The sequence below is a fragment of the Henckelia pumila genome, chromosome 2 (genome assembly GCF_033568475.1).
Source record: "Henckelia pumila isolate YLH828 chromosome 2, ASM3356847v2, whole genome shotgun sequence".
NCBI lineage: Eukaryota > Viridiplantae > Streptophyta > Magnoliopsida > Lamiales > Gesneriaceae > Henckelia > Henckelia pumila.
Genome location: NC_133121.1, coordinates 17,202,937 through 17,263,884, shown reverse-complemented (window position 1 = coordinate 17,263,884; position 60,948 = coordinate 17,202,937). Strand labels below are relative to the sequence as shown.

At 35.4% G+C, this 60,948-nt stretch overlaps 4 protein-coding genes across 12 annotated transcripts; 2 read left to right on the top strand and 2 right to left on the bottom strand.

Annotated features, from left to right (window-relative positions):
• Positions 1-14,199: 14,199 nt before the first annotated feature.
• On the top strand, positions 14,200-20,475 carry LOC140879462 (uncharacterized). 4 transcript variants are annotated; one of them, XM_073283159.1, is made up of 15 exons: positions 14,200-14,615; positions 15,545-15,585; positions 16,053-16,145; positions 16,375-16,449; positions 16,601-16,650; positions 16,854-16,943; positions 17,583-17,714; positions 17,870-17,926; positions 18,390-18,459; positions 19,167-19,268; positions 19,350-19,402; positions 19,499-19,649; positions 19,767-19,851; positions 19,947-20,075; positions 20,219-20,475. In XM_073283159.1, the coding sequence occupies exons 1-15, from the start codon at positions 14,312-14,314 to the stop codon at positions 20,404-20,406; spliced, it is 1,620 nt and encodes a 539-aa protein (XP_073139260.1). In that variant the 5' UTR covers positions 14,200-14,311; the 3' UTR covers positions 20,407-20,475. The 4 variants fall into 4 exon arrangements, with proteins under 4 accessions (XP_073139260.1, XP_073139262.1, XP_073139261.1 ...); XM_073283161.1 differs by lacking the exon at positions 17,583-17,714 and having other exon boundaries at positions 16,601-16,642; positions 19,171-19,268; XM_073283160.1 differs by lacking the exon at positions 17,583-17,714.
• On the bottom strand, positions 20,339-22,878 carry LOC140879463 (probable E3 ubiquitin-protein ligase RHC1A). 6 transcript variants are annotated; one of them, XM_073283164.1, is made up of 2 exons: positions 21,029-22,188; positions 20,339-20,355 (listed from the first exon to the last, which is right to left on the bottom strand). In XM_073283164.1, the coding sequence occupies exon 1, from the start codon at positions 22,140-22,142 to the stop codon at positions 21,030-21,032; it is 1,113 nt and encodes a 370-aa protein (XP_073139265.1). In that variant the 5' UTR covers positions 22,143-22,188; the 3' UTR covers positions 20,339-20,355; position 21,029. The 6 variants fall into 6 exon arrangements, with proteins under 6 accessions (XP_073139265.1, XP_073139267.1, XP_073139266.1 ...); XM_073283166.1 differs by lacking the exon at positions 20,339-20,355 and adding an exon at positions 22,774-22,878 and having other exon boundaries at positions 20,690-22,060; XM_073283165.1 differs by lacking the exon at positions 20,339-20,355 and adding an exon at positions 22,672-22,796 and having other exon boundaries at positions 20,690-22,060.
• Positions 22,879-24,156: 1,278 nt separating this feature from the next.
• Positions 24,157-30,938, bottom strand: LOC140880240 (protein argonaute 4). Its single transcript, XM_073284522.1, has 24 exons — positions 30,827-30,938; positions 30,327-30,369; positions 29,291-29,559; positions 28,992-29,197; positions 28,689-28,913; positions 28,486-28,622; positions 28,270-28,367; positions 28,098-28,195; positions 27,797-27,965; positions 27,602-27,718; positions 27,410-27,517; positions 27,253-27,315; positions 27,053-27,166; positions 26,806-26,971; positions 26,605-26,717; positions 26,380-26,517; positions 26,028-26,158; positions 25,728-25,793; positions 25,397-25,460; positions 25,173-25,284; positions 25,017-25,090; positions 24,810-24,904; positions 24,654-24,685; positions 24,157-24,565 (listed from the first exon to the last, which is right to left on the bottom strand). Exons 3-24 carry the CDS (start codon positions 29,522-29,524, stop codon positions 24,390-24,392), a joined length of 2,736 nt encoding a protein of 911 aa, XP_073140623.1. The 5' UTR covers positions 29,525-29,559; positions 30,327-30,369; positions 30,827-30,938; the 3' UTR covers positions 24,157-24,389.
• Positions 30,939-46,673: 15,735 nt separating this feature from the next.
• Positions 46,674-48,957, top strand: LOC140880016 (calmodulin-7). The gene is made up of 2 exons (XM_073284058.1): positions 46,674-46,841; positions 48,297-48,957. Exons 1-2 carry the CDS (start codon positions 46,766-46,768, stop codon positions 48,668-48,670), a joined length of 450 nt encoding a protein of 149 aa, XP_073140159.1. The 5' UTR covers positions 46,674-46,765; the 3' UTR covers positions 48,671-48,957.
• Positions 48,958-60,948: the final 11,991 nt, after the last annotated feature.

Sequence of the window (60,948 nt, the reverse complement as noted above, 5' to 3'; positions counted from 1 at the left end):
CTATCATAACACAACTAATCAAACTCTTAGGTTCATTGATGTATTATAAGTTGCAATCTATGATATCTCACATATTATTTAAACGTACTTAAAACCATCACATTTCTCCTTTTTTTTGTATGATGAAACTAGACCGCTATTAATATTGTATGTTATTATTTTTAAATAAACTTTTATTTCAGAATGATTATTAAAATAACTGACCTGTAAGTTATAGTACTGTCATTTGACCAAATCATAAAAAGTTCTGAAAATCATCTATATTTTTAATCCATATTTTTGGACTTAAAAAATATATGATAATTATATTTAACTTTAATCATGAGTAAGATTTATATAAATATTTAATTAAATTAAAATAATTTAAGAAAGATATAGGATAAATTATAGTTTTTTTAAGATCTTATATTATTATAATCAAAATAAAATGTATTTAATTACAATATTGAAAGAGCGTGTCCTACACATTATTTTAAATTGTTTCCTAATTGCATTCAATTACTATTTTTAGAGTTTTGTCTTTCTTAGACATGTTTTAAAATAGATGAAGTTTTATTATTTTGTCATGGAAATATTTGATTTCTGATTATATGTTGTTTCCATACTTTGTAGGGTTTTATTTATGGAAATATATTGAAGATCTATAAAAGGGAGTGCATGGACCGATCAGAAGAGAAGAGAGGGTAGAACGTAGAGAGAAAAAATACACAAAGAATAAAAGCTAGTTACTCCAGGAATTCACGAGCAAAAACTTTGAAGATATGAAGAATTTCTGAAGTACACCGTGTTGTTACACTGTGTTGCCGAGTAGTGTTGGAAAGTCTGAAGAACACACAAGTGAAGTGTTGTTCTGAAAGGTTCTTTGGTTTTTGTTTTTGGGCATTGAACTTCCTATTGATTTTATTATTATAGTTCTTACTAGTTTTTAGAAAGTCATTTTATTTTCTCAATCTCTTGAGAAAAGTAGTTTTTCATAAAACAATCACTTGTTGGTTTTTGTAAACTGGTTTATTTTCTAGTGATTATTTCGCCATGAGGCATCGTACAAGTACTTAGTACTTGTGCATAAATATTTGTGTTATTTACTTTTATTTAATTATCCGCTGCATAGTATGTCTTGAAGTATTGACAACACTAAGAGATAACACAAACTCTTAAAGTCAAAAATATATTTTTTCTATCTTAGTTATTTTAGACTTTCAGACCCTAACAAGTGGCATCAAAGACATTCACTTGACGATACTAAGTGTGATTCTAGCTTTCGTGTTTGACAGGACATCACAATGGAGATACCTTATTCAGGAACCGCTCAACGTCCACCAATCTTGGATGGATCCAACTACACTATCTGAAAAGTCAGGATGCGTGTCTACATCAAATCGATTGATGAAAAGGTCTGGAAACATGTGTTACAAGGCTGAAATCCACCAAGGAGAACTGATGGAGAAGGAGATTTTCTCTTCAAACCAGAAATAGAGTGGAACGCTGATGAAATGGCCGCTTCGAACATGAACAACAAAACCCTTAATGCTATATTTACTTCTCTGATTCTGATATGTTTTCACTGGTCACTAACTGTGTATGTGCTAAACAGGCTTGGAAAAAACTTCAAATGCACTATGAAGGATCCGAAAGTGTGCGTCGAACCAAAAAAAAGATTCTCACTACTCAGTTTGAAAACTTGAGGATGGAAGAAAGTGAGGCAATTGATGATTATGAACGCCGCTTGAGGAATATCGAGAATGAGACAATTGATCTTTGCGATGCTATTTCGAATGAACGACTTGTTAGCAAAGTGTTACGATCACTGTCTGAAAGGTTTCAAATGAAGATTTGTGCTATTGATGAATCAAAAGACACATCAATTCTGGGTTTGGATGAATTGATGAGTTCACTGCGAACATATGAGTTAGAGATGAATGTGGGGGAAAAGGACAAAGGTAAGTCTATTGCACTTCAAGTTTCTAATAACTCATACAATGATTTTGTTGATTTGACATAGGAAGTAAACGAGTCTGACTTAGGAGATAAATCCATTGCCTTTCTTACCAAACAATTTGGTACTTACTTGAAGAGCATGAGAGAATCAAAGAAACCTGGTCAGAAACCCAAAGTTTTGAATGCTTCTACTATTGGAAAACCTTTGAGAATATGCGGACAAGAACAGAATACCATCCCATCAAAGAGTCAAAATCGAATTCAAAGTGAAGGAAAAACACTGAATATATCAAAGAGGTTTGAGTCTGTGAAGTGTCATGAGTGCACAGGCTTCGGTCACTATGCTAATGAGTGTCCAACCAGACTTCGTAAAGGAATGCATGTTTCCTTAAGTAATGATGAAGATGAGGAGGGTACAGAACAAGGAGAAGAAGAGACTCACAATGCACTGTCAGTTCTGGTGCAACAAAAAAATAGTGTTGTCACAGGTGAAACAACACTTGGCCACAACACTGACCAAAAGCTATTCTGTATGAATGCATATGTAACTGAAGACTCAAATCAGGATGCTGGTGAGAGTGCTCAGAAGATGTATGAATAATTGTATAATGATTGGATGTTAAGGAACAAATCAAATTCTATTTTATCAAAAGAGAACAGTGAACTGAAGGCATCATCATCTAAACATGAAGTTGTTCTGAGCAAGAAGGATGTGGAACTATGAAAGATCAAAAAAGAGCTTGGAAGATCCAATGCAACTCTTGAAAAGTTTAATTCAAGCAAGACCAAGTTGGAATCAATCTTGATAATAGGAAAAGATGACAGAGCTGGTCTAGGCTTTCAGAACAGCAAGTTTGAAGTAGGGGAGTTGTCAAAAACTATTTTGTCAAGGAGAATAGTAACTCTGCTAGTGTTCCAAGTGCAACTCTTAAGGAAAAACCATTTTCATTGAAGGCACAAGCTCTTGTTCATAGGAAAAAGCAAATAAAGCATAGGTTTGTTTGTCATTACTGTCACAAGAAAGGTCACGTCAAGCCTGACTGTTTTAAGCTCATGTATGACTATATGTGCTGTAATACCAGACAAGTGTTGTCATCAGTGTTGCCAACACTGAACCAGAACACTGCCTGGAAGAAAATATCTGAGAAAAAGGTTTGGGTACAAAAATTTAAGTCCAACTGTAATATTTTTTATACTTCCTTGAAAACTAATGTTGCAGGTCATTAGTACTTTGATAGTGGTAGTTCACACCACATGACAGGTTTGAAGAAGTATCTCTTGGACTATGTTGAATAGGATAAAGGAAAAGTAACTTATGGAGGAGGATCCAATGGAAATATTGTTGGAAAAGACACTTTGAATGTAGAAGGACTGCCCAAGCTTCACAATGTTCTACATGTTGAAGGATTAAATGCTAATCTTATTAGCATTAGTCAACTTTGTGATGATGATCTTTATGTTAAATTTTATAAAAATCTGTGTCAATTATTTGACAAGAATAATTCTTGTGTTTTGACAGGCACCAGATCATCGGAAAATTGTTATCAACTTGGAGAGGAAATTTCTTGCAAATTCACCAAGGTTGATGAGTTGAACTTATGGCATCAAAAGTTAGGTCATGCTAACTTCAAAGCACTGAAGAAACTGAGCAAGTATGATGTTGTACGTGGAATTCCAAATCTGACTTCTGGAGTTCCATACGTGTGTGAAGACTGTCAAAAATGTAAGCAAACTCGTGTGTCTCATCCAATGTTACAATAGTGTTGGACAACACAATGTCTTGAGCTCCTACACATGGACCTAATGGGACCTATGGAGGTTGAAAGTTTCGGAGTTAAGAGATATTCACTTGTGTGTGTTGATGACTTTTCAAGGTACTCATGGTTAAGTTTTCTTAGAGAAAAGTCTGAGACACTCGATGCTTTCAAAAAATTGATAAAACATATCACTAATCTGTATGCATTGAAGGTTATCAGGATTCGAACCGACCATGTTATGGAAATTAGAAAACTCCTTGTTTGATCAATTTTGTGAAAAGGAAGGTATATTACATGAATATTCAGCACCTAAGACTCCTCGGCAGAATGGCATTGCGGAAAGAAAAAACAGAACCCTCCAAGAAATGGCAAGGGTTATGTTAAGCTCAAAATATATTGCAAAAAGATTTTGGGCTGAGGCTTTAAATACTACATGTCATATATATCCAATAGGGTGTATTTAAGGAAAGGTTCTACTATGACATCCTATGAAATTCTCATAGGAAAGAGGTCTAACCTTAAATATTTTCATATTTTTGGATGCATATATTATGTTTTGAATGACATCATGCAATTAGCTAAGTTTGATTCAAAAAGTGATAAGTGTTTATTTCTTGGATATGCATTGAATAGTCGAGCTTATTGTGTGTTTAATTTGAGAACTAGGACTATCATTGAATCTACTAATGTGGTATTTGATGATTATGCAGATCTGAAGGGGAAAACATTTAAGACAATATTTACAATTTGCTGGATATTGTCACTCCCCATACTGATTCCAGTGTTGTCACAAGTGTTGTCCCACATGAAAAATCACCCAGCACAACACTTAGTCCAACAATGAAATTGAATTCACCACAACAGAATAATGAACAAAGTACAAAAGATTAGGATGATTCTGAAGAAACAAGACAAGATTATGGGTATGTCTTGACTTCTCAACACATGCTTCATGCACTCAAATCAGATTCAAATCTTTGCCAACTATAAATAGAGGTCATCCAAGGTCATTTGGAGATATCCTAACTCATCTCTTCTCTCCTTTGCAAGCAATTTCTCACTATCAAAGTGTTTGTGTGATATATTTGAGAGTGTTTGTAAAAATAGTTTGTGAGTTGGTTGTGCTATTGTTGTAAACACTTGAGTGTGAAGCCAAGTGTGTTGTGCTATTGTTGTAAGCACTTGAGTGTGAAGCCAAGTGTTTGTGTTGAGGCTATCCTTGGAGCCCTTAAGGCCAAGAGTATCGAGTTGTATCGACGCGGTGATCGTGTCAAGTTTTACGGCTATCCTTGGAGCCATCAAGGCCAAGACGTTGAAGTGCTAGTGGATCTTTGGTTAATCGATCTTAACCAAGAAGGGGAGACGTAGACGATTTATCGTCGAACTTCCATAAACATCTCTTATCCCTTTTACTGTTTTATTGACATTACGCATTTATTTACCGCACTTATATTTGATTGCTTTAAGTCTTCCGCTTGTGTACTAGCATAATTGCTTTAAATTGCTAAAGTTGCCAATAGAACCTAAATCCCCCCCCCCCCCCCCCATTAGGTTCTAACAGTCATAATGCTTGTCATCTTAATAACCTAGCTTTCTCAAGTTTAGATTCAATTTTATTTCTTAGGAAAGCTTTTACCTGGGTGTTATCAACCTTCAAAGTGAATTTTTTAGCAAGTAAAAATAATGGCCATTTTTTGAAAGCCCTTTTAACTGCATAAAATTTCTTTTTGTTGATATGTCATCTGATAGCCTCAGATTCTGAAAAAAGACCGCTACAATATTTGCATGGTATTTCTCCATCCGGAGTGATCTTAGTAAGGACTGCTGCCCACCATTCGTCACATGCATCTGTAAATAACACCAGATCATCTTCATCTACGGGTATAGCCATTTTTGGGAGATTCTTACATATCTCCTTTAATTGGTTTACCCATTTAGTATGTTCATCGGTCCATATAAACCTTGCATCCTTTTTTTAACAAAGTACTGAACATCTTTCTGTACATTGCTAGGTTATTTATGAACATCCCTGCAAAATTAACTACTCCTAAAAAACTTTGGAGTTGTTTTACATGTTTGAGTTTATCTGGAAAATTATTTACCTTTTCCACAATATGGGGTTGTATAATTATTTCAGATTCATCAATCTCAATTCCAAGGAATTCAATTTTCCTTGTTTCTATGACTGCTTTCTTTTCAGATAAAACCAGTCCTTTTTGTTTACAAATTTTAGATAAAATCTCTAAATGTTTTAACATGTTCATCTATATTTTTTGATGCTATAAGAATATCATCAATATAGACAAACATGAAGTTGAAATAATCTTTAAAAAGATTATCCATCTTTCTTTGAAATATTTGAGGTGCATTAGTCAATCTCATAGGCATAACTTCCTAGATAATGTCCTTGTGGTGTAGAGAAGACTGTGAATTTCTTACTGCCTTCTTCCATTCGAATCTGGTAAAATCCAGACTTATAATCAAATTTTGAGAACACTCTAGCATTTCGTACACAACTAATTAGATGTTCTCTACTGGGTATGAAGTATCCATCAAACTCCAGGATTTTATTAATTCCTTGGTAATTAATAAATAACCTGGGTTTCCCTATTTTATTTCACCATGATTTTTGACCAAAAACCCTGGGCTGCTATATGGTGAAACTCCTTTTTTGATTAAACCAAGGTCCAAATGTTCCTTGATAATCATCATCATATCCCTATGATCTGTTATGTTCATCGGAATAGGCTTATATTTAACGAATTCATACTATTTGCCTTCTTTTAGAGTAAGGATAGTTTTGAGTTGATTTCTTTCCCACCATGCCAAAGGATGCTCATTATAACTTTCTTTGAGTCTTTTCTTGACATTTTCAAGGGATGCCTTATTTTCTAACTCTATATCTCTGTGGGTTAGAGTTACCTTGAGAAGCTCTATGTCCTCTGTTTGGAGTTCTTGTTCTGTTGTTATCTTCAACATGATTTCTCCAAACCTTCTTGAATCTTTCATCTTTGGGTGAAAAAGTTGTCTTTTATCACCACGCTGGCAGCGGAACATTATCGGCATTTGTCAATAAAAATCAATCTTGAGTCTTGGGACGATAATTTTATGATCACAAATTGTAGTGAAAATAAGTCTTCTTAACGCATTATCTTGTGTATACTTCTTAAACATTTGTAAAAAGTAGTTTTCCAACAGGATATCGGCTCCTGTATCATGGAAATATATTGGCGGTGTCTCTACTTTATACCATGGTGTCTGACCTGCTCCTCCTATAAGGATCTCTGCTTGTTTTATTACCTTGCAAAAAATTAAAATTCTTCGAGATAAATCTCGTTCAGCAATTTTTGGCAACTCTTCTCCACATCCTTCAGGGAAGACTCCTTTATTTGATGTACAAATTCCTGCTCCTGAATCAATAGAAGGTGCAAAGTATTCAGGCTTATATTGTTCGTACAACATCCCAATTGGAATTTATATGAAGAAAGGGCTTGTTGTCATTTTACTTGAAGGGATTACTAAATGGTCCTGCCATTTTTAGTAAACTACTTTATAATTCTGTAATCCGATTAAGACTATTTAGCCTTAATATTTCTAAGGCCTCAGTAGGTAGAGTATTATTACTCTTTTCTACTTCTTCAATGTGTCCTAGTAAATCATGTTCATGACTTACTAATTTCAAAAGTTGCTTCTTTCTCTGTTTGTGAACAGAGTTTTCGAATCTGATTAAGGGATTGTCTCTTATCCAATTCTCTTGTTTTTCCATCTCCTAGGATTCTTATTGAATTCTCAAAGTTTTTTCTTTTACCATGAACTATATTCCTTTTTCAAGGTGTTTTCATGGTTTATGATCTTCCAGGAATTCTAAGCCAAGAATTAGTTGATCTGTTTCTTTTCCCGGGATCCCCGAAATTTGAACTTCCAATTCACCAACCTTTATTAATCCTTGGTAAGTTCCTTTTACCTGTTGTTCTAAATAGTAAATCGAGTTACAAGGAAATTGGTTCATGTGACTTGTAATTTCGAATACTATTTTGACTTATTTCCATCCTTCTGGAGATCTAAGTTTTCCTAGTATAGAAAACTCCTTTTCTTTTGGTGGAATTTCCTGAATAGGAAATGTTTTCCACCTTCGACTTGTCATTCGGTCTCCTTGTATAGATAACCTTCGGAAGGTCTCTGTATAGAACCGGCTTATCTTGAATTTGAATGTCTGTTTCCTGAATTAAAGGAAACTCGATTTTTTTCGGGTATATTTCTTGAGCAACTTTTCCAAATATCTTTGGGATTTCAATAAACTCATTTCTAATAAATAATTCAGAACGGTAAGTATTAGAAAGAGCATATGAAATTTCATATGTAATAGAATATGGCCTATTACCTTCCTTCATTAATCTTTTTTCCTTGAAGTTTTTATGCAACGTCAAGGCTCGACTAAAGTCTCTGTCAGCTAAATTGTAGGCTATTCTTGGATAAATAACTCCTACAAATTGATATACTTGGACTAGATTTTGAAAGAAGACAGCATCATCCATATCCGGTGTTGCTTCAAATATTTTAACTCTTTTTTTCTCGTTTTCTGGATAGTTTGTAAATATATGTCCTTTTGCTCCACATGTCCAGCAGTTGCAATCCTTGAATCTTTCATTTGCTCTTGTATGAGTTCTTCTTAAAGTTCCTCTAGATGGTGTTCTTTCCCTGCTTTGTGATGAGCTTGTTGCTGGGGATGTTCTTGTAGGTCCGCTTCTTTTTCCCGATCTATAAGATCTGGCTTTTTGTTTGGACCAAAATGTTCTTAGTTTCCAAGACCTTCTCATTCTTTTATTGTAGGGATTATTTCTGAATTTCCTCCTCTTAAATCCCTGTGATCTATTCCCAATAACCATAGGGAGATTATTTTCTCTACAACATAGATGAGTCAGGAGTGTGCTTATTAATACTGTTTATCTTTGTGTAGTTCTTTTGTAATGCTGTCATATGACACTATTCTGCCAATTTTTCTTAAAGAAAAGAGGCTCGTTTTTCCAATGTATCTGGATTACCTGGAACATATTTTTTTTATCAACATTTCTCTCCAGGAACTTGGCATATTTGCAAAAAATAGCTGAATAGCTATATTTTCCTCGACTCCCAAATTTCATCTGTATTTAGTGAATAACATAATGTATTCATCAACTAAACAAATATCGTTTAATTCGAGACTATACAGAGCTTGATTATATCTTATTTTTTTTCTCTGTATCTTGATTATTAAAATAATCCACTCCTATAAACTGTGCCTTAAATAGGTTGGTCATTCTTCCTCCGATTTTGCTTAGAGATTCTCCTGCTAAGATTGATTCTTTAGTCTCTGGCATGGTCATTTCCCAAGCTATCTTAACAGATCCCATTAGACTCATTTCCAGAAGTTTGATAAATCCTTCTTTATTGAGATCTAAAGTTCATGCTGCTATTCTCATAGCTGACGTCCAATCATCTATGAGATCTTCTCTGTTTTTGAATTCCAGAATATCAAGGTTTAACATAACCCCATTGGGATGTATGGGGTCTAAAAAAGTTTTTCCATAAGGAGTTTGATGTAGTGGTATTTTACTTCTTCTTGACCTGATTCCTGCTGGATGTGAATTTTTTCCAACATGGAACTAACTATGTGGTTCTTCTATTTTAACCACATGTCTAGGAGGATTCCCTATGCTTTTATTAGATTAATCATCATTTCTTCATCAGTTAAAGGTTTTTGTATCATTTTGGTTTTACCTTTCTGATGAGCAAAGGTTCGGTACCAAACGAGAGTGGTAACATTCCTCTTGTATTACCTTTTCTAGAACCCGAGGTGTGTTCTAGATTTATGATTTTTGTTTGAAGATCCTTTAGAGTTCCAAGAATTTCTTCTTGTTTTTTAATAATTTCTTCAATCTGCCGAGGTATTTCATACAGCTAATTGCTGTAATATTGTACCGTCTTTTGAATTTCTCTAAGATCTCCGGAGAGTTTAGAGGAATTTGGTGTAATTTCTAAAAATTAAGAAGTAGAAATCATATTTCTTAATCTCTTCAGAACATATAAAAGATCCAAGTCTTTTTAACTTATGTTGTAAAGAATCTATTTTAAATAGATTCACTTGTTTATAGGATTCCAAGTAAATGAAATCATTCTAGTTCAAAATTTCGTTTGAATCCATTGTTTGTTGAAAATATCTTCCTAAACAAAGAAAAATATGATTTAATGAATAATATAAAGTCTAAATAAAATTATCTAGGCTCTGATACCATTTTGTTGAGCCATTTGGAAATATTAAGTAATTTTTAATAAAAGGATAGTATAGGAATTTTTTAGTTTAGAGGACATATTAGGAAAACATTTTGTTAAAAGAGGGACGTAATTGGGAACGAATAAAATGTTAGTACATTTTTGGTAAAATAAGGAAACTATAGGAACGTATTGAGTAATTATTCGTCATGTGTGCGTGTGTTATTTTATTCACGTAAAACTAATTTATTCCACAAAATATTTTTAAACACAATAATTAAACTATAAATAATATCTAAAATAATATTTTCTACATAGAAATATTAATGAATTAAAAATTTTAATTACATATATTTTCAAAAAAAATTTAAAATTTTATAAATATTTTATTTTATCAGGCGCTGGGTTGGAGGAACAAATCAGGCACCATTCGGTGTTTTACGTCAAAATGGTGCCTGATTGGAGAAGCTCTAAGTACATCATTAAATTTATCGAAAAAACTTAATCAAACCTAAATTCATTTCCCATTCAGTCGACTCGAACATAAATCTCCATTTTCGTCGACCCCCTTTTCTTCACAGTCTTGTAATCGTCTTTCCCTCCCTGGCGATTCTCGACGCAAATCATTGGATTGACCCAAAAATCATCTCTCAAATCCCTTCCAATCAACACATACACCTAAACTCCATCGAACAAATGACTAACAATAATCTGGTAATGTTTCTTTCAAATATTTGTGTTGGTTCGTATTAGAAAGACGACAATCGACTCGAGAAGAAACAAGTGTAAGTCAACTCACGCCAATGCTTGTCGACCCACGCTTGGGTAGACCCAAAGCTTGGTACCCAAGAGTGGGCTGGGAAACGTGGATCGACTCAATGCTTGTGGATCCAACATTAGGTCTACCCAATGTTAAGTAAGACTGGTTACCTTTGTGATTTTTTTAACGTATTTATTTGTATTTTTAACATGTCTATTTGCCAAGAAAACTAGGCAAGGATGCAATTTTTCGCTTCAAATTGACACTTGAGTCGAAATATAAAGAGACTGCTGAGAAGATTCATCATTACCTAAACAACGAGGAAAGAAAAACGTTTTTTGAGCAGTCTCTTTTTAGTATAGCATTCTTTTTTTAGTAGTCTCATTTTAGATGATAAACTTGTATCTGAATGTAAAATTTTTTAGTCTGTAATATGTTTGATAATCAATGAACACTGTATTAATCATTAAATTTCTTTCAAAGTGATGAATTTAAGGTTTTATGGTCGAATGTTTGATTTTGGTTAGTTTTTGGGTCGACCTTATTGATTTTGGGTCAACCCTGGTGACTTTGGATCGACCTTGTTGTTTTTGGGTCGATCCCTGTTGCTTTTGGATCTACCCTGATGGCTTCTAGGTCTACCCTGGTGATTTTGGGTCTACCCTAATAACTTTTGGGTCTACCCTGTTGATTTTGGATCTACCCTGATGACTTTTGAGTTTACCTAGGTGATTTTGGGTTTATCCTAAACCCTAAAATCCTAACCACTAATTTCACAAGTATGTTCTAGGGATAATTCTTAAATATATCCTTATAGTTTCTTCATTGTTCCGATTATATCTCTTTTGATTTTCATGTTCCAAATATATCACTAATTAATTAAAATGTGTCTCGAATATGTCCTTAAAATTAAATAATACCTGTTATGTTTTTATTTCCCCATTTATTAATATTAAGCTTAAACCGATCATGTTTCCATAAGTCAATTAAAGCAAATTACCTATTTGACCAAAATATTGCCGGGTTATATCCACCGGGTTTTACAGGTTGTTCCTCACAACCTAACCACGCGATCGCAACCGATGGTTTCTGTCGTAAACTCCTTCAGTGCACTGAATACAGTCTTATTTTGTTTCCTATCTTAAGGCATATAGTAATAAGCTTAAATTTTGAATGAAAACAACATGATAGGGAGGAACTTTGGAAATTTATTCAGACAACATATTGTTACATAAATTAACCTCTTTTGAAGAGGAGGAGATAACTTGTTTAGCTACTCATAGTGGCCTTGTTTTTGAAATACATAAATAAGATTTATTACAATATTTAGAAAGAGAAATATTACAATAATTTATTTGTAAGAAAACTGAAGAGAATGATCGATGTTTTCAGCTTCCTTGAATGTGTGTTTTTATAGCTGCGTTTTCACTCGTTTCACCGAGAAACTTCATGGAATCTTACAACTATCTTTGTTGTCTTTTTATGTCATTATTAATGGCATATTTTGCTAGTGGAGGAGTAACATGTCTTCCTTTTTTTTTTGGACTGATTTTTCTCACATGTCTGCTTTATTGTTGTTGGAGCATCTTTTGCAGGGGGGGCCCTTGGGAAAACACTTCTTTGGTGGTCTCTGTCCACCTTTACTTGTCTCGTAAAAATCTTTTTGATCCGTTCGGGGTCTGAAAAAAATTTCAAATTCTGGCTCTTTTTGGTTTGGACATTCTGAGCAAATATTCTTTGACCATCTTTCGATATGAGCCATGCTCCTTTTGGTTTGGACATTCCTTACTTTTATTACATTTTGAGCAGATATTCTGTGACTAATTGAAAGATCGAAGACTTGTGTTGCTCTCATGGCTCGTGTGTTTTGGCATCAAGAATTCAACTCCTTATTCTGATTTTATTATTCTATATTGCATAGAATTTTTAGGAGTTATTTTGATTATTTATTTTTTCACATGTTTTGAGAAAATTGTTTTTACCATGATTAACTAGTTTTAGGGTTTTGTAAACTCTTTTATTTGTTTTCTAGTGAAAGTTTTGCTCTGAGGCGTTGCAAGAGTATTATATACTCTTGCTTAAATATCTGAGTCTAATTATTTGATTGCTAATTTATTTCATTCACGCTTTTATTATTTTTCATTGTATGTTATTCGAGATGTTATTGAAGATGTTGTCAACACCTAGTGACAACATTAATTATGTTATATGTGAAATCATTTATCCCTTACACATATAAATGTAAAGAAAAAATTAACAAGATCGTAGATAATTTAACTTAATGTTATATGTCCAACTTAATTGATAACATTATAGTTCGATACATATTAATCTGATAATTTGTTCTCATTATATCTATATATCTAAATTGTTGATTTCTTCTATTTTATTTATGATTCTTTTTTTTAATGTATGGTGTGTGGATTGATAAACATTTTTTTAAAAGTTTGTTTAATCCATATTGTTCTATATGTGTTATACTTATTATATTATCATTTTCTAATAACACAATTTTTAGAGATTGAATTTTTTAACTATATATATGTTTTTACTTCATATTATATTTAATTGGTGTCAACGTGCGTTGCGCGTATTTTTTGCTAGTAAACTTAAAGAGGTGAGTCCGCCTAGGGCAAATAATAAACGAATGTCTTCCGTAATAAGACCACTATATCTGAAATCCTCTTTTAACCCCATGACTTACAGCCAAAAGAAAATTCGAAGTCCTTTTTGGCCCATGATTTCTTGCATGGCCAAAAGAAAATTCGAAGTGACTTGATGTACCCTTAAATTGTGTTCTCAAATAGTATTCAGCCCACCAACAATCGCAGCTAGCTCGACATATACGATTGAGTGTGGTTTGTCTATCCTTCTTTCGAATGGGGTCACTGGTTGTTCCTAGCTCGTGATTTCGAACTAGTTAGTACGCTCACAACATGTTGCATCAACATCCGGTCTTAGCCGATGCAATGGAAGCCAAGTCCCCGGCGACGAGCAGGTTGGGCGGACAAGAGTAGGAACTAAGGCTCATGAAATTCGTTCAGCATCAATCTGCGTTCAAGGTTGTCCCATTATCAATTTTATTATGTGTCAATTTGAGCCGTACGTTCACTCCAAGTAGCCCAGGCGCCTAATGCGAAGAGCTCAAACTCACTCTGATTTGCTCAGTATATCGGGGAATTCTTAGCCGCCCCATGGGTAGTGCCCGATCTGACAGATCCAATGGCCTGGGCCATTTTGCACATCACATCATTGTGATGTGTCATGGCCCGGGGCCCGTTGGATTGCCCTCGCGACACTACCCCGAAGGGCGGCATAGAATTTTCCCGGTATATCATTCCTTCATCCACGTCCAACTGCTTGGCGTGCTTCAGGAGGTTTAATTTATTTATATTTTTAAAAAAGAAAATCATGGTTATCGCTACAAGGTAAAATATTTTTTTTAAAAAAAGAAAATAAAACGTTTGTGTTTCGCAAGTTGTATGTAACCAGACATGTCATATATCATCATCTTTCAATCCTAGAACGTGGGATTTCCCGAAAGCCACACCAAGAAACTGAGAAAAAAAAATTCCCAACTTCCAACGGCTGCAGATTTTGATTGACGATGGCCTTTCCTTTTTCTTCTTCATATTCTATGACCCTTCATAGAAAGCCCAATTTTTTTAACGAAATCAATAACCCGAAAGTGGGATCTTCCAGCTCCCATTCGACAAGAAAGTTATGCAGACAGAGACAGCTCTTCAGACTTGGAGGTTCTTCATTGAGAATGAGGAAATCACTCAAATGCTTCCCTGGGGGACAAGAAAAGCAACATTTGGCTCAAGAATCGGAAGCAGAGGATGAGCAAGTTTCTGAATTTGGGAGACTCTTTTCTAATCTTAATCAAACCACATTGAAGAGGGAGCCCGGTATTATTTTATACTAGTAAAGTGCTACTTCAAGTTTTCACTTTAAACTGTTTGGATTATTAAGGTGGTCTTGTATTAAATTTCATCCCATATTTTGAAAGTTCGAAAAAAAATACACACAAATGATAAAATTTTGCATTGTTTTTTGGGGTCTAATTGGCAATAAAAAAAATTGTAAGATATTTTTATAATTGGAGATGTGTTGGGTAATATAGTCACGGTCTTGTAGACTTGCATGTTCTACCATTTCTATGAATTTCCATGATTTTACATATTTGAGACGGAAATTTCATGTATCTTGCAAATTCTATCGAAATTTTTTGCAAGTTAACCATAATGACACATGTATCGAAATTGATATTTAATTCCTTAATTGTATGAAAGAATGAAACTTGCAAACAAGTGGAATGGAAGATGAAAGTTAGAATGGTGAGTCAGTCTTGAGAAACTAATACGTAGCTCTTGGTTTCAAGTCTTGAAAGTTAATTTAAGTAGAGATCATAACAGCTTGTGGGATTGCACTTTGCTTGTCTTGATGAAGAGGAACATTTTTGTTTATCTCTATTATCACTGAAATTTACAATAACTTATCTTGACAATTTGAATACGTTAGTGGATACTTTGGGGATGAGGAGGTGACTTGCGCCGCAATCTGAGAGACAATATTTATACTCTTGCGGATTTATCTGATTCGATTGGCTCACAAACCATTTCCTAGTATGCAAAAACCCCACTTGACTTGTTTTTCCTTCATACTGTCTTTACTACATGTGCCTCTAGTGGCGAATGCTGGTTCTGTCCTAAGTTAGTTTGTTAAATGAAAATATTATATCCTTCTCTACAACTCATTTCTTTCATGTTATTTGTTTGTTGAATTTATCTGGCATCACTCATACAGTCAATTGATTGACTTTATATCATATTTTCAGGAAGCTTAAGTAGTGCTATTTTTCTTGTTGCTGGAACCACTGTAAGTATATATGCTCCTACTTTCTTGTGTATCAACATTTGACTGTTGCAAAGGTTCCTCGATGTTCTTCGGTGAAACATGGCCGATTGAAGAAACTAAAACTTGCCATATCTTAATGTTGATTTGCAACATGCTCGAACTTGTATGCCACTATGTGCAAAGAAGTTTCTTTTTTCCATGCTTGTTTGCTGTTTTAACGATTACTCTTTTGCGTATGTTCTATTAAGTCACCAAATCATGATATGCGTCACTAGTATTCTCCAGAGTGGTTTCAGTGTTTTTCCCCTGTCATGAACTTCTTAGAAATAGTATCTTGTTCAGTTTTTACTTTCCATACTTGCTGGATGGAAAATTGCCTTTGCTGGAGCTTCGATACTACCAAACTAAAGCTTAAGCTTAAGATACTTTCTGATGTTAAATGGCCTCATTTCATGAAATATTTAGTCAGTGAGTGTCCATCAAAACAGGTGGGTGCAGGGATACTTGCCATTCCTGCAGTGACACAAGATTCTGGGTTTCTGGCATCAGCAGTAACCTGTGTCCTTTGCTGGATATTTATGGTAATTACTTTCTTGTACTTATTTTTTATTTGCTTACCGTCTTTAGAGACAAATGACTTTACACCATAGCAAGAATTTTTGGGATCGCTTTTTTCAGTCAGAAGTGATCGAAATCACGTTTCTCGTGTCGCAAAATCATAGAGACTTGCTTTTTACAAAAAAAATCATAGAGTTGACTTGTATATTTTATTAGCTGTGCATAACCATGATTGCCATTCTTTAACCGTAGGTTGTGACTGGACTGCTCATTGCTGAAGTAAATGTGAACACAATGCGCGAACTTGGGTCTGGAGGCGTGTCATTGGTAATAAACTTTGGTTTCCTATGTGAATGCTTTCTGAAATGATGGAATTTGGAATTAGTTTCATCATGTCGACAAGCTCACCGGCATTGCGAAATGAAAATTTTAAAAGATCTTTTTATACAATATTCATGTATGAACTGATGTCTTTCAGGTATCAATGTCCATGAGAACCCTTGGAAACACCGGAGTCCAGGTTGCCTGGTAGGATAGATTCAATCATATGATCATATCTTTTCTACAATTGGTTATTCCAAACGATTTTTGGGCTTAGTTAGTTTCAATAAATACAATGGACTTGAAACTCAGAACTTTGGTTGGCCATCATATCATTTTTTTACTTTTCCATCCACTTTTTATATAGATATTGAGGGAGAATTTGATAATATATTGTTTTATTGCTGCAGCTGGTCATATGTTTTCATTCACTATGCCCTTCTTGTTGCCTATATTGCTCGTTCTTCAGATATTTTGACAAACTTCCTCGGCATTCCATTGTATGGACTAGATTCTTCCTACATATTGTGAAAGCAATTTCGACGCTTCTTCGTTCAAATTGTCAATGTCCACGTGTCTCATTCAAATAATGGATTTTCTTGAGTTTATGTAACTTTCACTTAGCAACTCTCTCTTTTTCAAAGTTTTGATGGCGTACAATGTGCTGATTATTTCTTAGCCAATCTTCACTGGTTACACACCTTTGATGTCTATTTGCTGGTTGAAATGTTGACTTTTTTTATTTTTCTACATGCATGCCATAATGGTCTTGGTTTTTAAAGGTCAACAAATAAGTTCAAGAAGCTTTTGTTAATCTACGGCTGACAAATGGGAGTGGCTTTAAGTGAGTTTTTCGTACATCAGGTCGTCAAGGGCAAACCTGAAAATTTGAGGGCAAGGGGTGAAATGAAATCAAGGAAGGCGATATGATGTATTTGGGTAGGGGGCTAATATGTAGCAAATTCAAGATCGCTAATCTCCTAAGAATTGAAAGATACAAGAACAAGAAATAGAGCAAAGAATGAAGAATTGAATTATAGAGGAGAATTTAAAATGATACATCAACTACCTCTGTTTCTCTTTCTTTTTTCTATTTTTGCATTCTAACTATAGTATCTCTATGAAACTTCCCAAACCAGATTCCACGCTCTCATTTCTTGGATTGGTACTTTTTTCCCCTCCTGTCTAGTGCCTTCATTCCCATTTGTGCCGCCCTCGTATCAGGGGCAAAGCATGGGTTATTGGGAAAGTTTTACATCATATTTTTTCAGGTGGGGGATGTTATCTCCTACTTAGTCTGCCTTATATCCTGAGACCTTATAACTGTCGATATTATGCAAAACATAGTGGACTTTAACCAATTGGGGAGTGATTTTTTGTTTGTTTTTCTTTTTCAACTTTATCACTAGCATTTTCATGTTTGCAGATGGGAAAGTGCAACTTTATTTTCACTGCTTTTTGGAGGCCTGTGCTACTTTGGAAAGTTGGTTTTATCTCTCTCCCCTCCTTCCCTCCTCTCTCTCCTATCATGTTTTCCATTTTTGTTTTAGTTTTAGTTTACATGGTTCATTTTTCTATCCCTCCCCTTTGTTACCATAAATCAATGATTATGCATTTAGGGTATCTATAAAGTTGGAGTATTTTCTTTTTCCTGCTGTTATTTCTTTCCTTGCCATTTATTGACATGTGCACTGAAACACAAGGTACCTTTTCAATCGTATCTTCTTTCTGTAAAGAGCTTTATCATTGGTATGCTAGCTGGAAAAAAAATTCAAATGGCATCGAAAATCATGGTTTGATGAAAAATTGTTTTGCATAAGTGAGAGTTTTTGTGCTCTCTATAAGTTTCCAGGCTACTTATGTTGTTAAATAATTCTTTTTGAACACTTCATATTCTTTCTGTTTCTCAAGAACTTTGAAGTGATGAAATATTTTTTCGTTTGCAGCCAGAGGATTATTGGGGCCGTAAATGGTGTTCTAGTTTTGGGCATCATTGGGTTTTTTGCTGCTCTTGTGGTAATTTTCATCTGCACAGTTTTTTTTTGTTCTTTATCATAAATTCATGTGATACAAGTACATGATTTATTCTGCTGCGACTGCAAATTTCTTCTATTTCAAAGGGACGTCTGATGGGTACAAACGTTCTTGCAAAAGAACTCAAGAATATGATCTTGAAACTATGGACTGCATGAATAAGACAGTGTTTGGAAATGCTTAAAAAAGTTATGTACTTTCCTTTACAAAATTTTGAAACACTGACACTAATTCAGCTCAATGTTTGCTCAGAATACTAACAAGAACATTTGTATGACGCAGTTCAGAGTAAGGATTCAAGCTTCCTTCCAAATTTCAGCTAACCATAAGAAACAAGTCATTTGATATGTATTTTTCTGGTTTTATTTCTCTTCTGCTGTAATATAATACAGAGTTTATCCCAGTACCGTTCCAAAGCGTCTAACTTGCGAGCATGGCGTGATCGTTGTATTATGAGGAGTGTTTAACTATTATACTACTGCATCAAGATATTATTTTGGATAAGATGAAAACACTCTTTGGCACACCTTGATCAAAAATGTATCTTTCTCCTATTTTCGAGTTTATAAATCTATTAATTTTCCAAGTGTCCAACACTAAAAACTTGTACTAGGTTTATAGATTTTCGAACTTTTAGTTTCTGGTAGGTGGATGGTTTTTGTTATTACAGCTGAAGATTATGTCCTTAGGCAGTCGCCAGTGGAGACTTGCATTGGGATGCCCTTTTGAAATCCAACTTTGAAGCTGTCCCTCGCAGCATACCTATCATCGCACTTTCTTTTGTGTATCAGGTAACAAACGCGCATTCGCTGAATTCATTGAGGATATTCTCTATTTGATCTATGATTCTACTAAAACTTCACCTGTTGCAGAATGTAGTTCCAGTTCTTTGTACAAATCTCGAAGGAAACCTGTCAAAAGTCAGGTGATAATTCCGCGAACATGGAGTATCTTGCTCATCAAACAACGCCTTTTTCTTTTCTTTTTGCCGAAAGGCGCCATTGATTCTGTTGTTTTACAGGACTGCCATTGTTTCGGGCACAGGTATTCCACTAGCTCTGTTTCTGGTCTGGAATGCTGTCATTCTTGGAACCATCACAAGCTCCGGAATCGGCTCAGATACATTGTTTGATCCATTGCAACAACTGCGGTCTACGAATGGAGTTGTTGGGGTCCGTAACTCATTTTTTTATAGGGAATTTTCAATTTTCTTCGCCATCTAAATCTCTTCATTAGCTGCTGCTGCACCATGAATTGCGTTTTTTCCCTTATTGTGTGCCATTTTTCAGCCAATAGTCGATGTGTTCTCTTTTCTTGCGATTGCAACTTCTTACATCGGATTTGTTCTTGGCCTGGCAGACTTTCTTGCAGACCGTTAGTTATTCTTTTTCCTATTTCAACATTTCTTTTATACGAATTGAAGGGGCTTCGAATTGAACTGCACGGGGTACTCTCATCTTTGTTTACAGTGCTTAAACGCCCGCCTGGTCGAAACGAGCCCCTACAGTACATGCTTATCTTGATCCCACCATTGATAATGGCGTTGTTGTACCCTGAAATTTTCTTCAAAGCATTGGATTTTGCCGGAACATATGGAGGTATTGCATCTAACTATACTCGATTTGGCATATCATTGAAGCTTGTTATTTTTTTGGTCAGTGGGTTAATGGATACATGTAGTACGAAGATCACATTTGTATTGTAATATAGTAACAAATGCATCCCCGCATGGTTTGTGTAGTTCTGGTGCTTTTCGGTCTTCTTCCAGCTGCTATGTCATGGGTTGATCGGGGGTCGGTGCTGTCGGAATCTTCAAAAGTTCCAGTGCTAGTTCCTGGAGGAAACTTTACCCTTTCACTTGTAATTGGAGCTGCTGGCCTAGTCATTCTTACAGAACTATTAGATGACTTGGGATTTGCATGGCAGTAGACAATAATTGGTTATACCAAACACTTTGAATTCGAGTCCAATTGAATGAATTTAATTGAATTTCGCAAATGGAAGTGTATTTGTATTCAAATCGAGATGCGTTCAAAAAGGTTCTTGATTAATATTGAAACGAATACAAAAAAGGTCAGAGACTCGGAACTTAGAAATATAAAAATGTATTCTGAGGTGATGAAACCAATCACAATGAATAAGTATGTGGTTCTTCGTTTCTCATGCAAAAATCTAAAAATCCAAACGAATAAAGCTAATGATTTCAGAAAAATGAACTTAAAACTTGAAATTTTTAGTATGAGACGATATGGTCTAACACTATTACATGAAACAGCACCATTACATGTAGCAAATTACTACTTCGATCATTATACAGTAAAACCAAATACATTTGTCTACCGAAATCAAAGTCATGCAAACAGAAATATTCCGGCCAAGACATTCTGTGGTCATATTTTTCACAGATACTGCAAGTTCACAGCAAGCCGTTGTGTCGGAAGATAGCTTCCAGTTTACCATGACCAAGAAAAGAGCCAGAAACAGAAACCAGACCCTTCAAAGCACACAATACAATGCAATGAGTAGAGAAAGAAATGGCCTGTAAAATTACCTTAATAGTCAAAAGGCCATCGCATCCACATATTCTCCTCAACGCTGTTTCCCCTGCCTCTAGTTTCAGGGTAATGCTGAACATTTTGATTATTTTGATTTTGATTATTTGATGAGTTAGAAGACCACAGAAATGAAAAAGGATTCCATCGCCCTTGATTCTGAGCGTTATGGTCCCTTCTACTACTGCTAGGATCATTGCTGCTTGGGTTCCTAGTTCTCCGATTGTTAGAACCAGCATTCGCAGTACCTTGTGACGACAGCTCAACACGGCAAACAGGGCATGAATTATGTTCAACCAGCCATGGAACGATGCAATCTGAATGGTAGATATGATCACATGGCATCTGCCTCGCTTCTGTGCCTAACTCAAACTTATCTTTACACACGGGGCAGTGTGCATCTGCATTAATATGCCTACGAGTAATCTTGATGGTGGGCATAGCATCAATAGCGGAACGTGGTGCGGGAGGAGGACCCCGCCTATCGTTCAGACTTAGCTGTTCTATCAGTTCCTGCAAACCATGTCCCATGAAGAAATCGCCAAAATCAGCTCGTCTTTGCCCCATTCCAGGTCCATTGTTGAAAAAGAAACTAGATGGATCGTGATTAGCAGCACCAAATGGAGTTTGACCCCGCACTATTAACACTGAACCATGTGGCCCATGACCAATACCAATTCCTCGTTCCGGTACCATGGCTGGTCGTGTTCTGACATCGTGACTGGGATCTCTTCCTGCCATTCTTTGCCTCATGATGGCTTCAAATGCTTCCATGATATCAAGTCTAGGATCACGGAAAGGTCCCATGAATCCAAAACCAGAATCATGGCTTGAATGAGACCCAGCAACCTCTTGTAGCTCTTGAATGAACCCTCCATTGCAGTATGGGCAAACCAAATAGCGACCATGTGGTCGAATTGGCTGTGTGCATTGATAGCACCAGTGAGTGTTTCCACCACTTGACATGCTTTCTACCAAATAAGTAGCTAGCAAACAGGACCTAGATGTCAATTCGAAGCACCTGAAGCATCCTGCATCAAACACTTTTAAGTACACATAAGAAAGGGTAGACAAATTGGATTCACAAGCTAGAGAACAAGAGAAAAGAAGCATAAATCCAGGAAAAATACTTGCAACTCAAAAGTCAATGATACACAAGCTTACAACCTTAAAATATGGCATTCGAGTTACATGATTTTCATCACTTTCTTAAAGATCAAATTCTTGTTTTTTTCCCTGACAACAAACAAGAAAATATTGATTCCTCCACAATACATCTCTGTATTATATTACCGCACCTCCGGGAATCAGGGAAAGAGTACAATAATCACTAAAACCATAAATGCCAGAACAATTTCACAAGGATGATTCTACAACACATGAATATACCACTTTTATTGAAATTTTAATTTGCATAATATGATTAAGGTGGAAAAGATCAGCAACAATCAATCAATCAATCCAGATTCGAGAGAACTGGAGCAAATAAAAGTTATCTATATTCTATACTAGAAAACAGTTTTTCTTCATCAAAAATTATATCGTTTACTGAATTCTAAAAATAATCGCATTAAATTCAACAAACGGTCCAAAATACACAAAATCAGCAGATAAAAACAGATTTTTGCCGATCAATCCCCACCTAAAAACCGAAGAATTCCCAAGTTATTCCGAAAATCAACACATCTAAAAGCAAAACAACTGGAAACCATTCATCAAATAAACAATCTCGAGCATGAGTTACCAGATAGCGTCGTTCAGGTGAAGGTTGACTGAAGAGAGATAATTGGGTTTCTAGAAATTACGGTACATTTTTATCCCTGCGCGTCGGTGTACGCCACGCGCTAAGGTCTATTTACACTTTAGTCCCTGTAGAGAATTTTCCATTCAATGCTGATGCTGGTGAAAATTTAATGGACTATTAACTTTGCAAATATTGCATTTAATCTTTTACATTAAATATTATTAAATTTTTTTAGTTTGTGTAAATAAGTATGTGAAATATTTATTTACACAAGTTGTGTAAGTAGGAGAAAATAAATAATTCGATAATGACATTTTTATATAAATTTATAGGAAATAATTTGAAATTTTGTCCACACAAATTTAGATATCGAATTTTATTGATTTTAAATTTTCTCGTGCTACATAGTATATATAATAAACAACGTAAAATAATGAAATGTAAGTTTTTGAATGAACTTATAGTAGTTATTATAGAGATTTTTGCATTAGTCTCTATATTTATTGTATGTGATATTTATAGTATAGGTGGGAGATAAGAGAGCCAAATTTATTACAGGAGAGGCTCATTTATGATAGCATGGGATTTAAACTTGTGAGATATGTAGAAATATAAAAGATATCTTTTAATGAACAAAACTTCTCTATATATATACTAATATTCTAGTGCTTGAGTTAAGTGTTGACATAGATATTTATTTTAGCAACAAAGGATTTTATGATTAAAAAAAATTATATATTAATCGCAGAATGTGTCAAATTTTTTCATGTAGAGTTTTAATTAATTGTTGATTGTATGTAATGAGAATATTTTTTTATGATCTATATTGTTGATTACTTATTTAATGAGAATATTTTTTATGATCAATTTAGTTCATGCTGACATAAAAGTGATCATAATATTATATTTAAATATTCAAAATTAATTTGTACACGTGAACATAAAAATATATTCAAATTAAAATTAAACCGTTAATTAAAAAAAAACCACCTTTATTACTAACATCTCGTAAACCTTGGGGTCAATTTGATTAGAGACTTTAATTCCTTTCTTTCTTTTTTTCTTTTTGAATTTTGGATCAACTTGTGTCGGACGTTAAAACTTTGAATAATTATCGACATTATTTGGCACGGGCAATTATACTACACATTAATTAATTTACAAAAAAAAAAAAAAATTGATCAAAGTGGAGCGTAGAACTTTATTCCGAAAAGGGAAAATCACAAAAAAAGAGCCATTTAAAAAGAAGACGCATAAGAAAATGCAATCATTAGGGTTTAGTGCGTATAATGAATTACAGGCAACCTCTGGCATAGTATATACCATTTCAAATAACATAACCAATGGCCTAAACTGAAATTCAAGAAAACAACAAACAGGGCATAAAACAAGAAGTTGCTCCAGCGATATAATAATTAATAACTGAAACAAAACGAGGTTCACAGTTATCCAAACCCATACATAAAGAGGAGCGAGAGTAAGCCACGAGTCGCGGTATATGCAAAAATAAGATAGACTGCTACCGGGTTACGAGTTCTCAGCTTTCAACGGCTGACAAAAGCCACATTGATATCTAAAATAAACCCATAGACTAATAGATAGACGAGGATTCTAGGTCAGACAAAAAACATAGAGTTTCGCACATTCTCCTTCAACTTAGGCATCTGGGGAACAGCCGGCCCTCCACCAGGTGCTGTCCCATTGTGGCTGGAAGATGTCTCGGATGCCTCTTCGAACTTCATCCATTGGCCTAACTGTGAGGCGGCCAAGTGAGCGTAGCAAATGGGAGCAACTGAAGATACAACACCGCCCGTTTAGAAAAAAAGAAAACCAACAAAAATGTATTCAAGAAACAAGAAGTTTGTAGGTGTGGTGATTACCAATGGATATAGCAGTGGTGCTTCGTTGGTACCTGAAATGATGTGCACAACAAATTTTTTTAATGCATTTCAAGAATTTGAGGCTCATTCAGAGAGAGGGGGTGGGGGTGGTAAGAGTAAGAGTAAGATGTTGGGAGTCGACGTCATTAGACTTACACGTAAGAAAGGGAATGAACAAGCTCCTGAAGATCATCAGGCGAGAAACCAACCTCATCCAACAACACGTGATAGTGAGTTGGGCGTGTCGTCCCCTGAAAATAATCACAAAAATATTATATCAACAATTGTGGCTAACAGTTTATTGCAGTGATAATCAGCAAACTAGATTGTCTTAAAGTGGATAAAGAGGCTAAAATTGCATACAATCATTCCAGCCTGTGCACACAAGTAGAAGTCGTAGTTCCTAGGATGACAGACTTTATTATCTATTACAGTACCTGCAAACATGAACAAAAATATTAGTCCCATTCAAACGGTTCTAGTTCCCTAGTCTACATTCATAAATCGTGACCAAATTACCAGGCTGAACATTATCCGGAGAATTTGGCTGAAAAAATTTGGTATGGTGGTTCTTCTGAGCTACAATTACCACAAACTTTGGTGACCACTTCTCGTCAAGGAACTTACATGCCTACAAATTTGGGAGAGAACACATTAGACCAACTAAACATCTATGTATTGAGATAAAATTTTAAAAAATAATGATATTTAACTCAGAAGTCATATGGTGTTACTGTAGAGACCTCTATAATTTGACTGAGTTCAATATTCAGGACTTGATTGAACTGAGATTCACTGACACCGTCTCTGAAAATTCAGCACAAAATGAACAATCAAGTCAAGTATTAGGAAAAGGTTATAAGCAACGACGTGCGAAAAAATAAGGATTGAATCCAACAGATTTGTAAACACAATTAGCAAATCAAATATTGAAACATGTGGTGAAAATTGCCAGGAATGATGCCGAAAAAAATTTATCTAGATAAGGAAATTAACTGGCCAAATTTTGAGACCATATTACTAGTTACCGTTTTTACACTGATCAACGCCAGACGATTGTTTTTCAAACATTACCTGAAAATAATAATCTGATCCGGCTTTCTCTTCCCCGAACTTGTATAGAAATCAAGCAGAACTTCCCTGTGCATTTGGTGGAGAAATCAAGATCATGTTGCAACATGAAAATAATGAACTTCATCCAAGCAAGAATTATACTATACAACAGAATAAACTTGTATGTGTTTTCAACTGTTGCAAGGAAAAATGGTTTTAAATATAACAAATTTGAGCCAAAACCACAGCAGAAACGTCAAATCTATACAACAGCAGACGTAGACAGACTAAATGATGAGGATCTAAGCAAAAATCTGTCACCTGATTATGCCATCATCTTCAGTGTCAGACACACGTTTGAAAAGAGAATCTATCATTTCAACCCTTGGTGATTGTGTGCGAACACAAGCTCTATAGCGAGAAATCTGGGGCCACTGCCTCGAGCTAACCACCTGATATGATGTATGTTAATAAAAGACATAAAAAAATAGTAGCCAAATCAATAAACAGCAACAAATCATCTTGTTCCAATTCTTCGAGGGGAGAAACATGGAGAAACTACAGTAAAAATTAATTTCACATCTAATAACAGGATATAATGTTGACAGCGGAGGACAAAGGCGAAAAATTTTGAGAAGCAAAAAGACCGAGTGTCGAGTTGAAAAGCACTCACCGCTGCAATTGAAGGGACATCAGACTGGCCAGGTGAGCCATGAGATACGTCCATCCCAAGAATTAATGTAGGAACCTTAGATACAAGAGGAATCGTAGAAGCAAGCTCGCCAGCTAACATTGAATTTAACCCACCAAGCTGCAGCAAAACAAGAGCATCAGGAAGAAATTATATGGAACTGAACAATCATATTGTGAAATGCTATTGTTTGACAAAGCATCTAACCTTGGCGTTTATTTTCAACATGACATTAGTTAGATACTGGTCGTTGATTCTTGTGGGAGAGAGACATTGAGTAACAACACCAAATTCCGAAAGATTCTTTCGTTTCCAGGGACCTTGAAAATTGAAATATGAGTTCCGGACACGGGCCATAGCTCTAGATTTATCCCAGTTCTACAGAACATCAAAGCGAATCAAACATACCATATACGTCACAGTTTTTCCGCTCTGGAAGTAGACAAAGAAGGAACTTGGGAGGGCCAGGAAGCTTCCCCTGAATTTCCTCAAACATTTTCTCCACCCTCACATGAGGTGGAGCTCTTCTAAACTGAGGATTTTCTTCAAAGACATCAAACGGAGGTTCCACGCTCTGACATGGAAGACAGATAATAATATTGAGAGAGCCCAAATGAAAGAAACAGCAAGCATAACAAGATCCAATCAAACTTACTATTCCTTTCATGTCTCCAACTTTGATCAAATCTCTGATCAAGGCACGTACATCACACCGAGCGGAGAAGTTTACAACAGCCCATTGTTCTATCTTACTTGCTTCAATAAGTTTCTGCCCACCCGTACAAATGAGTTAAAACCAAAGATCTAGAATGAACAAGAGGATCTTAATTTCAAAATAATCAATTTGTCATCAACCTTATTGTTGAAATTCCATCTTCCATTACGAGCATATAAATCTTCTCCATTACCAACTTTCAACTACATTTGATAACATCAAGATCAGGATCAGTTTTATTGAATAAGAACTTGGAATTACATGTAAACAGATTACCGTATTCACACAATAACATACCTTTGGTGTTGGAAGTACACGGCCATCGACCTGTGTAAAGTTACTGTTGATAGAAACGCCACAAGAACGAAGCATAGGTTCTGCATCGTAATTATTGATTTTCAAAGCCTGCCACCACAACCAACCAACAGCTAAGTATAGCATACATAAGCATACTTAAAAACTCATTGAAAGACAAGCAGATAAACATACATTTCTCAGCACAGACATCCTCTCTTGTGGTTTCTGTCGTGATTTCTCCACCAAAGAAGCTCTTTGAAAGGTGGAAAGAGCCTTTGTATAGCGTTGCAATGACACCAAGGAGCATAACTAATAAAACAAAAGAAAAAATCAATAAATAATTGTTACATAGTTTTCGAATAGTTTGATGCCCAATCAACGATTCACCTCAATAGGGAAGTACGTGGGGCGTTTTGGCTTTCCCACATTGATGCAAGGTAAATCAGCAGAATATCGCAAGTCCATGTTTCGTTGGTTGACGAAGTAATCATAAACTGTCACCTCTACGGTTTCACATTCACCATCACCGTGCTTACCTTTCTGCTTTAATGTGAATCTACAAGATTATCAGTAGTAGACAAAAATAAGATGCATGCAAAAGTTGGAAACATGATAGTACCTCAGTATACCGTGCTAGGGTAAATTACAAAGAGTAGATAAACAGAAAACAAATAAAAAGGACGTATACGTTTGATCTTTGCAAGGCCTCTCACTTAATCCAGTTATCTTGAACTCTTGGTTAGTAGGACTCGTCCGAATTCTCAAATTCTTAAGCACGCGTTTGGCCTGAAAATCAAGGATTATAGATCATATTGTTTGCAAATCAAGGAGAGAGTTTAGCAAAGATGATCTCTACTTACCTTTGCCCAGTCAATAGAAAAGGGGTCTTTTACATTTTGGTTTGCAATCAGAAAGTCTACAACGGGCCCAGGCCGCACAATCATAGTTGTGGACACATCTGAAAGCAAAAAAGTTTTTGTTCTGTAAGTACATCAATTGCAGCCAATAAAAGGCCATATGGGTCTGACCATCAAAAAGAAGAATGGAAAAACAAAAGGTGGTGTTAACAGTAGTACCAATGTTCAATGATAATCCACTCTGGGTAGTCCGGAAGCTGGAGTGGAACCCTCGGCAACCAAGAACACCACCTCCCACATCAGTAAAGTTATCCACATCATTGTGAAAGAATGACTGGCGGACCAGCAGGCAACCTCTGATATTGAGAAAATTGTGAGGAGCAAATTATGTCACCGATCTAAACAGACAATGCATGACTTACTGTTTTGCAGCATGTTGCCTTAAGATGATGTCCAGCACTCTTAAAGCTTCCTGCGAGTTTTCAGACTCCTGGCCACGTAAGGCATTTGCAATGGCCTGGATTGGAATTTTAGCAGCAAAACTTATTTCGACTTTAATTGTTTTAGAATTATAGGGTCGGCGCATCCTTTTCTTGTCACTTTCATTAGGACTGTCGTGCTTCCCTGGGCTACCATTTCCATTGTTCCTGTAGACAAAAAAGCCACTCACAAACCAAGACAGCCTTGAACCAGCAAGGCAGAAATTGACTTAGCATTCTACTCACCGATTTGATGTTACATCCTCTAGGACAACAGTAAACTCAAGTTTGTTGCGCGGAAGAGGGCCCACGGTGAATAAGGTTTTCTCTCCATCGTAAGCAAATTGTTTGCCAGCCAACTCAGAACCATAGGTATCCTGGACTCGATCAAGCACTTTCCTACCAATTCCCTTGCCCTCAACAGGACGATCATCTTCGTAAAATAGGGCAACCTACAAAATGGAATGCAAACAAGTACTGTAAAACTTAAAAGGATTCCAACCCAGGAAAACAAGGAGAAGTATCAATTGGGTAAGCATACATACACTGTAATGGAAGAAGTATCCCTCGGAATTGGTAACCTTCACTTGGAAATGATTAGTGAGGACAGGAATCTTATTTCCCCTCGATCCCACACCTCGTCTGGCCATTGGAACAAGTAGAGCCTTTTTAATGGGTTGTTCTGATTCAGCTTTCAGTGGAGTAACATTCGGTGGAACAGGTGGAGGAGGAGGCAGCTCCTCTGAAACACCATTACCATTTGGTTCAGATGGATCCATCAGTGATTTGGTGAGAAGCGAATACTCAAGCGTCTCTGTAAATAACCATAGGAGAAGGGGAACATCAACGCATATCAGCCCATTAAAAGCCAAGTAAAATCAATGATCAAAAAAAGTATTCTCAAAGCCAGGAACACAACGTTTACAAAATCCATTGACTAGGCGAGATGTTAAAATCTATGAAAAGCTTTCAGATGTTAATCTGAGGCATAAATGGGAAAAAAACAAAATCATAATTGAGAAAGAAAATGCCAATATAGCCACAAACCATATGATTATTATAGCAACTGCCAACAGGTAGGACTTTGAAGGTAAGTAATTAAAGCAAATCTACAAAAGCAGTAACATCTGCAACTATTAAACCAAATTAGGAAATACAGTAAATAGAACACAAATTTCATTTAACCCAGGTGAAAGAGACAACGAGACACATCTTCCCAAAGCCCAACCCTCACCCAGCCACAAAATGGCAATGCACGTAGATATACATATTCCTTTCATGAGAAATAATAGAGCGTCGTTTCTTTTAGTATTGAAAAGGAGGAAACAACACAGATCCGGACTGAAATTAAAACGATCTAATACACTGTTAAAAAATTGTCGTACCAGAGACAAGGATAACGCTGCCAATGTACAATTAAAACAGACATATTTCTAAAACCCAAGCAAACTTCAACAACAGGCCCTTAAGAGGCCATGCATGTCAAGGAAACTCAAAAAATTTCAAAATCGAAACAAACAGCAAACCCTTGAAAAATACAGACATGTCAAGGGTAAACTGTAACGCAGTGTACCATTTTACCTTAAACTTCGCCGTAGAAGAAGCCGTTACGCAGCTTGAAACACTGTAAAACCCATCAAAAAAAGAGAACCACAAGTTAAAATATTTTTTTACCAGAAAGAACTAGATTCACCATTCTCGCAACAAAGAAAACAAGGAAACGAAAAAACACCAGTCAGTTTCAGTAAATTCACGGAACGTACTGAAAACAACACAACAATACACACACACACAAAAAAAACAAAAATAATTTCGATTATATAAACTTCTCATACACAACTCGCACACGGCCGACAAAAATCAAGAACAGGTAAAATTTAAGGTTAAAAAACCGGCGACCGACTTAGTAACAAAAAAAACCCACAAAAAAATTCTAAGATTCATTTTGAAAAAAAAAAAACAAAAAACAACCCAGAAAACAGTAACAAGGTTTCAAGGAGATGAGCGTCTCACAAACACCCCCGACCCACTAGAAAACAATGAAGACACAAAATCCACGAGCAAGAAACCAAAGGAATTACAGAGTTGGCGAAGAAAACCCTAAGAGTGGGTACGATTTCGCCGCCGTGAAATCAGAGAGAATCCCAAGAGTCGAGAGAAAGAGAGAGAGGGGGGAGTTAATACTTACTAGAGTGACGCAGAGCGAGAAAAAATAATAACCATAAAGGGGTTATATAAAAAACGTGTGAACACTCGATGTTCTGAGTGGCGTGGCGAATTTTGATATGGATCCATTGATTTCAACCAATTATGTGGTTACACGACTATCCTGCGGGTGTCATGAACAAAACCCCTCTGTTCATCATTCATGACTTGATGGTTGTTACTCGACAGTAATTTTTAAATTTCACCATTACACTTGTCACCTTTTATCGGATTAATTTCGTGAAATCGATATTTTATTATTTTAGTGAATATTTGTGATATTGTTTTATTGATAAGTTTTGTGAGAAGATGTCTTATTTAATTTGATCATAAAAAAAAATTCAATGTATATATAGATCTGGTTCATATGTCTGACAATAAACCCATTTTAAAGAAATTTTGGACGATTTAGTTATAATTTGAGACTTTTGGATTTTATTTTATTTAATAAAAATTACCATAAAACTAAGATTTGAAAAGGTTATAATGTACCCATAGTTACCATGTCATGTATTCTAACCTTCTCAACTAAAATTATCACGATACTCCTCTATGACATCATCTTAGTTTTTTTTTTTTTCCTTTTTTAAATTATAAGAGATTATATTTATTTGACTTTAACGCAGTGTTTGGTTTAATTGATAGGATTACTGAATGATTATTAAATTAATGATAAAAAACATGATAAATAAATATTGGTAATTTGTGTTGAAAATAGTATTGTGTTTGGTTTGATTTTTAGGAATAAGATTAAATAATGGTTTAAAACTTTTTGCCAAAAATACATTTATATTTTATTGGATGAGTGATTTTTAGGTTGGAGGAAAAGGGTAATTATGAAATTTATGTGTAAGATAAAAACAAGTATAAATAATACTAGGGTGAGGAAAGGGTTTAGTTAATCTAATATAAAACAACTTTATCCTTTCTAAGTTAGATTAGATTGGTTTAATTAAAATTCTACCAAACAATGGATTAAATAAAAAATCATACACAAACCTACCTAATCCCTTGTACCAAACACTGCGTAATAATCACTATCGTCTCACGTCTTGGATCCATATATATATTAAAATTTTCGTACAATAATTTATAGATTATATTAAAATTAAAATGTCTTTTTAAATAATCGATAATTATTTTTTATTTTATGGTGATATGATTATGTTAAATTTAAAACTACTGATAAATAAAAAAAATCCAATATACTAGGAGATGATGATTTTGACTAAGATACATATTATGTTTTATGGTTTTTATTAAATAAAAAATAGAATGTTTTTGTAATTAGATAATGATGATGAATTTTTTGTTTATCAAAAAACACAGAGACATCAAAGTGAGTCATTGACCCATCAACTTTGAGAGTGAGTTTCTTGTGATTTGTGAGGCAGATCTAATATGCGCATATTTATATTAAAGAGTTATATTTTTAGCATAAAAATAATATTTTTTACGAATGGCTTAAATAAGAGATATGTCTTACGGAGTTGACCCGTAAAATCGTTTCACAAGAGCTTTTGTATCGCTTTAATATACCCTGGCGGATCGTTGGGCACGTGATGTCTGTTTTTCATTTTTTTAAAAAAGGATGGAGTATTTAATCCTTTTTACTAAATTTAAAAAATGAAACAGTAAGAGAAAAATAAAAAATGAAGAAAAATATTATTATAATAATATATATAATAAACTATGTAGTTTGATAAGATTTAAAGTGTTATATGTAAATACAAAACTACGCTATGATTCCATAAAATTAATATAAGATGCTCTCATATTCTATATAATAAAAGATATATGTGTGTATCGTTTGGTACAAGTATAATTAGTACTTGTACAACTTATCATATTCAATTTTGCGTTCTTTTCGTCATATTATTTATTCATCTATTAATTATTTATTTTACATCAATTAAATCATTAATCATTTATCTTACATCAATCAAATCATTGAATTTAAATTACTATATTACCCTTATAAATAATATTATTTATTTTTTATTTATTTTTAAAAGGACAAAATGGAAATTTATATTTTTAATACAAAATTTAATCAATCAAATCAAATAAATTATAATCTATGAATCAAATCAAATACTAAATTAACTATCATTTTCTATTTATTTTGTATTACATTATATTACTCATCCAAGTATTATTTAGCATATCCTCGGACTAAACGGTGCCATATGTCATTCGTGGTCGAATGAACAGGGAGAAATTTCGCTTTTAAATTCGGGTCTCATATGGGACAAAAAAAATTTATTCTCCTATGATGGAAGAAAAATAGAAAAAAATAATAATGAATATAATATCAATCAAATTGGAATGTGTGCATAGGTTTAATGTAAGAGCCTGTATCTTTGGATTTATATTCGTGAAACGGGTTGACTCGATCCATATCTAAAAAAAAAAAACAATACTTTTGACATAAAATTTTAAGAATTTTTCATTGGTCAAATCGGGTTAAAGATTCGCCTCACATATAACATGTATATCATATTATCACATGAGTTTTTGTGTGTAGTGTATATACATAAAAAAGACTATAATATATATATACACACACATAGAGATAATGTTAACATAGTAAGCGGGCCATGTGAGCTCGGTTGATGCAGCTTTTACTTATTATATGAACATTATGTTACCTATTAGTTTTATTTCTCACGTTTCTATGCTTGCTCCATCATTCAAGATACACCAATTTATTAAATATATTATTATAATAGATAGTCTCTAATTAATGGTTTATTTCAATCTACTTTAAAGGTATTATCCTAATAAAAAATCTATCAACTCATGATTTATCATATCAGCACTAAGATATTAATTATGCATATGTGTTGAGATGTAAACCTTCGGATTAATGATTTGGGCATTACCCAAAGGGTACGATTTCATTAACTTTAATTAACTAACTTTCAATTAATTGGTGAAACTTGATTTGAAATTACCATTATATTTTAACTTAATTTTAAATAAAACCAAAATTATTAGGTAAATTAGTCATATTTTATATAGTTTCATCTTTTTTAGCCATTAAATGCATTATTATTTATCAAAATGACACTCACTTTGTGTAATTTAATTTTTTTTTTTTTTACGAAGATACCAATGATTTTCTAAAATTGACATATTTAATGCGTTTTTGTGACTATTAGTTTAGGAAAGCGCTATTTTTTTTTTTGTATTTTTTAAATTTTACAATTTATTTTTATTATTTGTTATCGTTAAGTGTTTGTTTGTAACTTTGTATTTCACGATTTTGTCTATGTTACCTCATTCAGGCAATGCCCGAATGGAGATGCAACGGCCCATATTTTTTGAAATTTAACATGATCTTATTTTAAATGAGATCATATTAAATCCCAAAAAATATGGTCATTAGACAAAGCCGTCCGTATTTCGCATTGATTAAGATCATCATTGGCCAAAAGTGTTTAAACTCGATAACCTTATCAGTTATCTCTCTCCCAAAAAAGGTTCTTTTTGAAAAGAAGATCATTTGAAAAACCTCAAGCATAAACAATTAATGAATTTAATAAATGTATATATATATTAATAAAATAATGGAAGCTGCGAATTAAACAATTAAAAATGTTTCGAGTGGATAATGTCTGGTTTCAGCGAGACAATGGACTCGAGCCCCCATGCCACTGACAGGAATTTCTTCCATACTCTTTGTTTTATGCCTCGGTAGTAACATTTTTCGAATCGGCCCCAAATTTCCTCATTATTGTTTTCCCACCTTTATTTCCAATTGTTTTCCCACCTTTATTTCCGAAAATAGCATTTTGAGCCTAACATATTCCCCTTTTCTTGTTTGGAAGATACCTAAACGTTCCCTTTATTCTTCTTCTTACCCGCCATCTTGCTCCAAAAATTACAATTTCATCCCTTGATGAGGTGTCTATCTATTAGCTAGGCACGGGGAAATTTGCAGAAGAGACATCAAATCCATGAATTCAATTAACAAGGTAATAATCTTTAATATTTTTTATATTTAAAAAAATCTTTAATTTTTTTTTAAAAAAAATTTCTAGCCGAAATTAATTTAAATTTAAAATTTAAATGTCCTTAAACTTATTTCTTGTTTAGGCTTTTTTTATTTTTTTACTTTAGTTAGTGCAAGTTTTTATATTTTATTATTCTATTTAAATAATTTAAAATTTGTTGGGCTAGATAGAGTAGCCGCCATACCCGTATCTCAATTCATGTCTCTCACCAAAATAAATAATAATAAATAAAATAATAAGGTTGGATATATATTTTTCATATGTTTTTAGTGTTTTGTAAGAAAAAAAAAACTTAAAATATGTGTTTGAAAAACATTTTTGTAAATTTTTTTGAAAATATTTTTTTAAAAAAATGTTCTCAATATATATATTTTAAAAAATAATTGAGATGTTAGTTTTAAATTTTTTTAGAATAGAATACAATAATGAAAATAAAAACACCATTATTTTTTAAACATTAAAATGTTTTTAAATAATGTTTATCTAAAAATATATTTATTCTTAAAATAACTTACAAAACATACTATACAAATTTTTTAAAAACATTTTTATAAAACTTTCTACAAGTATTTGTCCAAATGAAAATCGTTAAACTTTAGTTAGTTGGTAGCTTAAAACTAGAATTATCAAATGCGTCGGCCCACCACGTCGTCGAACAGGGTGGGAACGGTCTGCAACTTTGTGGACATGGATTAACGGTTAGGCGGACTCGTCGAAGAATTAAAAAGTTTGGATAATAATAATAATAATAATAATAATAATAATAATAATAATAATAATAATAATAATAATAATAATAATAATAATAATAATAATAATAATAATGGATAATAATAATAATAATAATATATGTTTGCCAAAACTCATCGATCATATATAAAATCATTATAATTAATGTAATTATGTATTTTTTTAAAAAATCAATAAACATCAATTATTATAAAACTTCTCTACCATATATTAATCATTTCAAATAATATAATTTTTTTAGAATTTATCGGTCATACATAAATTATTGAAAATAATAATTATAATATCATTTATATTTTAAAAAAAATTGTGAGCCAACACATCCCACCTTGACCTATGACGATGACCTATTAGAAATAATAATTATAATATAATTTATAAATATTTCAAAAAAAACATTTTGAGTCAACACATCCCACCTCGACCCGCAACCCCAATGGTCCGCTAACATCACAACCCAAGCTGTTTTTTTTTTAAGGCCGGACGAGTTTGTCAGATAGATCAAATTTAAATTGATTACTCTACTAAAAACTTATGTAAATAAAGTTAAAAAAAATGCCTAACCATTAAATTTAAGGGCATTTCGGTCCATTTATGTGAAGAAAAACATAAAAAAAAATATCAAATACATGTTTATAGACTCCTAATTAGCTTGATTTTTCCTCCGTATATAGCCCAAAGCATCATGTTTATACCACTCTGCCAACTCGGCAAGAGGACTAGTTCTGGATATTTGAATCAAAGGCAAATATACTGTGCGAGACGGCTGTAAAGCAGAGATGGGTTTTTATGACCAGCCAGCGCACAACTCTGAAAATCGATCGAAAGGTTGGTGGCAATTCCTCAGGGAACTTCTGATTATTCCTCCAAAAGTTAGAATCTTTTGGTGTCGTGTCTTTCATGATATCATCCCTGCGGAACGAAATCTTTAGCATCACCATGTTCCGGTAGCGGGTTTGTGTTCCCTCTGCCACTCGAGCTGCGATTCTACAACGCATGCCCTATTCTTCTGCCATGCGGTGAGGAGATGTTCGAAAAGGACGAGATTCTGGCTTTTCCTTAATCAGGTTCAATATATGGAGGGCTTTGACTTCTTTGGGTGGATGAAGGAGAATCTTCATAGACAAGACTTTGAAGTTTTCGCGATGCAAACTTGGGAAACTTGGAGCAAGAGATTTCGCGTGATACATAATAAAAATGGCAAGACGGCTGAGCTAAATGCTGATTGGAATGAAACGTTGCTATGCGATTTCCAATACGCCCGAGGGACACTCCTTATTGCCAACAATAGAGATCCGGGCAACTCGTCGGAGAAGTGGTCTGCTTCGCCGGTAAATTTTTTAAGGATGGACGTTGATGCGTCTTATAACGAGAAAACTAATAACTTTGCCTTTGGAGGTGTGATAAGGGACCACGAAGGTCATCCTATCTTAGCATTTGGACTCAATCTAGTGACGCTCCATCTGTTACGGCGGCTGAACTGATAGATATTGAGGACGTGCTTAGGATTGCTCAAGAACGTGGTAATTAGGTGGAGATATTCACTTCATATTATCTTCTAGCAGTGCAAGCAGTTACTCGTCTGGAAGAGGATCGTAGCTATGTTGGCTCCATTGCGACTGGTGTTCGATACTTATTGGAGCAACAAAGACACATCAATTTTATGCATATCGGAGATCGACTAATACGATTGCTCACTCGTTGGCTGCTTTTGTTATTTCTTCCTCTTCCCAATTTGTGTGAAAACCAGGAAATTTTTCAGTATGGTTGACTAATCTTGTAATGAAGGACAATTCTATTACTCAATAAAGTTATAAGAGTTTTCACCATCATAAAAAAAAATTTAAGTCATGATTTTAATTGGGTTAGTTAGATATATAACCCTCGTTTAATTATGTTTTAGATTATTAACTTTATTTTAATTTTATTTTGAAATATAACTTTCATCTTAATATTTCGCACTAAATTTACCAAAACTATCCTCACGAAATCCAGCCCAATGTTTGTCAAAACATTGTCGACTGCTCTTCCTCCTCCCTCACCAATCTCCTCATCCCAATGCCTCACTCGTTTCTCATCTTTCTCGCCGGGCGATGATATGAGCATTGCAAAAGTAGAAGTGGTGCAGATAATACACTATCGTCCATGTGAGGCCTCGGTTCTAAACATCTAAACAAGAATAAATCGCTCAAGTAACAACAATAAGTTAAAGCATAAAGCAAGGGAATTTTTTTAAAAAAAAAACGCGCGCCCGCGCATGCCCTTCGCTCCCGACTGCGCGCCCGCGCAGGGCCTGCGAAGTTGCATTACCAGCTCTTCAAAAACGGTCTCGCTTTTCGCTCAAAAAAGATCCGGAGTAAAGCTGATATAATACAACAATCAATCTGGCAATAAAAGGAGTTCTAAACCTGTTACAAAACATAACCAGTCTAGAGTTGTTCAAACATTCCAAAAGGTAGTACATGCATTGGTTCGAGTCTAAACACTTCCAAGTACTTAACCAAATACAAAGTAAGTTCGAATAGACAATTCCGACTTCTTAAAACAAAGTCTTCACTTCTATCATCTCCACCCATTTATCCATGCGATCTTTGACTCGTTCCTGCCCCACCTGCTGCCAAGCACACATATAAAACAAGACAACATCCGAATAATCCGGTGAGAATAATATTCTCAGAATAAGCAAACAACATGCTATATCAATTAATATATCAATTTATGATATGCAATTATCAAAAATGCAATTCAAATAGGAATCTAAAATGAAATGCATGTCTTTAAATCAGGTTCTCATATCTGATAATCTAAGGAAACGGTTATCTGCTCTTTTGGGATCCCGATGACAAAATATCACACAACTCACCGATTCTACCGATCGAGGTGGAAGGTGCATATTTCAATCATCTAGACTCTAGGGCATCTACAGAGAGTTTATCGACAATTGGTAGAAATCTGCCCACCAATGCCACTCGACTATAATCCCCAGAACGTCTAATTCTCCTGGGCAGTCTCTGCCCTTTCAAATCAAGAATTCAGGCTCAATATGAATGCAAGTGCAATTCAAAAAAACAATCAAGCATGCAAGTATGTGATTTCTTTGGAACACTTGAATCAAGTCGGATTCGAGCAACTCGTTCCATTCAAGTCTAAGTCGTCTTATACCTCTTCTTTGATTCGACGTAGCTGCAACCCGAACAAGCTACAAGAATAAGAATTCTAATCAGAATCCATTCAATCTTAATTCAACGATTAAAGTCAACGCGTTGCCGTTCCCAATCAAATCTTCAACGATTCGAATTCGGCTAATTTTGAACTCCACGATCTTCAACCAATCTGTACGGAGATAAAAAAAAAATCCAATATCAATCAACTCTCAAAACTCAAACAAACTCCCTAAAATCTGAAAATCTCAAACCGGCGGCATAACGGTTATAATCTGATCAACCGAAAATCACAGACAACAGTATATCGATCCAAACAACTCATAACAACAACAATTCAACCAAATCAACACAAAACCAACAAATCTAAAAACCCAAACTTTCGAATTACGCTTCCAAATTCCTAACAAATCCAAACGACGTTTTTTTTTCCGATCCGACTTCAAATATACGATCTATCTTATCACAATAACAACATATCCGAATTTCATCAAATTCTAACGACATCCAAAAATTGACATAAAACCGATCGAAGAAAAACTTACGATATAACAGAGCTCTCGCAGCCGTGAACGAGAATCTACCTTCGGATTGAATTTTGGATAATAATTATGTGCATTTATTTATGAGCTCGTATGTAATATTTTAATATTTAATAGAAAAATATATATAAGACTTTTCCTTCAAAAATTAGCCTAGAACCTCCAATTTTCTGGAGACGGCCCTGACTCGATGCAAATTTCCTGCTAAACATGTTACCACAAGATCATATTGACTCCATATCAGATTTGATTATGTTTGGAATTATGAGGTAATGAAATTGAATCAACAATGTGTGATATCAGGTTGAGTCAGATTGGGTACCAATTTTAGAGTACAACTAATTCCAAAACTAGACAAATTGAATTGGACTTGTAACCAAATTTTATCGTATAATATATCACCTAAATAAGTTATTCATAAAATAAAATACAAACAAATTAAATATACTGAATACAAAATTTAGAAATACAAGTAACAATTAATAACTTATAATTGTAATTGTAAATAATACAAACTACAAATATCAGTGGTCGTAAAATTAAATACATGACTTACCCGTGATGTGGAGGAATCACGACTAAACTAAAATGGAATCGACCCGTTTTCTAACAATTCAAGCCGATCCAAAATTAATAATAGAGGAGGTGGTTCATTAATTAAATCGATTTAATTGGATCCGGTTGAATTTGATCAAACCGGATCAATTTAGATTCGGTTTTGGATCGATCCCCATGTATAGAAAATTTGGTACACTTACATGCTATATACGTCAATTTATTTAGCCGTAGGGCCTAGAAGAGACAATGGTTTTGACTTTTAGCTTTATTATTATCAAACATACCTCTGACTTTTTATTTATATATAATATAATAATATAAATTATTAAAGACATGCCACACTTAAATTGATGGCTCTACTAAAAACTTACGTAAAAAAAGTAAAATATATATATATTGCCTAACCATTAAATTTAAGGGCATTTCGGTCCATTTATGTGAAGAAAAACATGTAAAAAAACCTACCAAATACATGTTTGTAGACTCCTAATTAGCTTGATTTTTCCCTCCGTATATAGCCCAAAGCATCATGTTTATCCCACTCTGCCAACTCGACAAGAGGACTAGTTCTGGATATTTGAATCAAAGGCAAATATACTGTGCGAGACGGCTGTAAAGCAGAGATGGGTTTTTATGACCAGCCAGCGCACAACTCTGAAAATCGATCGAAAGGTTGGTGGCAATTCCTCTGGGCACTTCTGATTATTCCTCCAAAAGTTAGAATCTTTTGGTGTCGTGTCTTTCATGATATCATCCCTGCGGAACGAAATCTTTAGCATCACCATGTTCCGGTAGCGGGTTTGTGTTCCCTCTGCCACTCGAGCTGCGATTCTACAACGCATGCCCTATTCTTCTGCCACGCGAAAAGGACGAGATTCTGGCTTTTCCTTAATCAGGTTCAATATATGGAGGGCTTTGACTTCTTTGGGTGGATGAAGGAGAATCTTCATAGACAGGACTTTGAAGTTTTCGGGATGCGAACTTGGGAAACTTGGAGCAAGAGATTTCCCATGATACATAATAAAAATGGCAAGACGGCTGAGCTAAATACTGATTGGAATGAAACGCTGTTGTGCGATTTCCAATACGCCTGAGGGACACTCCTTATTGCCAACAATAGAGATCCGGGCAACTCGTCAGAGAAGTGGTCTGCTTCGCCGGTAAATTTTTTAAGGATGGACGTTGATGCGTCTTATAACGAGAAAACTAATAACTTTGCCTTTGGAGGTGTGATAAGGGACCACGAAGGTCATCCTATCTTAGCATTTGGACTCAATCTAGTGACGCTCCATCTGTTACGGCGGCTGAACTGATAGATATTGAGGACGTGCTTAGGATTGCTCAAGAACGTGGTAATTAGGTGGAGATATTCACTTCATATTATCTTCTAGCAGTGCAAGCAGTTACTCGTCTGGAAGAGGATCGTAGCTATGTTGGCTCCATTGCGACTGGTGTTCGATACTTATTGGAGCAACAAAGACACATCAATTTTATGCATATCGGAGATCGACTAATACGATTGCTCACTCGTTGGCTGCTTTTGTTATTTCTTCCTCTTCCCAATTTGTGTGAGAACCAGGAAATTTTTCAGTATGGTTGACTAATCTTGTAATGAAGGACAATTCTATTACTCAATAAAGTTATAAGAGTTTTCACCATTATAAAAAAAAAATTAAGTCATGATTTTAATTGAGTTAGTTAGATATATAACCCTCATTTAATTATGTTTTAGATTATTAACCTTATTTTAATTTTATTTTGAAATATAACTTTCATCTTAATATTTCGCACTAAATTTACCAAAACTATCCTCACGAAATCCAGCCCAATGTTTGTCAAAACATTGTCGACTGCTCTTCCTCCTCCCTCACCAATCTCCTCATCCCAATGCCTCACTCGTTTCTCATCTTTCTCGCCGGGCGATGATATGAGCATTACAAAAGTAGAAGTGGTGCAGATAATACACTATCGTCCATGTGAGGCCTCGGTTCTAAACATCTAAACAAGAATAAATCGCTCAAGTAACAACAATAAGTTAAAGCATAAAGCAAGGGAATTTTTTTAAAAAAAAAACGCGCGCCCGCGCATGCCCTTCGCTCCCGACTGCGCGCCCGTGCAGGGCCTGCGAAGTTGCATTACCAGCTCTTCAAAAACGGTCTCGCTTTTCGCTCAAAAAAGATCCGGAGTAAAGCTGATATAATACAACAATCAATCTGGCAATAAAAGGAGTTCTAAACCTGTTACAAAACATAACCAGTCTAGAGTTGTTCAAACATTCCAAAAGGTAGTACATGCATTGGTTCGAGTCTAAACACTTCCAAGTACTTAACCAAATACAAAGCAAGTTCGAATAGATAATTCCGACTTCTTAAAACAAAGTCTTCACTTCTATCATCTCCACCCATTTATCCATGCGATCTCTGACTCGTTCCTGCCCCACCTACTGCCAAGCACACATATAAAACAAGACAACATCCGAATAATCCGGTGAGAATAATATTCTCAGAATAAGCAAACAACATGTTATATCAATTAATATATCAATTTATGATATGCAATTATCAACAATGCAATTCAAAGAGGAATTTAAAATGAAATGCATGTCTTTAAATCAGGTTCTCATATCTGATAATCTAAGGAAACAGTTATCTGCTCTTTTTGGGATCCCGATGACAAAATATCACACAACTCACCGATTCTACCGATCGAGGTGGAAGGTGCATATTTCAATCATCTAGACTTTAGGGCATCTACAGAGAGTTTATCGACAATTAGTAGAAATCTGCCCACCAATGCCACTCGACTATAATCCCCAGAACGTCTAATTCTCCTGGGCAGTCTCTGCCCTTTCAAATCAAAAATTCAGGCTCAATATGAAAGCAAGTGCAATTCAGAAAAACAATCAAGCATGCAAGTATGTGATTTCTTTGGAACACTTGAATCAAGTCGGATTCGAGCACTCGTTCCATTCAAGTCTAAGTCGTCTTATACCTCTTCTTTGATTCGACGTAGCTGCAACCCGAACAAGCTACAAAAATAAGAATTCTAATCAGAATCCATTCAATCTTAATTCAACGATTAAAGTCAACGCGTTGCCGTTCTCAATCAAATCTTCAACGATTCGAATTCGGCTAATTTTGAACTCCACGATCTTCAACCAATCTGTACGGAGATAAAAAAAAAATCCAATATCAATCAACTCTCAAAACTCAAACAAACTCCCTAAATCTGAAAATCTCAAACCGGCGGCATAACGGTTATAATCTGATCAACCAAAAATCACAGACAATAGTATATCGATCCAAACAACTCATAACAACAACAATTCAACCAAATCAACACAAAACCAACAAATCTAAAAACCCAAACTTTCGAATCATGCTTTCAAATTCCTAACAAATCCGAACGACGTACTTTTTCCGATCCGACTTCAAATATACGATCTATCTTATCACAATAACAACATATCCGAATTTCATCAAATTCTAACGACATCCAAAAATTGACATAAAACCGATCGAAGAAAAACTTACGATATAACAGAGCTCTCGCAGCCGTGAACGAGAATCTGCCTTCGGATTGAATTTTGGATAATAATTATGTGCATTTATTTATGAGCTCGTATGTAATATTTTAATATTTAATAAAAAATTCTATATAAGACTTTTCCTTCAAAAATTAGCCTGGAACCTCCAATTTTCTGGAGACGGCCCTGACTCGATGCAAATTTTCTGCTAAACATGTTACCATAAGATCAGATCGACTCCATATCAGATTTGATTATGTTCGGAATTATGAGGTAATGAAATTGAATCAACAATGTGTGATATCAGGTTGAGTCAGATTGGGTACCAATTTTAGAGTACAACTAATTCCAAAACTAGACAGATTGAATTGGACTTGTAACCAAATTTTATCGTATAATATATCACCTAAATAAGTTATTCATAAAATAAAATACAAACAAATTAAATATACTGCATACAAAATTTAGAAATACAAGTAGCAATTAATAACTTATAATTGTAATTGTAAATAATACAAACTACAAATATCAGTGGTCATAAATTAAATACATGGCTTACCCGTGATGTGAAGGAATCACGACTAAACTAAAATGGAATCGACCCATTTTCTAACAATTCAAGCCGATCCAAAATTAATAATAGAGGAGGTGGTTCATTAATTAAATCGATTTAATTGGATCCGGTTGAATTTGATCAAACCGGATCAATTCAGATTCGGTTTTGGATTGATCCCCATGTATAGCCAATTTGGTACATTTACATGCTATATACGTCAATTTATTTAGCCGTAGGGCTTAGAAGAGACAATGGTTTTGACTTTTAGCTTTATTATTATTAAACATACCTCTGAATTTTTATTTATATATAATATAATAATATAAATTATTAAAGACAGGCCAATTTATTATTTTAATAGATTTATAAAAGTAAACACGAGAATAATATATTTTACTGATGAAACTCTAAAAAGAGAATCCCGGTCCTCTTGTTTAGTAATATGCAGAAATGTTTATATATTATATAGAAAAAATAGTACATATAGAATAGAACTATAGACTCAAATTGTAAATAACAAATATTATAATATATTGATGAAAATATAAGTCGGTTGATCTTGTTTTTAGACCATTGAAGCGAACATGTCACCATTTTAATTTTTGAAAAAATAGTATTGTTATATTGAGAATTCGAAATGTTCAACATTAAAATTTTAGATCACGAAGAAACAAATTTCGTAGATAAAAATGCCACTCATATCTCGATTGCTTGATTCTAATGACCTAAAATTTCTTCACTTTATTTAAGAATTTATAAGTTTATATTTTTTACTCGCGCTTGAATTTAAATATAAATAAATATTTAATTTATTATATATAGTAAATATATTTTAGTCATGTTTATGATTATTTATTGGTGATTTTATTAATAAATAATTTTTATATAATTTTTTTTTAAAAAATATAAGATTTAATATAGACAGAAAAATATCATTTTATTATATATTTATTAATATTTTAAATATATATTATATTTGAACAAATAATTTATCAATGAGTAAAATATAAAAATAGTAAGATACTTATTTTTTTATAATTTTAAATGATATAAATTTATTTTACAATTTTAATCAATAAAAATTATTTTGAAAAATAAAATATGTATTTTAGTTGAATTTATAAAAATAATTAGACTTAAAAGTAAATAATCAAAGGATAAAATTGAATTTTTAGTTGGATCGTGCATCAATTGCCATTTTTAATAGCTCATATACAAATTTAACATTTTATCAATAGTTCGTGTACCTAAATGAATTTTATTCTTTTGTTGCATGGATGATGTTAATTAGATCTAACATATCGGATAAAACAGATCAACTCTACAATAAAAGTAATATATTTGACATAAAAAGTAACGATCCAAATAAAATATATGAATCATAAAATTGACACGTGATATCGTTTCAATTGTTTTTTTTGTTGTATTTATCATCATTATTATTTTTAGATGTCGCTAAAAATCTCATTTTTTTAAACTACTAAAAATCTCATTTATGTGTACTCACAATGCAACACATAATTATTTAACAAAATACTTTTAAAATACAAGTTTAGTATACAAAATTTATACATGCATAGAGTCTATCTCGATGATTTCCATAAATAAAAAATCATTTACTTCTAAAAAAAATATAAAAGAAAATAAAATAATACAATATATATAATATAATTAGTATATATATAAAAGGAAAAAATAGCATTTTGGTTCTATAAGTTGTCTGTTTTTTTGTTTTGGTCCTATATGTTGTCATGTTTTGGAAAAGATACAATAACTTGGATATTTTTTTGGTTTTGGTCATGTATGTTATCATGTTTTGGAAAAAAAGTACAATAACTTGGATGTTTTTTTGTTTTGATCCTGTATGTTGTCATGACTCGAGAGAGATATCATGTTTTGCTTAGTTAACATAATATTTTGCTACATGACACTTATTGATTATTATGTGACTTAAATTGGATTTCACATAAGCATAATTAACTAAAAAAACAAAAAAAAAAAACCTAATATATATATAAAAAAATACGTGAATCATTTATTTCAAAAAAAATTCACACAAACAAAAACCTAATTGAAGCGGCCGAGTCCAAATCGTATTTTACCCCTCTTAAATAATAAAATCCAATAAATTTCGGTTAGATTTTTGTTTTAATAAAATTACTTTCGAGGTAAATGGCGGACACTGTATACATATGCATGTCATGTGATAGAAAATTTAACCATTTAAGTTGAGATGAAGGGGCCGACCTTTTAATTAGATTTTTGTTTGTGTGAAATTTTGTTTGAGTTAAATGATTCACGTATTTTTATTTTATATTTTAATTTTTTATAATTAATTTTGCTCATATTGAACTCAAATTATACGATATAATAATTAATAGGTGTTAAATTGGTGAAATCTTATTTCAATTAAGCAAAACCCGAAAATTCTTGAGTCTTAAGAGTTCTAGTAACATAAGATGAAATCCAAAAAAATATCAAAATTATATCTTTTTCAAAACATAAAACATACAATATCAAAAACAAAAAAATATCTAATTTATTATACATTTTTTTAAACCAAACCATATACCTGACCAAAACAAAAAATTGGCCGACTAAATTGCTAATTTTCCCATATACAAAGACCCATACCTCTGTGCGACCACGACAACCAACGTAAAATTCTTGAATACATCCTGAGAAAAAGCTTCAAGGACAACAATGGCGGATCAGCTAACAGACGACCAGATCTCCGAATTCAAGGAAGCCTTCTCCCTGTTCGACAAAGATGGCGACGGTCAGTATTCTTCTGATTTTTTTATTTTCCCCATTTCTCCATCTACATCATTGCGTAGATCTGATTTCTTTTCGCAACTGTTAGTCTAGATTTGTATTTCGTGTTATTCGTTATTTTCTGCCTCAAGTATAGATCGCTCGATGTATTTCTGCGGGAAGACATTGAGATTTTGTTTATTCGGTTGCTTGTATGCGTGTTTCTCCATCGTTTTTGTTATGGACGATTGCCTAGATTGGAATGAGATCAAACCTTCCGCGAGATGTTATCGTTTTCACTGTGTTTGATTAGATAGCTGATTGGAAGACTGGAATTTTCTGGACTTTCATTATCCAGTCATGGTGTTACAGCTATTTGAGTGCGTGGCGCTCCGACTGTAAATTTGGTAACTTGAGTCTGGTGTTTGATCGTTTTCGGCTAGGAAAAATATAGTATCATTCGGAATTTGCTGATGTGATTGTAACATGTGCTGGTTTTCTAGTTTTGAGCATTGGTTTGAGATGATTGATGAAGCTGTTGACACTCCTGGTAATGTTTCTATTTGTGTTCTTGTTATTTATTGTCAAGTCAAAGGCAAAAAGGGTCGGAAATGTTACATTGGATGTTTGGAAACTCTAAAGATAGCTATTTAAAATTTGATGTTCTTCGTAGTAACGTTTTAGGAATTTGAAACATTATGCTGGCGGAGCTATGAGAAGCTCAGGGTGTTGTGGTCTTGTCAAGCTTTGGCATGAGGTGCAAGGTGAGGCACGTACGTGCCTTTGTTAAATGAAAATGAGATTCTTCAAGGGATAGTAAGTTATATACTCTAAATTTGGGAAAACTTCTGTCATCTACAACTAATTGTTTACCTTAGTAACAATTGATGCAATAATATAAATACTTAGAAATTGAAAATGAATAATATTATCTTCCGTTTCACCTTCACTCTATTATTCCCAACATCTGAGATGTGATTATGGGAACCCTTTGCACGCCAAGGTTGGTTCGTATGTAAAGCATACACTTGAAAGGAGGCCAAGCCTTGATCCTGGATGCGCTATTTCTGGACTTCAAATAATTATGCCTTTTTTTTTCCTTGTCAATTTTCTATTATTGGCAGTGTTTCTCCTAATGTCGTGCTGGTTATTTTCATCGATCTTGTTGTGGCATATAGGTATCTTAAATGCTTATATCACGCGACAAGCAATGTGGAATTATCGACATTTTATAGTTGTTGACTTGTTAATGTATGTTAGTTTTTCTAGATGCTTGTCCATCAAATTTTTATCTCCTGTTACATTTATTTACTGATGACGAGTGGTTTGCATCACAACGATCTTCTGATACTCGATTCATAATTTTCTCCTGACTTTTATTTTGTTTATGATGGAAACAGTCTTTCTAATCTAATAATTCCCGTGTTACGCATTCTCAAACCGTCTTTCTAACACACCCGATTTTGTGTAAATCTGATAGGTTGTATCACTACCAAGGAGCTCGGTACTGTCATGCGCTCTTTAGGACAGAACCCGACAGAGGCTGAACTTCAGGATATGATCAACGAGGTTGATGCAGATGGTAACGGAACAATTGACTTTCCTGAGTTCCTCAACCTGATGGCTCGGAAAATGAAGGACACCGATTCTGAGGAGGAGCTCAAGGAAGCTTTCCGGGTTTTCGACAAGGACCAGAATGGCTTCATTTCTGCTGCAGAACTACGCCACGTTATGACCAATCTTGGCGAGAAGCTCACCGATGAGGAGGTTGATGAGATGATCCGCGAGGCGGATGTGGATGGTGATGGTCAGATCAACTATGAGGAGTTCGTCAAGGTTATGATGGCCAAGTGAGATCTAAACAAGTTGAAACTTTATTATTGTCCAGATATAATCATATCGACGAAAGGGGAACCGAGGGGAACATTAAATTGATGACTTTTGTGTTTCTCGTTAATTTATGATATGGTATTGTTAGCTTGATTGGGTGATTTATTCGGCGTCGTGTTTGTATTGTTTTAGTCGCTCCTTTCTTTTATATGCTTGTTTGCACTGTTCCTCCGTTTAGCATTTTGTTCCCTGACTCTGGTAACTTTATGTCAACATTTGACGGCATCGATGCAGAACATTTAAAACCTTTACCATCTGTCTTGATCCTTTGTACTCGTTCCATGCATAGAAATGTGTCCATAAATTTTATTTTTGTGTAAAGAGCTCACTACAAGAAAAACGCCTAGCTATTTGAGATGGGACGGTTTCGCATCTCGTCTGAAATTCTTTTGTTGCAAAGTCTAGCGACGATCTTGTTAAAATTGTTGTACGGTTTGGGCCTTGGGGTATGCGTAGCTTTGCGACGGTTTTGGGTAGAGAGGGGCAGGATCATGGAATTATCAGTATGACAGTTCGGTACGATCACCAAATTATAATAAAATCTTGGATATTTTGGAAACTCAGAAATGAGGTAGAATTTCTGGCCCTAGAGTTTTGAGTCCTTCATATTAAATTAATTTCAAAAGTACATAAATTTTGAAGGATTTTGCACGCACATAATATTAAATTAAACAATATATATATATATCGTACGTTGTCAAGCCAATATCCAATATTATTATCATTAATTAAATTGCACGCACATAATATGCACAAATGTCTATATATCCATGCACTCTCCATCAAGTATCATAATACAAAAGCGAAAACATACATCACTCGTGATCGGGAATCCACTCCGGCGGGAGTTCGTTGAGGTCGAAATCCGGCACTCGGGGTGGTCGGTTTTCAGTCGTCCCCAGTATTTCTCCTCCACGGCCGGGCGGCGCCGGTCCTTTACAATGCCTCTTGTGGCCACCAAGAGCTTGGCCTTGGGAGAAGATTCTGTTGCACACCGTGCATTGGTGGACTTGGTTGGTTTTCCGCGGGGGTCGTCGGCTGGCGGATCCAGTAGTACTCTTCTCCTCCTCCGTGAAGCTAAAATCCTCACCTTTGTCGTCGCTATTGTGGTGAGCTTTGTGGCCACCCAATGCTTGGTAGCTCTTGAAAGACCTGTTACATATGTCACAAAAATGCTCTGCCTGATCACGGCTTTGTGCCGGATTATCGTCGTCATACATACTCGCAACCACTGCTCTTTCTGCCGGCCCTGGATCGGCAACACCAAGTGAAGGAGAATAATGCACATGATCATCACCAGCGTTCGAGGCGCGGGGCGACTCCGAAGACTTCCTTTTCTTCAGGGGAATGAGTTTTTCTTTTCCAGGCCTGGAATCTGCCTGATCCTCATCCTGGGAGAAAACTGTTATAATATTCACTCGAGCTCTAGTGCACTTCTCCTTCCTCTTGCCTGTTTTCGACCATCCGCGGAAAAGCACGTCGTCCGACTCATCATGATCAGCTTGTTTGTTGATCATGATCTCCTGCACCCTGGATTCCTCTCCGGCCCCGTCCCGATTCACTCCGGAGTTAATTCCCTCCATGTGGCTATTATATTTATGAGAAAGATGTTTGTGATGAATGTGGAGTACTTTGGGATTTGATGAGCTCCTCTGTAGCTCCATTTATAATATTGCTGTGAATTAATTTCTTTACACACCATTTTTCAAAAGGATCACACACTGAGTCAAGATAATGTGAATCTCGGAATGGTTACAATTAAGCTTGTGCTGATAATTAAATTAAACAAAATCGAAACTGATTTTCGAGACCTGCCATCTTTAATGCCCCACATTCATTTATGACTTAATGCAAAGTTTATTATTATTCTTATTTTCTACTGTGGAGAGTAAATTAAATAGCCCAGAAAAGCTTCGGTTTCTTGACTTGTTTTTGAGCTCATTTACTTTGCAGCTAGCTATTTGGGTTAGTGTCATTATATATTCAACACACACAATCTTTTACTACTACATTTGTGTAATCTTTGGTGGGATTACGTCTATCTACACAACTTTTAATTTTAGAGCTTATCTTAATTAATTTTTTTATAATGTGAAGGGGAAATTAAAAGAAAGAAAGAAAGTAATTTACATGTTTTTACTTGACTATAGAGTAACTCGAGCACATCCAATTTTTTTTTTTAAAAAAGAAAGTAAAAAAAAAAAGGACAAAAAATTTAAGATTATAGAGTCATGGCCGGGTCTAAAAAACATGAAATAAGTTCCTAGCTACCTTCACATTGTCATGTGAAAATGGATTAGCAAAAGAGTGGACTCTAATTAATTGGGATTTTGACTCCCAAAAGGTTACATATGTGTAACTTTGATAATTAATTTCGATTATGGCATCATGAGTTATATATATTTTTTACTTGTTCTTTCGATTTCATATAATTAAGTGTGTGTGTGTCTATATATATATATATATATGTATATATATATATATATATATATAGAAATTTTCAGCTGCCCAATCAATGATGTCCAACTCGTTCCCAACCACTAAAATCCGGTACCGTGTTTTAGTTATGCGAAAAATAAAAAAAAACAACTAAAATCCGGTATCGGGTTTTAGTCGGGGACGAGGTGGGGAAATATTGTTGGGCAACTGAAAAGTCCTCTTCAAAGTAATATATATATATATATATATATATATATATATATATATATATATATATATATATATATATATATATATTACTTTGAAGAGGACTTTTCAGCTGCCCAACAATATTTTTCCAACTCGTTCCTGACCACTAAAATCCGGTATACTGTGTTTTAGTTTTCACATAACTAAAACACGATACCGGATTTTAGTGGCCAGGAACGAATTGAACATCATTGGTTGGACAGTTGAAAATTTCTATTACTTTGAATATTTAAAAGTATATATAGTAGATTGTTGTTCATAAGACAACATGTTAGATAGTGTTTTGGAGAGCTTCCAGCAAACACTTTTCAACTTTTTTTTTCATAAAATTTTGAAATTTGGTAAAGAAAAAGCTGAGAAGTACTTCCTAAAAGTTCTCCAAACACTACTTTAGTATTATTAATTATAAAATTGCTCGACTACAATGGTCCCGTTTGGTTTCAAAAGCCAGGCCAAAAAAGCACTTTTTTAAGTGCTTTTCAGTTAATAATGTGTTTGGTTGACAAAAAAAGTGCTTAAATAAGCACTTTTTTAAGTCAAAATTAGAGCTTTTTTAAAAGCAAAAAATTGTAGCTTTTAAAAGCACTTATTTTAAAAAATCTCTACAAAATCCAAACGGGCTCAATATGTTGCAAGGACATGCAATAGCTATTAAATTTATAAATTTCGATACTGAATAATAGATAAAGTCGTTAACAGTTAATTTAATAAATAAAAAGATCATAAAATATATGTTTGCAGCGCGTGATTTTTCTTACTAGGATGAAAACTGTTAATTGCTAAACAAAGACATGCAATAATTACCAACACGATCATATAAAAACTACACCGAGTAAATAATAATAGATAAAATCGCTCATAGTTAAGTTAATATATAAAAGACAGTTAAATAAATATTACTTTATATGTTTGCGACAGTGTGATTTTACAAATATTTTATGGGAAATAGCTGTTGCACAAAACATGTCATAGTTGCTCACAGGGGCATAGACAAGTTGGTAAGCCATGAGGTGACATGGGAAGAAATTCCCAGCGTTGCGAATTCGATCATCGTGTGGAGCATATTCTCTGCTGAAATATTGTGGGGTATGCTCTGGGGGTTAATTGGCCATGCTGCTCCCTCCCTCAGGTCCTTCCGCTCATGCACATCCCTCAATTTAACCCCTGTATGAGCCAATGTGCCTAGCTCTGAATCATGTGGGATGGGGTCTCATTCGAGGTCAACCTTTTTTACAAAACATGTCATAGTTACCAATTAAACTGATGAAATCCAATATATATCGATTGATAAAAAACATTAATAAGACATTTTTAATAGGAAGCAAAACTAAATAAAATAGGAAAAGTTCATCTTGTAAATTCATCTATTAATTTAGGTCCTGGTTCTATTAAGTAGTAAAAAACGAGAGGCAATCTTGTAACTTTGTTTGTTTATTTTTTAAATTTTACTCCTATTTTGTTGGAGCCAAAATGACGTTAGAAATTGCTGACGTGACATTAGAGATTGTTAACATGGTGATGTAGATTGCATATTTGACACATAATATTGTTTACATGTAGGTACGATGTCATGTCAATACTCCGTCGAAATGAGATCGAAATTCCAATAAAAAAATCGATTTGTTTCCTGATCTAATTTTGTATTCAGAGATCTGAAATCCAAAGTAAACAAACAAAATTGACCTTTTTGACATTATTCGCTCAAAAAAAGTAAACGAAGATATGTTGATAAAATCTTATACCCTCGAATATTGTATAAGGTCGTTAACAGTTTAGTCAATAACTAAAAATCGGTTCGATAAATGCTATTATATATGTTTGTAGCTGTGTTCTTTTTGCCAATTAAATTGAGGAAATACTATATCGAGTTACAGATAAAATCTCTCATATATAGTTAAATTAATAATTATAAGAAAATACTCATAAGATATTTTTATCAGGAATAATATCATCATAAGAAAATGGTAAAAATTTAGACTCTAACTTTTTCCATGTTATGTTTTGGTTCTTAAAGTACTAGTCAAAATTGACTCTTAGTTAATTCCTTTATTGAACTGACACAATTTCTGAAATTATTGACATTGTAACACCCGGTATTTTTTTAAATACGTAAATCCGCATGCATAATTAGGGAATTTAATTATTTAAAATTTAGATTTATGGGTTAAATAATTATTTGAATTATTTGTGCATGATTTAATTGATTTTTAAGCATTTAACCCATAATTAGTGATTTTCACGATTTATGGAAATTAATTATTTTGATCGCGTTGACAGGACCGTGGACGGACGAGATGACAACTTTCTATCCAATTTATTTCATGAGCCTTTTAAGAGCCCAAAAATATTATTTTGAGTTTTATTTCCTCAAAATTTCCAGTATTTAATTTTATATATTTTTAGGAGTCCGTTTTTATTCAAACTAAGCCAAAATAATGACTTTTTAGTATTTTTAAAATTTCCTTAATTATATAATTCGAGATTTATGATTAGTATCAGATTTAAATCTTTTAAGTGGAGTCTTTAATTATATTTTTTGGTATATTAATTAAGTAATTTATGTGGAGTAATTATATTTAAAATTTTAAATCCTAAAACTACCCAACCTTACGCTCAAACCCTCCATCAGCCGCCTCCATCAGTTTTCTCACCCACATCCATCATCTTCTTCCTCGAACCACAGCCAAGGAGGTTCCATAGCCGAGTTTTTTCGTAGTTTCAAGGTTGCTCGTCGTCCCATCGTCCCGAAATCGTTTTACACGTTGCTTTCTCTTCAACTTCGGTGGAAGACATGTTTTCTTTCTCAAATTTTCGTTCCATATCAGTGGGTAATAGTGTGCGTGTGTATGCAGCAGAAACATCCAAGAAATTTTCAGAAAAACATTGGCTTTTGATTGTTATGCACTTTGTTCATGTATTCCTTCCATCATGCTCATGTTTTCTTCAACCATGGTGCATCTCGCTACTGGACAGGGGTCTTGAGGTCGTGTAAGGGTGGTCTGGACTCGAGTGGCTCGAGTGGTTCGAGCCAAACGAGCCCAGGAAGCAAGCTAGGCGATCGGGTGTCCTAGATCGGCGCAGGTTAGGGTTTAAGGGAAAGGGTGATCGGTTAAGGTGTAGGAGGTGCATGGGGCTAAGGCCTTGGGCTGGTTTGGTCCGCCCAGACGTGGGCTACGTCTGGGCGGCGGAGCTCCGGCCAGGGACGGCCGGAGCAGGGCGACAGGGCTGCTGCTCGCGACCGTAACAGAAACGAAGGGGGGGCTTCGGGTTATGGGTTTGGGTTGGTCTGGGTCGGGTCCTGGGGGTCAGGGTCAGGTCAGTAGGGTCTAGGGTCGGGTCAAGTGAGTCCGGGTCTGGGTTAGGTGGTCCGGGCTCGAGTATTTTTAATTTTAAAGTATTTTAGGATTTAATTGGTTTTTGGGCCAATTAAATTAGAAATAAAATTATTTGGGCTTCCAAATAATTTTATTTGGACTTTTCAAAATATTTTTAAGTTAGCCCAATAATTTTTATGGGCTCGTGGGCCCATAGGAATTTTTGGGTCAGTCAGTGTATTTTTGGGCCAGTCTAGAATTTTATTGGGTTTAATTAAGTTAATGAGCTTAAATATTTTATTTAGGCCCAGTTAAGTTAATCAAGTTATTTGGGCTTAAAATGTGTTAATGGGCTTAAGTATGTTAATGGGCCAGATTTAAGTAAATGGGCTTGAGTGTTAGGGCCAGCAGTTCAGTATAATCCATGAGAAATTTGCATGTGTCCTGGATATATATTTAATTATTTTATGCATGGAAGTTATTTTTAATATTTATATGTTAGTATGAAATTAAATTAAATATATATGAGAGACACATATTTTATTTAAGTACATGCATTCATGAAATAATTTTTATGCATGATTTAATGTTTAAGGTTGAGCAAAAGAAAATAATTTTTATGTTGGAAGTTGAAGTAGTGTGACAATTTGAGGGAGATTCGTCCCCATATGTGAACTATTGAAGGGCAGTTTACTGTCAATTTAAGAGGTGATTCGTCACCGCCACGTACGTTGGTTTTCACGCTGATCAGTATTTGATGTATGATTTAAGGTTACACTATGGATACAACCATGCGATGTTAGAAAATAATTTGCTCAACAATGTTTATGTATTATGTATGATTATGATATTTAAGTTAATTTAAGTTATGTTATGTTATGATGTTATTTTAAGCATGCTTATTCATGTATATATATGTTATGTATTAGTATTAAAGTGATTTAAATTATTTTAAATTCTTGTTATGTTAGCATGTTGGGCTTCTAGGCTCACTACACTGGTATGGTGCAGGTGAGTACGTAGAGGACGTAGTACCCACCGGAGGCGAGGACGTATGAGCAGACTGGCAGTGATCCCCGTGACCGTGATAGATATCTGAGTCATGATGCATGTTTGAATATTCCAGCACGTTAAATATTTTTAATTATTTTCAGTGGTTGAGTTTTTGGATAATTTATTTAAATATTTTCAGTGCATGCAGTTTTTAATTATTTTCTTATGACAGCATTTTAATTACGTATTTGACTCAGATATTTATTTTATTAAAGAATGCATTTTTTTTATTTAAGTTATTTATTTATTTAAAATCTTTTTATTTTGGTGCATATATGTATGAGCATGTATGTACATGTTATATTTAGTAAGTATAAAAAAAAAAATTTCCGCATATTTATTTATTTATTAATTATAGAGTTAGAGTCGTTTCAGTTGGTATCAGAGCACGGTCCTTGGAGGGGTCATTACTGCTATGCGAGCTCAGAAATCTACGCTACCGGTCTGTAAGTTTTAAGTATTTATAGTACGATTTATTTTTAAGGATTTAAGTTAGCATTAATTTTAAACAACTTAGTTATGCATGACGATTTACGTAAAGAAATATGTGGTGGTGCAGAATGCCTCCCAGACCGATGAACAGACGTGGAGGATCTCCACCTACACCTCCACCTCCACCTCCACCTCCGCAGAACCCACTTGCAGCATTGGAGCAGGCCAATGCTACCTTGATGGCAGGAGTTACTGCTCTGTTAGAGCAGCAGGCTTCACGTCCCAGAATGTCCCATGAGGAGGACGTAGCTGAGCGGTTCCAGAAGAAGGGGCCGAAGGAGTTCCTTGGTACCACCGATCCATTGGTGGCTGAGGGGTGGATTCGTTCTTTGGAGTCCATCTTTGCATATATGGGTATCACAGATGCGGACAGGGTGAACTGTGCGACGTATATGTTGAGGGGAGACGCAGCTCTTTGGTGGGAGGGTGCTGCCAGGGGAGTACACCTCCCTACACTGTCTTGGGCGGAGTTCAGGAGTGTCTTCTACGCCAAGTATTTCACGGAGGATGTGAGGAGTCGCATGATCCGGGAGTTTATGAGTCTCCGGCAGGGGGACAGGTCAGTGGTGGAGTACGTGAGCCAGTTCGAGAGGGGCTGTCATTTTGTGCCTCTGATTGCAGACAGTCCACCGGAGAAGATGAGACAGTTTGTGGAGGGACTGAGAGCGGATATTAAGCACGACGTACGTATGATGGACGTCGCTACATATGAGGCGGCGGTTAGTAGAGCACTGAGGTCAGAGGAGGGTAGGAGAGAGATGCAGCGAGAGCAGCAGGGGAAGAGACCGTTTCAGTCGGGGTATCAGCGACCATCTTCGCAGCCTCCTGCGAAGAAGCAGTTTACTGGCCCGAATCCGCAGCAGAGGCCACAGCAGCAGAGGGGCGGGGCCCCTAATGCTATAGGTTTTCCTACTTGCCCAAAGTGTCAGAAGATGCATTCGGGACCTTGTCTGTTGGGAGCAGGAGTTTGTTACCACTGTAGGGAGCCAGGACATCAGATAGCTAACTGCCCAAGGAAGAAGAACACTGCTGGTAGAGTGTTCGTCATGCAGGCAGAGGAGGCAGACCCAGACACCTCCTTGATCACCGGAAGAATTCTAGTTGGAGGCAACTCCACGTTTGCGTTGCTAGATTCAGGGGCTACGCATTCGTTTATCTCCCTGGAGTTTATCAGGCGGATATGCATCACACCTGAGATTATTGACAGTGGGTATGATGTTACTATGCCGTCAGGGCAGATTATTTCTACCTCGAAGGTTATTCGAGGACTGGAGTTGGAGCTTCAGGGACACTCCATTCGAGCAGATGTGGTGGTTTTGCCATTGAGTGGTTTTGATTTGATTTTGGGTATGGATTGGTTGACAGTCAATGGAGCTTCGATTGATTTTCGTCGGAGGTCAGTGTCAGTGAAACCGTCAGGAGGCGACCCGTTTACTTTCCATGCATCTCAGAGCAGTGATTTTCCTCAGGTGATATCTCTTATTCAGGCGAGGAAGTTGTTGAGACGGGGTTGCCAGGGGTTTCTAGCGAGTATTGTCACGGCCTCAGAACCATCTAGCAGATCATTATCAGAGATAGAGGTGGTTCGTGACTTTCCGGATGTCTTTCCGGAGGATGTTGCAGGAATTCCACCAGTGAGAGATGTGGAGTTCAACATCGACTTGGTGCCAGACACCGTGCCTATCTCTAAGGCACCGTACAGACTTGATCCGACCGAGATGAAAGAGTTGAAGGAGCAAATTCAGGAGTTATTAGAGAAAGGCTTTGTTCGTCCTAGCTTTTCTCCATGGGGGGCTCCAGTGTTATTTGTGAAGAAGAAGGATGGCAGTATGAGACTGTGCATCGATTATCGAGAGCTCAATAGGGTCACAGTGAAGAATAAGTATCCACTGCCGAGGATAGAGGATTTATTTGATCAGTTGCAGGGAGCTTCAGTGTTCTCCAAGATCGACCTGCGATCTGGTTATCATCAGCTGCGGGTTAGAGATGCAGATGTGTCCAAGACTGCTTTCCGGACACGGTATGGGCATTACGAGTTCCTAGTGATGTCATTTGGGATGACCAATGCTCCAGCGGTTTTCATGGATCTCATGAACCGAGTTTTTCAGCCGTATCTAGATCAGTTCATCATAGTCTTCATTGATGATATCTTGATCTACTCTAGGAGCATTGAGGAGCATAGACAGCATCTACAGACAGCCTTGCAGACCTTGAGGAAGCATCGGTTGTATGCCAAGTTCAGCAAGTGTGAGTTTTGGCTCGAGCAGGTGGCATTTCTTGGCCACATTATTTCGAGAGATGGGATTGCAGTTGACCAGTCAAAGGTTGAGGCAGTGCAGAATTGGGGTATTCCGAAGAATGCTTCGGAGATTCGCAGTTTCTTGGGTTTGGCAGGATATTATAGGAAGTTCATCAAGGGTTTTTCCTCTATTGCAGTACCCTTGACTTCCTTAACCAAGAAGAACGCGAAGTTCATCTGGAGTTCAGACTGTCAGAGGAGCTTCGATCAGTTGAAGGAAGCACTCACTACTGCACCGGTGTTAGCAGTGACAGTACCACACGAGGAGTTAGTGGTGTACACCGACGCGTCTAAGCTGGGTTTAGGCGCAGTACTTACGCAGTGTGGCAAGGTTATCGCGTATGCGTCGAGGCAGCTGAAGGTTCATGAGCAGAATTACCCGACGCATGACTTGGAGTTAGCAGCAGTGGTTTTCGCTTTGAAAATCTGGAGGCACTATCTGTATGGCGAGAAGTGCAAGATTTTCACTGATCACAAGAGCCTCAAGTACTTCTTCACCCAGAAGGAGTTGAACATGAGGCAACGGAGATGGTTGGAGTTGGTGAAGGATTATGACTGTGACATTAGCTACCATCCGGGTAAAGCTAATGTAGTAGCAGATGCTTTGAGTCGGAAGTCGTTAGTGGTCTCATGTTTAACCATACAGTTACCACTACAGAGCGAGATTCAGAGATTTGACTTGGAGTGTTATCCGAGTGGTCATGCACCGAGCTTGTCAGTATTAACGGTGCAGCCAGTTCTGCGAGATCGGATCAGGGATGGACAGTCTACTGATAAGGAGTTGCAGCGATGGAGACAGAGAGATGAGGCTAGGGGTAACCTCTTGTATACAGTGAAGGATGACATTGTTCAGTACCGTGGTAGGATGTGGGTACCGAACGTCGATCAGTTGAGAGCTGAGATTTTAGCAGAGGCTCACACATCTCCATACTCCATTCACCCCGGAAGTACGAAGATGTACAAAGATTTGCAGCTATTGTATTGGTGGCCCGGGATGAAGAGAGACATCGGGAGAGTGGTGTCACAGTGCTTGACCTGTCAGCAAGTCAAGGCAGAGCATCAGCGTCCAGCAGGACTTCTTAAACCTCTTCCTATTCCGGAATGGAAATGAGAGAATATTACGATGGACTTTGTGGTTGGCTTACCGAGGAGTGCCAGAGGTTGCTCAGCGATTTGGGTGATTGTGGATAGACTCACCAAGTCAGCTCATTTCTTGCCGGTGAGGACTACTTACTCATTGACATAGTATGCAGAGCTTTACATCAAGGATATTGTTAGGTTGCATGGCATACCAGTGTCAATTGTGTCAGACAGAGATCCGAGATTCACATCCGCGTTTTGGAAGAGTCTGCACACAGCTATGGGGACTAGACTTTTGTTCAGCACAACATTCCATCCCCAGACAGATGGTCAGTCTGAGAGAGTGATTCAGGTTCTCGAGGATCTTCTGAGAGCTTGTGTCATCGATTTTCAGGGCTCGTGGGAGACTAGACTGCCATTAGTGGAGTTTACCTATAACAACAGTTTTCAGTCGTCTATAGGTATGGCTCCTTATACAGCATTGTATGGGAGGAGATGCAGATCTCCTGTGCATTGGGATGAGGTTGGTGAGAGGATTTTACTTGGTCCTGAGATTGTGCAGCAGACAGCTGACATTGTGACTCAGATTCGAGATTGGATGAGGACTGCTCAGAGTCGTCAGAAGAGTTATGCAGATACCAGACGACGAGATTTGGAGTTTGCTGTAGGTGATCACGTATTCCTGAAGGTGTCACCTATGAAGGGAGTAGTGCGATTTGGCCGGAGAGGCAAGCTTAATCCGAGGTATATAGGGATATTCGAGATCTTGGAGAGAGTTGGCACGTTGGCCTACCGTTTAGCTCTACCACCAGGGCTAGCGGCAGTGCACAACGTTTTCCATGTATCCATGCTTCGGAGATATGTCTCCAACCCGTCGCATGTGTTGGATTTTGAGCCTCTTCAGTTGACACCGGAGTTAGCATTTGAGGAGAGGCCTATACTGATCTTGGCTAGGGAGGAGCGGAGGCTTAGGACGCGAGTCATACCGATGGTCAGAGTCTAGTGGCTGAATCACTCAGAGGAGGAAGCTACTTGGGAGACCGAGGCAGAGATGAGGACTCGTTTCCCGGAGTTGTTCGGGTAAGTATTTTAAATTTCGAGGACGAAATTCAATTTAAGGGGGGGGGGGGGGAGAATTGTAACACCCGGTATTTTTTTAAATACGTAAATCCGCATGCATAATTAGGGAATTTAATTATTTAAATTTTAGATTTATGGGTTAAATAATAATGTGAATTATTTGTGCATGATTTAATTGATTTTTAAGCATTTAACCCATAATTAGTGATTTTCACGATTTATGAAAATTAATTGTT

Coding starts and splice junctions, on each gene's coding strand:
- LOC140880016 (XM_073284058.1), top strand. CDS start 46,766: ATGGCGGATCAGCTAACAGACGACCAGATCTCCGAATTCAAGGAAGCC. Junction 46,842..48,296: donor GTTCGACAAAGATGGCGACG/GTCAGTATTCTT, acceptor TAAATCTGATAG/GTTGTATCACTACCAAGGAG.
- LOC140879462 (XM_073283159.1), top strand. CDS start 14,312: ATGGCCTTTCCTTTTTCTTCTTCATATTCTATGACCCTTCATAGAAAG. Junction 16,146..16,374: donor TCCTTTGCTGGATATTTATG/GTAATTACTTTC, acceptor CTTTAACCGTAG/GTTGTGACTGGACTGCTCAT. Junction 16,450..16,600: donor GGTCTGGAGGCGTGTCATTG/GTAATAAACTTT, acceptor GATGTCTTTCAG/GTATCAATGTCCATGAGAAC.
- LOC140880240 (XM_073284522.1), bottom strand. CDS start 29,524: ATGGATCCATCTGAACCAAATGGTAATGGTGTTTCAGAGGAGCTGCCT. Junction 28,623..28,688: donor AGGCAACATGCTGCAAAACA/GTAAGTCATGCA, acceptor TCTCAATATCAG/AGGTTGCCTGCTGGTCCGCC. Junction 26,972..27,052: donor TTGGAGACATGAAAGGAATA/GTAAGTTTGATT, acceptor CTTCCATGTCAG/AGCGTGGAACCTCCGTTTGA.
- LOC140879463 (XM_073283164.1), bottom strand. CDS start 22,142: ATGCTTCTTTTCTCTTGTTCTCTAGCTTGTGAATCCAATTTGTCTACC.